A 72089-nucleotide genomic window follows, 5' to 3' on the forward strand; every position below is an offset into this window, starting at 1 on the left:
AAAACTGTCCCAAAATGAGAACTTTATCGCTAGTGGTTGTGTCTAACAAAACTCAGATATTATGTTATATATTAGCCAGAATAAAGTTAGTTAAAGCATAAGCAGATTGAATTTCTGTAATAGGTTAGTGCACTGTACGCTTAGTAGAAACATCAGGCATCTCACTCAAGCGTGCTAGACAAAAACATTTCCGTTAGTTGATGACAATATAGTCGAGAAGACAGTTTTTGTTTTCGCGTCATTTTAATGCAATAGTATTTCTGTTGACACTCAATTTCATTTTATGCGGAGAATGCGGTCCGTATTTAAACATTATTAGTCCGCAAAGTAGTGATATTTTAAACAATCGAACAATAAGCAAGAAAAATGCCAAAAAATAAACAAGCCAAAAAGTGGTAAAACAGCGGTTTTTCTGAGGTGTTCATCAACCCAAGAATTGTATACCGTCGTATATTACTAATGTTGTTCACATACAGAAACGTACATAGTAGCGGTAGGACTATCTGTTGTGATTTTATCCTTACTTTTCAACGGATGTCAATAGATGCTAAACCACATATTAGTCAATCAATCATAATAAACTTAATGTTGTAAGCAGCAGCATTTCTGTCTCTTTCGATGGTTTCCAATTAATGTCCATGTAAGTCTAAAAACGACGTGACGATACAGTGAACAAACATCAGTAGCCTATCACGGAGAGCGACTAAAATGTTGTAACTAGTTGAGTCTACAGTCAATAAATTGGGATTAATGTTTCGATTTCATGTTTTCGTTTTATTTGTGTTCGTTATGGAATAAAATGAGAGAGATGAGCAGAGATCACGAAGAAAAAGAGAGAAAAAATAATAAATAAATTGAAATCGACCCAAGAGCAGCTGTTCTATATTTTCTGGGCACTCAACTACAGAACAACAGAAATCATCAAAGAAAGTTGGCCTTACATCTACGTTACTCTTCGACAGAGGTGAAGTAAGTGCGATGTATACCCGTCCATATGTCGGAATAAAGAGATGCTGAAATTATTGAGCTTGTTCATATTTATAATATTTCTTTTTTTTCAATCTAAAATTTTATTTGAAACGGCTCAATGCGTTAGCACAACTGATCCGTGGGTCTTTTAATTTTTTTTACAATAAGTAAAAATAAAAAAAAATTCTAAGAATGTCGGTCTGCCAGATCTTGTTGACGCAGTTTGCTGCTGCGTGTTGAGATCTTTTTCCTTGGCGGTGAGGCCGCTTGGTGGTCATTCAGTCTGCCTTCTCTCACGTTATCGTTCCCGTCCATGTCGTCATCGGTACTGCTTTCTTCCTGTTCACGATCAGAGGTTCTTATTTGTTTCTCGTTCTTATGGGTCGCTGTTGTATATCCGTCTTCATCGGTATTTGCTTCTTTATTGGCGATGCTAGTTGCTGGTTTGGGAGCGGTTGTCGTGGTCGTTGTACCTGCATTATTGGGTAATTGGATCGTTGTTTTAGGTTTATCTGAAGGTATCGGTGGCTGCGTGTTAGAGTTGGCTGTAGTAGATGAGTTTTGACTAGTTGCTTCGGCGCATGTTTTTCCGTAGTAGGCTGTATAGTTACAGAATTGGCATGTTGGGGTCTGCCCGGGATATGTAATTAGCGTTGTTTGCTTATAGGTCACGCCATCCTTCGGTGATTTGCATTCGATAGTCATGTAAGAAGGTATTGGTTTAGTCACTCGCATTCTCACAATACGAACGCCATTGGGAATGCCGGAGAAAAAATTTCTCCAGGTGTCATTCGTAATACATTCTACTTCTCCATATTGCGACATGATTTGTTTGATGAAATCCTCTTTCGTGCGCGGGGCCAAATCATGGATACGCACGTCCACCATGTCGTTTTCCATATGCACGGGGATCTTGATTCTGGTGTTATTAAATTCGACCTCGTGTTGCATGTTGTTCTTTGCAATAAAGTTTTCGGCCTGTGCTAAGCTTCTAAACGTGATCAAAACACAGTTTTTACGTGATGTAGCTGAATGTAGGTAACTTCAGCGAGATTAAGCTCCATTTTCACTTTAACTAATTGTTCCACTTCCTTAACTGTTCGTGTTATCCCGTAGCACAGGCACTTTTGCTTCATTTGGCAAACTCATTTTACTCCGCAGCCGGGGGCAACGATACAATTTGTATGTGCACTGATATAGAACAATAGCTAGCTTGATTCACTGGTGCCTGTAGCCTGCTATAGCGTAGCAATTTTTTTTGCTTCTGCTTTTTGCGACATCAGAAGGTAGACCTTCTAGTTCTTTTGGTAATACATTTAACAAATTTCACGTACCGTCAAGTCCCCAGTTACCGTGCGTTTAGGTGGATTTGACGTGACTTCAAATCCTGTTTTTTTTAATCAAAATGAAAACCACCCTCATAGTCACCGTAAAAATACCTATCTAAATACGTCACAATTTAGAAATAATATAAAACTATTACCAACAAAACGAGAATAAGTAGTTGAGGACATTTGTTTGGCACCAGTGCACGTTATATGATCAACTTACGGTGTATTTAAAATTTTGATTCAACTTTAGTTGGAATGTTTCAATAAAACGATGAAACGAAAGGATTTGGGATCTCTCCGATGGATTTAGGGAGCTAGTTCTTTAAATTCCGTGATTTTGAAACTGCACGGTGAACGACACATGCACGGCGACTGGCGATTTGAAGGAAAATTAGAAGATATTAGTAATCAGTGTTTTCATTCGATTTGTAGACAATTTTCTTTAATCAATTAAATTGTGGGCAGTTTCCTTCAGTTGATTTAATCATTTAAATTTATATTTTGATCCTATTGATTACCAAAAATCCTTCCTAACTGGGGTTCTAATCTACCCGACCAAGGCTAGTCTTGAAAATAGTTTCATTTAAATAGAATATATCAAAAAATTGTGTTAGCATGATGCCTTGGAACTGGTAATACTCGCAGAACACCAGACAAAGAAAATAGAAGTTGAACCGTCTCTGCGCATCTACAAATCGCTTGCTAAATCAGAAGATTTTGTACGAATTTCGACATTCTCTTCGTTCGAACATTTTATGGATATTTTTCTACTCATTTCGGTTTAGCATCTTCTACGCCTTTTAAAGGTGTAGCTTGGAACACCTAGTGTTTTCCAGCACCGTCAAGCATTGTCATATTCGGTTAGCGCATAAATACTGTGAACTCTAGAGTATACTTTGTTGTAACGAGAGTAAGTACTATAACCTTTCTTGTGACAATGAACATATTTTTAGGATTGTCTTTGATTTGGAATTGATTTCATTATGAACTTTTCAAAATTTAATTTAGTTTCTAGTGACTATATCAAATTGTCAGAATTAAAAGCTTTATGCAAATTTTTTTAAGCCCCTCCCGAAACAAAATCCTGGCTACGGGCCTGTTCTCTACAGTTTGTTTGAGTTTCACTATAGATTCTGCATCGGCAGACTATAAGCGGGCACCCCAATACTCTTTTATGCCAACATTGATAATAGCGAATTAGAACGAACTCATTGCAAATGTGTAAAGCCCTCGAGCCTTCATCAATTGATTCATCGATATTTGCTCGCTTGTCGAATGTGCCTCGAAATGATTCTATTTTAAATTGGAAATGATTTAGCCATAAATACTGATGAGGGCAAAGGGCACGGTTCACGATACAAGCACCGAATCGGAAATCACTTTCACCAAGTTAATTATCCTTCTGATGAACTGTTTTTGTTTGTAAACATACATCAGTTTGGTTCAGCTTCGGAATCCCAGTCGTTGAGTAGTCAATCATTTTCATCATCATCATCATCATATATTGACACCTATGACGACTGCATTATTCATGCTACCGAAAAGGTCAGGGTGTTATTTTATCAATTATATTATTATATAATAGATTGCCACATTAAATAATGAACTACCTGCTGTCGTCGTTTTAATATGAACTCACTGGATACAACTAGTTTTCATCGAATGAACCTACTTCATAGGAATCCAACGCCGTAAATTCCATAGGAACACCCTACTGAAGGAACCATCAATAAGGATTGAGAAAGTAATCGACTGGTGACGCCATTAAAAAGCCATTACAAATAATTTACCGCAACTAATGGCAATAAAAAACGCCGGTAGCGCCAGTCAGCCAATGTGAAAGATGTGATTCATCTTGTCTCACCTAGAAGGTATTGGATGGCGACCAACCTGCGACCGCAGAAGCGATTGTCGTCATCTCGAAAGCAAACAGGGGTACCACCGTGCCCAGTAGCAGTGCAGATTGACTTGGTGACTAGCTGATGTTGCTTAGGATACCGGTGGGAATCACTGGGAAACATATTTTTCTATCTTCGATATTCTTTCCACTTCCACACGGATGTTCCCCGTTGAGACATTCGATGACAGATTTATCGCTGAGATATAAATAAGTAAATATAATGGATTCACCTATTGACACTGGCTTCAGGCAGCTGAAAAGAGTGATTTATTGGACCCATGGTATCATGTTTGAACCCGGCCAAAAAGGATTCTCAGTGTCAAGCCTACAATTAGAATTCAACGCGGTTGCTATAGCTACCAGAATCACGCTAGAATTGCTGTATCCGCAATGCACATTACGCGGTGGGGTAAGACGTTTTTGCCGCAGTTGTGGTGCAAGCAATTGGCATTTACAGAGCTGTGGGCACGGTGTTCCTAAAACCGTTATTAACAAAAAAAATGACCATAAATTTGTCATACGGTATTCGAAAGATACAGTATCCAAGCATCTTTTCAGTGAATTTTAAAATGATCCATCGAGGGATTCGAGAGAAATTGCAATTTGAAGTTTTATGACACGTTTCATAAGGCTACCAGCAAACACCCACGGGTTTGGTCCTATCTCTACAAACAAAATATTTTTTGTCTACTTATTTAGTACATGGCATTCGAAAGATATAGTAATCAAGTATATCTTCTGCAAGTTTAAAAATATTTCATTGACGGAATCGAAATTTATAACGGTTTGGATGTGTTATGCGGTCATAGATGGGTTTTCTACCAGACTTCAAGCGTGAATCCATGTTTGTCCATTGACTATTTAGATCTTTTATACGTGCCGCGGTTTACATATATATATATATATATATATATATATATATATATATATATATATATATATATATATATATATATATATATATATATATATATATATATATATATATATATATATATATATATATATATATATATATATATATATATATATATATATATATATATATATATATATATATATATATGTATATATATATATATATATATATATATATATATATATATATATATATATATATATATATATATATATATATATATATATATATATATATATATATATATATATATATATATATATATATATATATATATATATATATATATATAGCTCCATTTGCAAACACGGTTAACACAGTGTAGTGGTATTAGTTGTCTCTTTCGCTCTACCCATCATCATCAACGTTCATTCATTTTGCTTTGTGCGCTTGGGTTTAATGTCTGAAGCGAATGTGTAGGTAGGTAGATCTAATTTGTTACTAAATTGCACAACGAAAGTTTATTATTTACGTTCGATCAATTCATTGATTCATTCCTCCATCACGTGATTCATTTCCACTCAGCCAATAGTATTTTGATTCTACTAATAGGTACATACTACACTGCCACTTGAAAATGTATTTGATAAAACTAACTTCTGTTTATTCGCAGTCTAGAGAACTCAATCACAGTAGGCAGGGTTAAAATGCAAGGAAATCAAAAGAAATATATGTTGTGTTTTGATCATGTTGATGTGTTCGGTTAGTTAAAAATATGCTCTGTCTGTTGATAAATATTTTTGCAGTAAACCAGGTTACAAAACAACATGCATTACTACCAATTTAGGAGCGACGACGCTGTTGTGCTATCTTATGACAAACGCCATTTTGGGGTAAACTGAGTTAGATATGCCTAAGCTGACCAACTCTGACGAAAAAATCCGTACACCATACCGCAACGAAGCGAAATCGTTCATCACGCTCAGGCAAACGGTTTTCATAGTGTACGGATTTTTTCGTCAGAGTTGGTCAGCTTAGATATGCCACATTACTCGTCTAACGAATCTCTATAAGATGGCGTTTCCAGAATTTTAAAATTTTGCGTGGTTACTGAAATACAGTGAGAAAAGTGATTAGAAATTGTGAGTTTTTTTCCTTCAAATCATTATGTCTTGGGATAGGCTCAAGTTATAATGAAGTTTTAGTTGCTTTTATGTGTAAAAATGTCGTAGGAACACAATGGCATAATAATTTTCAAAAGAATAATACATGTATTGGGAGAAAAACGCAGTTTTAGCTTTAAACTGGTAATATAACATATTTGGCAACACTGTAACCAAAAATAACTATTTTTTCTAGATTCCCTGACTCATTTCCTTCAAAATGCATCCAACCGATTGTTTATAGACCAAATTAAACCAAAGATATGAATAAAAGTTCATAATTGGTGATTTTTTTTTCTATTGAAAATTTTCCATGCACGATTATGACACGTTAAACAATTTTTTTCATCAATACACACCTATAACACGTGTGAGTATGACTTTTGTTTACATTTTTAGTGAAAACTCGCAACATAGTCAACCGATCTTCGCAATATTTGAGAGATTAATACAGAATAGGTAGAAGCAGCAATTGTCTTTTCTGAATTGTTTCTACCATTTATAAGTTTCATGATATTCAATCTCAAACTTAAAAATCGTTTTTCTCAAAATGTGTAAAATGGCGCTTGTCATAAGATAGCACAACAGCGACGAAGTATCATTTAAGTTTAACTATCAGTATGTTGCTGATTTCGATCGAATTTAAAGCAAGTGCGAAGGGTCAATAAACACTGACTAGTTATTGAATCGTATATGGTGATTATTTAGTGAATAAAAACTACGCTTGTTGAATTCGCGTGGTAGACAAAAAGGAAACAGAAATTATCATTGTGTGTTGTCACTTGACTCGACTGTCTGCGCCCCGTCATTTTTTTCTCACTCTCCCTCGTCACTGTTGTTGGTACTCACTATGCTCAGTTTCGGTTGCTCAAGTTCTCTCAACTGAAAATGACGATCATTTTGATTTGTGACTGAAGCTTTGCGTACATTTTGAAGAAAAAGTGATAGTCATGATTTTGTGCAACTCTGGTTCTTAGTGTTGCTAAATGCTTTGTTATAAGCTTTCATCGAACGAGAAACATGTTTACTTTCAACTACAACATCGCTGGAACTCAGCTGCAGCGCGTTGATCATGTAAAAGATTGGGTCATTGATGAATGACTAACGTACACCCATCACTTCTCAGCGATCATTGATAAAGCTAATCGTCTACTAGGTTTTATGTTCAAAATATCCAACGAATTCCGGGACCCTTTGTGCTTCAAAGCGTTGTATTGTTCACTGGTGCGCTCACAGTTGGAATTCGCAAACGTCGTCTGGTGCCCCTACCATGCAACTTGGAGCCAAAGAATTGAAGCCGCAGATTCATAAGATATGCGTTACGTCAATTGGCTTGGAATGATCTCCTATCACAAATTAACCTCTACGCACCAACCCGTGTCCTTCATCCTCGAACACTGTTGCAGACTGAAATGCGTAACACTAACTACACTGCTAACAGCCCGATACTAGCAATGGTCCGTCGCTTCAACGATTTTACCGACATCTTCGACTTCGTCATTAGTTCTGCACAGTTTAGAAATCGATTGTTATCACTTATTATTAGTTAATTATTTGTAATTTAGTTCATTAAGACTCATTGTCAGATGGACGTAAATTGTTAAATACATAATTTGTCATCACAAACATTAATATTGACAAGAAACATTGTAAGTGAATGCCTGAAATTTTCCAGGATCCCTACATGTATTGGCGGTGTATGTGTAGACTAGACTAGACACCGTAGTACTTCTTTCTGGCAGCAATAGGTTCCTTAAAATATTTTGATGATTCTCCTAACCTCCTAGCTTCATATTCTTCAAATTTTGCGTGTTTACAAACCTTTTGAAATAAAAGCTTGACCGCTGAACTTTTTTTTTATTTTCTTTATTAATAAATGCAATATATCTATTTTCAAATTTTTCTGCGAGTATGTAGACAATGATATTTATCATCAGATTCTCAACTTTAGTATTATTTGAATATATATATATATATATATATATATATATATATATATATATATATATATATATATATATATATATATATATATATATATATATATATATATATATATATATATATATATATATATATATATATATATATATATATATATATATATATATATATATATATATATATATATATAGTACCACCTAGTAGCAAACATGTGAAATAGTATCCTTGTAAAATCTAAGTTTTCAAACAAAAATCTTGAAAATGAAAAGTTGTTCTAGACCCGCATCATTTTGCGATCGGTTGCAAATGAAAGGGAAAAGTCTATTATTTCGTATCCTGAAGTACTGCGGATGCCGATTCTTTTAAATAAAGTTGTTCGACAATGACACCGTGTAGAGTGATTAATTTTGAAAGAAAAATACCAAAACTTTGGAACGTTATATGTCTTTTAGGCCTACTGAGAGTTACAAGTTTTTAAAAAACACTCCTTACTTGACTGTATCATGCAATTCTCCATTCGATGTAAGATAAATGATATTAAGAGGGACTATAGAGAAATTGATCAAGATTGGTATTATTTGAAAAATATGCTACACGAGCTTTTAAAATGAAGTAATGCGCCAAAAACGACACACTGCAAAATTTAACATACTTCAATCAATCACCCATGGTTCGATATAGTTAGAAATATTTCTAAACACCAAATTTTCCGAAACAAAACTACTTCTTTTTCTGATGCATTGTCGTCTCGAGTGAGCTTTGTTAAACAAACTTGCTTATGATAAAACGCTCGAAAATTGGTGTTTTATATGGTCCAATGTCAGTAAACACCAGTACATTTTCATTCAAATAGATTAAAAATACTACGGAAAATGTCATGAATTTAATTTTAAATAAAGTATAATTAAGGTTTTTTGATATCAAACCGCACTACAAATAATCGTGATTGAGACCACTAGTTTCAGCTATTCACTCCTAGAGGAGGTATTTTTAATAGCATTTGGTTATAAAGAAAATCTAAATTTAGGGGTTATTGATGCCGTGTTGGGAAAAAAATGGCTAAATTGCTTTTAGCATGCTTTGATAGAATATACTCTTGATATATTTCATAGAAATTTTAGCTTTAAAACTCATTAAATCATTTCCAAATATATTTTCAGTTATTTAGCATACCAGTAGTTCATTTGAAACATATTGGAGCTTTTAAATAGGGCAGAAATTGAAGTCCTAATCCAAAATATTTTTAGTTCCATTCAAGATAAGCACATTCTTACTCATGATCAATATTCTTCAGTCAGCAAATCTGTTATTCTGGCTCCAATCACAGATTAATTTAAATTTCAATCAACAAATTATCAAAATTATTAGTTTTACCTGTCATCTGATACGTGTTAGCAAAAATAATTTTTATATTTATTTGCCGAAATCGAGATATGTGTCGACGATACTGCAGGAAAATAACAAATTTTCCTACTCAAGGTCATTTACCCTAAACCAATTTTGAATCGGATTAATTTTCCGTTTCAAATGGATAAAGCTCTTTCTACTTTCTTCCAAATGTATTGTCACCACGTTCGTTTGAATTTTACATCTTGGTACTAAGAGTAGCTTTAGTTTTCTTTCCGGACATCACGTTGAGCCCAATAAAATAAATATTAATGCGCGAATTGGTTATGATTGTGGACGATGCAGGCGCAAAAATCGTGCGAAATGCTGCACGTGCTGCTATCGATTACGCCTACATCGTCGCACTGTTATGCAAAACTTGAACTGAACCGCTTGTTTGGACAGTGTAAAAGTGTGCTTATGTACCTGATTTCCGTAGCTCTCCGGCAAGTTAGCATGGCTTACCTAGCATAAATGGTCGATAAGTTGAAGTGTTGCGGGTATTCTCTACGATACTATCTCTTTTGGATTGTTAGCTAACTAAAGTAAAATATGAGCATATGGGCTACCTCAATGTCGAAATTCGATTCTTTTGAAGCAGTCCATCACACGGTATTTCCCGAACGGACTGTACCTGGTCGACTGTAGTAACTGCAAGATCACACAAACAAGTCTGTTGAAGTATATGCAGCATGTTACTGGATCCTCGTTCACAAGACTGGGTCGCTGCAGTGCAGATAGCTGCTGCATAACATCGTGTAGATCGTTAACGTTGTACCTATCCGATAGCTTATGCAGAGGTCGTAATAAATGAAACAATTTAGTTTCGTTTACGCTAAAGGTGAGAAACATAGTTGGTTTTCCCAATTGCCGAATCTTTGCAATGCTGTCAGAATTGCACAGAGTTTGGAATTGATTTCACGAAAGACAAATTTCTTTCAATACTTCCAAAAACTCTTAGTTGATCAACATAGCCTGCGAAAGTTGCCATACATTTGAATGTGCACTGTAGTCCCTCCGAAATGCGCAGACGGAGTATTTTCATCGCCACATACAACAGATGTTGGGGCATCGCTTGTCGTCTATCACGGCGTCTCAATTCACTGGTGGCCATCATAAACTATGTTACTCGAACTTCCGGATTAAAAGTTCTCGAATGAGCCAAATAATCTGGAAATGAGAGTTCTTCGGCATGCTCATCATATATTATAGAAAGAGGCACTTTGTTCTGATCCGGTGCTATTTGCAGAAACTAATCTCCATCCCATAGCAGAGTTTTCTGTTGCCCAATTATAACAAGCAATTCAACGTCACGTTGATTATTCTCAATAGTCTCCAACTCTATTGAAGTATTCTATTAATCAAGCGATGAGCTATCTCCAGCTTCTGTGTTGATAGCATTTCAGCAGCTCCTCACTGAATGATATGTTGTATCGTCGATACAGCGGAGTGGTCACTAGAAATTGTAACCAGGACTTGAAGATCGCTTCTTAGCATATCCAGAAAAGTAAGTTGATTTGTGAATAAGATGCTTCTTTATTACGAGGTTGAATGCTCTGTCATCTTCCAATTGGCGGGCCAATTTTTTTACAATTTTGGCCACATCCACTGGAACATGGATAATTTGGCCAATGATTAATCTATCTATCTATGTATCTACATAAATTAAAGTCAATGTTAGTATATATGTGATTTATAGACTCCCAAACGGCTCAACTCAGTGATTCTCAACATGGGGTCCGCGGACCTTTAGGGGGCCGTGAAGTCGTTGGGGGACGAAAAATATATTTTCCTAGTGCATTGTGACTCCAGGGCTTTCAGGTCAGCTCGTAGTGCATATAAGAAATGTCTTAGATCTGCAGAACGGGCTGGCTGGCAAAGCCTATGCACTAATGTCTCTAGTCTGAACGAGGCTAGCAGATTAAATAAAATTCTCTCCAAATCGAATGATTTTCAGATGAACTCCTTAAAAACCAGAGATGGTGTTTATGTGACGGACGAAAAAGATGTTCTTAATTGTCTCTTCGACACACACTTTCCAGGTTGTATCGATCCGGAGTTGAACAATGTTCACAGATCTCATTCTGGTGATTCGGACTCGTGAGAGCTAACACGCACATTGGTTTCCATTGAATCGGTTAAGTGGGCAGTTGACAGCTTTGCTCCATACAAATCACCCGGAAAAGATGGAATACTTCCCGTGCTACTACAAAAGGGATTTGATATTCTTAAACATATCTTGAAAAAAATTTTGCTTTCCAGTCTTGCTACCGGGTATATCCCGAAAGCATGGCGAGAAATAACTGTTTATTCCCAAAGGGGGGCGCTCAAGCTATGAAGAAGCCAAGAGTTTTAGGCCTATCAGCTTAAGTTCTTTTCTTCTGAAAGCTTTAGAACGGATAATCGATCATCACATCAGGAACGTTAGTTTAGTTGAATATCCACTGCACAAAATGCAACATGCATATCAGTGTGAGAAATCCACGATCACTCTGCTTCACGATGTTGTTTACAACATTGAGAAAGCCTTCTCGCTCAAGCAATCTAGCTTGGGTGTATTCCTAGATATTGAGGGTGCTTTTGACAATGTGTCCTTCCAGTCTATTCTGGAAGCGACGCGCGGTCATGGGATACCTGCATGTATCTCAGGTTGGATAAACGCAATGCTTAGTAACCGCATACTTTGCTCGTCACTGCGACAGGCTGAGATACGGAAGTTGAGTATTTGCGGTTGTCCTCAGGGCGGCGTTCTGTCACCTTTGTTATGGAACTTAGTAGCTGACGGCTTGTTGAAGAAACTCAATGAGCTTGGATTTCCGACCTACGGATTTGCTGACGATTACCAAATACTAATTACTGGATTTTGCATCGGAACAATCTTTGACTTAATGCAACAGGCATTAAGAGCTGTCGAACAGTGGTGTCGACAAGTTAAACTATCAGTTAACCCAAGCAAAACTTCAATGGTTCTTTTTACGACGAAGCGAATAACAACCGGGGTTCGTCCCTTGCAGTTCTTTGATTCTGAGCTACTGTGTGCAGATCAAGCCAAATACGTTGGATTCATATTGGATTCCAAACTGAATTGGTCTGCTCACATTGAGTTCAGAGTCAAGAAAGCTTGCATGGCCTTCGGGCAGTGCAGACGAACTTTTGGAAAGACCTGGGGTCTCAAACCTAAATACATCTATTGGATTTACACGACAATTGTACGTCCAATACTGTCATACGGATGCCTTGTGTGGTGGCAGAGGGGAGAGGTGGTGACAGTCCAGTCAAAGCTAAAACATCTGCAAAGAATGGCGCTCATGGCGTTGACTGGTGCTTTCACCACGACTCCGACTGCTGCTCTTGAGGCACTTCTAAATATCAAACCATTACACATACACTTAAAACAAGAAGCACTATCATGTGCATACAGACTGCAGGTTACTGGGCTTTGGAACAGTAATCATGTTGATCTTGCTACCAGTCATACACGATTGTGGTCACAAATGGTTACATGGGGTGAAGATATTCTTGCTCCCAGCGATATTACACTCACTTGTAGTTTTCCTTACAGGACATTCCATGTGAAGATTCCCTCTCGAGAGGAGTGGTTGTCTGGCTTTATGGAAAGACAACAACAAACGCAAGTGGTTTGTTACACTGACGGTTCTCTGATGGAGGGTCGTGCTGGTACTGGTGTCTACTGTCGTGAAATGAGATTGGAACAATCTCACTCACTAGGTAGATACTGTACTATATTCCAAGCCGAAATCTTTGCGATTATGTGCGGGGTGCAATCGGCCCTTCAACTGAGTTTGTCCGGCAGAGTTATAAACTTCTGCTCCGATAGTCAGGCTGCAATCAAGGCTCTTAGCTCAGACAAATCCCGGTCCAAGCTAGCGATCGCGTGCCGAACCCAAATCGAAGCACTAAGCATTGTCGACACTATCTACCTTGTCTGGGTGCCCGGACATTGCGGTATTACTAGAAATGAATGGGCTGACGAATTGGCCAGGGCAGGTTCAGCGATTCACTTCGTTGGTCCTGAGCCCGCGCTGCCAATTTCGACAAGTTGGATACGGGAAAAAATACGGTCCTGGGCTTCGTCCGAGCACCGCAATTACTGGAGAAATCTACAAACGTGTCGCCAAACAAAGGCGTTTCTAGAACAACCATGCCCAGTGGTTTCGAAAAATCTCTTACATTTTTCGAAGCTCCACTGCGGCATGCTGACCAGGGCTTTAACCGGCCACTGCGAACTCAATTATCACATGGCAACTATTCAGCGCGCTGAGTCGTTTTCATGTGATCTTTGTGAATCCGACTACGGAACCTTATATCATCTGATATGCAACTGTCCAGCGGTAGCAAAATTGCGATTTCGAGTCTTCAGCTGTCCTTATATAGACGAAACCATGTTTGGACGACTGAAACTCAGAGACATACTAAAGTTTCTTATCCAATGCGGTAAAGGGCTTTAGGCTTATTCGCAGGCAAGTTGAACTACTTGTGAGTTTAACTTACCTGTTGTTTATTTTTGTTTTGTGCTGTTATTTTTCCCACCCTTCCAATTCTACTTCCCCACACCTCCTTGTCCTTTCCTTCCGCTCAGGAAATGATGAAAACACACGGCAAGGCACAAATCCCCGACTATGTACGGGGAACGTGCCATTTGAGCCAATATATTCTGATTCCTGATTCCTGATGTTGAAATTTCAAGTCTTGTTTCCTAACAAACTGAAGGTAATACATTGATAGCATACAAAATCGATGTTTATCCGTGGGGGGTAATTTCTAAGGGGTCCGTGGGGCGAAATAGGTTGAGAACCGATGGCTATCAAAATTTATACGTAGCATTTGTTATGGAGTGTGTTTGTGTGCTATTGGTAGGTTATTGGTTATCTGCCATATGACGCTTCGGAACAAATTGTGATTTTCTCCTATTTCGTTGAAATTAGCAGCAACACGGGCATTAGCTAGTTATCTATAATTTAATTTTATAAAACGTTTCGGAAAACCTAATTCAACAGCAAACCTCATACCTGCTGCAAATCGTAGGTGCATAAAGGGCAATCGTGATGAAATAAGTCGTTTAGTAATCGGGTCCAATGGTAGGATAGGTGGATTCGATGGATGGCGCTTTAGGCTGCTGCGACAGATCTGGCAAGCAGGCAACCCTCTTAGAGATCATTCATAAATCACGTAACGCAAAAATTTCCCGCAATTGACTCCTTCTTCCCCCATGTAACAAATTGTCACAAATTTCTTTATCCTCCCCTCCTTTATTACGTAACAAATTCCTAAAAAAAAGTTATTCTTCACTAAAAAGATGTTACGTGATTTTCTAGCTTACTCCCCCTGCCCCATATTTCACAATTTGTCGTACCCCCTCCCCCCTAAAAGCGTTGCGTAATTTATGTTATGTTGATATTGGTGGTTTGTAAACCACCAATGCAAAATATGGCTCAAGACCAATTAACTGACGTCATTATTAAGGGAATATTACGCTTTTCATAGAGAAAATGCTTTAAATAGCGTGGTGAAAAATGTGAATAAAATTCACGATGTTTGTTTACATATTTCTGACTTGATGATGAGACCAAAATGAAAGTGGATATCAAGCAGTGGCCGCGACAGGAATATTTCACGGGTAAGGACTGCTGTGGACGTTTCAAATTGAAGAAGCTGTCGAAATTTGCTTCGAAGTACTTGATTTGGCAGGCCATTTGCACTTTGGCATGAAATATGAGATTTATAAACCGTGTGTCTCCAAAAACAGCTTTTACCGTTATAAAGGCATCACGATTAAAAACAGTTGTTTGGCCTAATTTGGCATCATGCCGCTGATCAGAGATTTGTGCCTTGCCAAGTTTGTCTTTTTATCTTTTCCATGATGGGAAGGATTGGGGAAGTGGAAAGGTTAGGGGTAAGGCAAATAGCGACACAGAACAATTAAAACGGAACATTCTGCGCCCCCCCGAAGGATGCTGAACAATAAGCAGGTGCTACACTAGCATGAATTAAACTTCCAACCCCCGGAGGGATTTAGTATTTTTTTATTTTTATAGCATATCCTTGAGTTTCAGCTCTCTGTACATAGGTTCATCTATGTGTAGAAAACTAAAAATCCGAATACGCAATTGCATTACTGCAGAGGAATTACATATCAAATGATATGAAGCTCCGTAATCGACAGTATTACGCATGAGTTGGTAAACTGGTTCGGGCCAAATGAGTTCGAACCGTCACACGAATAATACTCAGCATTCTGAATAATAGCCGTGATGTGTCACTCAATAGTTTGCAATGTCCAGTCAGGGCCCTGACTAGAATACTACAATTGTGTTTGGAAAAATGTAGCAAATTCTTTGACATTTTCGGACTCACATCCAGCAGTAAAGTCTTTGTGTGAACGCAGGTTTGTAAGATATGCTAATGGTTGGCGTGTTCGGATGCAGCCCAAGAGCGACCCTTGTGCTTTATCCAACTTATCGAAAATGGTAGAACTGGTTCTGGACCAACGAAGTCCGCTCTAGCCAATTCGTGCGCCCATTCATTTCCAGTAATACCGAAATGACCGGGTGCCCATAGAAGCATTTGAAATACTAAGTTCTTCGAATTGAGTTCCACATGCGATTACTACTTTCGATTTCGAATCTATCGAACTAAGTGCTTTCAGGGTAGGCTGGCTGTCAGAGCAAAAATTGATTCTTTTACCGTAAATTCCCGGTTGAAGTACCGATTGTACGCCGCACAGAATCGCAAAGATTTCTGCTTGGAATAAGGTGCAGTATCTACCAAGCGAATGAGATTGATTTGCTCTCATTTCACGACAATAGACTCCAGCACCGGCTCGGCCCTCCAACAAAGAACCGTCAGTGTAACAAACAACGAATTCTTCAAGTTGTCGCTCCATCCAGCCAGACAGCCATTCCTCGCATGGAGAAATTCTCACATTGAAAGTTCTAAAAGGAAAACTACATATGATTGCAAGGTCACTGGGAGCAAGTGTATGCTCATCCCAAGTAACCATTTGGGGCCACAGTCTTGTGTGGCTAGTTGCGTGATGCATTGGGTTACTGTTCCAGCGCCCAGTATCCTCAAGACGGTATACACAAGAAAGTGCTTCTTGTTTCAGAAACACATGTAGGGGTTTTTTTGTTCAAGAGTGTCTCTAAAACAGCAGTAGGTGTTGTCGAGAACGCACCAGTCATCGCCATCAAGATCATCCTCTGAAGATGGTTTAACTTTGATTGGATTGCCATGACTTCTCCCTTCTGCCACCAAACAAGGCACCCGTATGCCAGTATTGGTCTAACAATTGTTGTGTATGTAGAATCTTACCTTCGGTATCGCTATAAATCACTCCAAACAATACTTCAGACTCCGATACACTTTTATTTCCGAACCGATCGCTTACAGCTTATAACACCAACTGCCTAGTTAATTCTCCTTTCGTTTCTTTTCAACCAAATCCTCCAAGTACACTCTAATCTCAAACTACATATTCTTTACTCTACATCCCTTTCCTACTCTACATCCCTCTCCTACTCTACATCCCTCTCCTACTCACCTAGAAAAAAAAAATCAATCAGAAATGTTTATTAACTGTATGTATCGTTTGGGTGGTTTCGTTTTTCTCAGAGGACGCTTTGCATTCGATTTATTTCGATCACTATGCGCTTCTTTAAGGGTCTTCGGCTTCCTTGCTTTCGGGGATCCAGGTGGTGCATCCGGTACTTGATCGGCTGATGTTAGCAAAGAAGGTGATCCTGGAGCTAGTTCTGAAGAAAGTGGTGGAGGCGGAGAACAAGATGGCTCGGACCATTTTCTAAGATGAGTAACAGAGCGACGCAACGTCACTCCATCATCTCCTTCGACTACAGTATCATTTCCTGACTTGCGAATCACAACAAACTTCTGTAATCTGAACGTAGGTTCAAGCTTTCCGCACTTGAAGTTTTTGACCATCACTGTTTCACCTACCTTTATCGAAGATTTCTTAGCATGCCGGCGCTGATCGGCGTATATTTTACCTTTAATCTTCTTTATGGCGTCATTGTCGCGCACACTCTCATCGCGGTTCCAAGATGGATCGGTTCGCAAGGACGGTAACAGATCTTTTACCGGTCGCCCGGTTAGAAGTTCCATCGGCGCCTTCTCGGTCACCGAATGTGGAGTGGTATTATAGGTGTACACATGCTCCTTCACTGCTTTCCGCCAGTCCAAATTTGTCGCTTTAGCAATACGAAGGGCTCGAAGTATGCCTTGATTTGTCCTCTCAACTAGGCCATTCATCTGCGGCCAATACGGTATTGTGCGAATGAGTTTGATGTTTTTGTGTGAGCAATAATCCGCAAATTCTTCACTCGAAAATGGTGGGCCATTGTCACTGCGTATAGTTTCCGGGTAGGTGTGGTCCATAAATATTGCTTCCAACGCTTCAATGGTTTTGCTGGCCGTGGTACTCTTCATTTCAACAACTTGCAGAAACCTGCTATAATAATCAACGACCACCAAAAATGTAGCACATTCCTTCGCTGAAAAAAAGTCAATAGCGATCTGTTGCCAAGCACGATCTGGCATTTCTTTCCTGAACATCGGTTCAGGTGGCATTTGGCTTCGGACAGCTGCGCACCCTGCACATTCCTGAATTTTATCGACCACCTCGCGATCCATGCAAGGCCACCATACCTTCTCCCGCAAATTTCTACGCATAGTTACTATTCCTGGATGGCCCCGATGAGCGATATCCAGGGCCCTAGGGCGAAGCTTTGTCGGGAGCACGATTCTCTCATCCCGAACGACTATTCCGTTGGAAATCCCTAGCTCCTTAGAAAATGCTTGGTAACGAAACAGGTTTGGAGGCCAATTTCCAGTTTCAAGCGCCAACTTGACTCCGATCAATGCCTCGTCCAGGATAGTTTCGGTTTGAATTTCCTCAAGAGTTATTGCCATGAGTCCATCGCTGGTAGCAAACAAATAATGGTCAGCATTATCATCAAATGGTACATCCGTTTGAGGACACAGTCGTGACAAAGAATCTGAAATATTTGTCTGCCCGGGAATATGTTTTATCTGAAAATCAAAGGGTTGCAGTCGAAGAGCCCAACCTTCTGCTCTAGAAAGCGCTCTTCTACCATCCTGGTATTTGTTTCCGTATATAAACTCGAGCGTTTTATGGTCGGTGAATATAGTAAAATGCAGACCGTATAAGTATAAGTAAAATTTCTCAACAGCCCACACAACTGCTAGTGCCTCCCGTTGCGTTTGTGGATAAACACGTTCGGCTGTAGTTAAACCCTTTGACGCAAAGCTGATTATCCTCGGAATACTCTTATGTCGCTGTACAAGCACGGCTCCGAGGCCGACGGAAGACGCGTCGATGTAAAGCTCTGTGACGTCTGCCGGATCGAAGTAACCCAATTTACGCACATTATTTGTTAACTCATATCGCAGATCGTCGAATGCCTTGATTTGCTCTTCACCAAAAATCGAAACATCGCCTCGCACTAACTGACGCAAAGGCTCAGTTCTAGTCGATAGATGGGGGATGAAATGACCCACGAAGTTCACAAGACCTAGGAAACTTCTTACTTCCTCCTTGGTTTCCGGTTTTCGAAAGTTTCTGATAGCTTCAATTTTGTCTTCAGTCGGACCTATCCCCGCTGCGCTCACCTTAAAACCAAGAATTTCAAGCTCATTCACACCTAGCATACATTTATCGTTGTTTAGTTTCGCGTTATTATCCTTGAGGACCGTCAGGACTTGCCGCAGTCTTTCATCGTGCTCCTGCTTATTTCGGCCAAACACGACAATGTCGTCAATATAAATGATTACACCTTCAATGCCTGCGAACATCTGCGTCATGATTCGCTGAAATATTTCAGGAGCACAATTTATACCGAACATCAGCCTTTTGAATCGCATCAAACCTCGATCAGTCATGAAAGTGGTAATGTTACGTGAATCCGGATGCAACTCCACGTGATGGTATGCTGACGTTATATCGAGTTTTGAAAAATACGTAGCACCGCGCAGCTTATTCAAAAAGGTCTCAATTATCGGTAACGGAAAGTGTTCTCGTTGAATTGCTTTGTTGGGATGTCTCATATTGATACAGAGTCGAATATCACCCTTACCCTTGGGTACAACCACCATAGGGGAGATCCACTCCGCTGGACCATCCACTGGCTCAATCACATCCGTACGCATCATTTCGAGAATTTTCGCATCGACTCTTTCTTTCAATGCCTCTGGTACCTTTAGATAGGCAAGCTTTCGAGGGATAACAGACTTGTCAACTGATAATTTTACCTGTATATTAGGGAACTTTGGGAAAGGTTCAAATAAGGTACTGATGTTGTTCACATCAAGACCAATTTTAAGTATTTTTAGGTACTCGGCGGTGGTTTTGCTTAGCAGTGATTTGTTGGCCCCTTCTATTACAAAAAACTCAGCATAACAACGTGGCTTGGAGTCGTTAACTGAAATCCATGCTTCGAACATCGCTCGCACTCGCAATGGTTGTTGACTCGCATACGCTGTAAATGTTCGGTCACATTGGAATTTCTTTTTGTACAACTTTACATTGTTTACAAGAAGTTTGTCCCAGACTTCCTCTGTGACAGTGTTGATAGCTGCGCCTGAGTCCACTAGAAACATCACCGGAAAATCGTCAATCAAACACGAAACTGTTCCGTTTTCACGCCTCTTAGTTGTAACCAGCGTTTCAACCTACGACAAAAGAAGTGGCTATGGGCTATGGGGTAACCATATGATCATGATCAATAAAATACACAAAATAGTAGGTCTGATTTATTCATGGAAACCATTCAAACGATTTTATGCGACGTTATTTATAACAAGCTACCTTCGAATTCGGCTCCATATCCGTTTGCAATGACATTTCTTCCTTCCATTCTTCGTCCTGGCGAACAGCATTCATCTCACCACTTGGACGGTTTCGTTTGTAACGAGTATCACCTCCGCGAACCTTGCTCATATTCCTGCATTTCCTCGCATAGTGTCCAAGAATGCCACATCCGTTGCACCGTGCGCTGCGTGCGTAGCAATTTTGTGAGTCTGCCTTGTGGCGAAATGACCCACACCGATTGCACTCCGGCTGGTTTCGCTCACCCGCACTACGACGGTTACCGATATCCATCTTTGATCCGTATTTGCCATGATTTACATCGTTGTATCTCGGCCGCTTACTCCAATTCTGATTTACTGATGCTACAGACGTTCCTGACAGCTCATCTGAAAACGACCTTGTTTTTCCTTTTTGCTTGATAAGGATTTCGCGGTTGATAGCGTAAGTGATTAACTCGTCGAGATCCATGACATCCTCAAGTCCTTTATCTCGAACTCTTTCATCCCGAGCGCCCATAGTGACCTGCTGCATTATCTCTTTTTCTTCGCGATCGAAAAAATCGCATCTAGCTGCCTGTCCTCGTAGTCTTAGAAGGAATTGATTAAACGTTTCATCCGCTGTCTGTTTCATAGATCGAAATACTTCCAGTTCGATCCGTTCGTTTCGTTTGCCAATAAAAAACTTGTTAAGTCTTTTTATTGCGTTATCGTACTCAGGGATTTCAATGGGCATCAATGGCACTTTTACAGGTTCGGGATAAAACTCATCCGATGACGGCCTAAGGTTATAAAATATACGTTGCAGGCCTCGGCCACCACATGCTAGCAGCAGTACTAACTTTTCATGCTGAAACTCGGCATTACGAAGTTCCAATGTCAATTCAAAGGCTCTGTGCCATTCCTCCCACTCACGTCTCAAATCTTGCGTGTCGACCGCATCGTTAAAAGGATCCAACGGAAATTGTTTGCCTTCGAATGCCATCTGTAAAAATAGATCACAAAAATATTCGAATGTATTTTTCTTGCATAACACTATTTCACTTGTTTTTTTTTGCATTCTTTTCAATCCACTTCAATTCCACCAAACCAACGTAAAAATAATGTTTCAAAAGTTACATTACGTACATTCCACTAAGACCTCCGTTCGCGTATATATTGCAACGAGAAAAAGAAAACTGTTCTCAAAAATCATCCGATTTGTGTTACGATTAACCCTTTGTATATGTTATGATCTGCAAACGAATGTCAACTTTCGATTTTTTTTTACACTGGGAGAAAACGATTTTGCTAGTTCAAATGGTTAACTATTATTCAAATCGCCCATACCACTAGCGATAATTAAATCAAAACAGGTGCCCAATTATCATTTTTTTTTATAGAGCTAATAATTATCAATGATAATATAGTTTTATTAAACTGAATTTTAATAAACTTGGTGATATAGTATTTCGCTAGAGTATGCATATAGCATTTTTACTTTTAGACACTTTTTTCTAGTGTGCAATCATAGACGTGTAGTGCTTTTCCCCCACACATCATTCTACTAAATTTAGCAGTGACAGACCCACAATTGTATTTGGGTGAAGCGTATCGGTGCTAAACCGGACTCGCTCTTTTCCAATCGGTTTGAGTAGTATTGGTGCGCTTCGGTATAGAACCGGACTCGCTCTTTCCCAATCTATTTGAGTCGTATTGATGCGCTTCGCTTCGGAACCGACTCGCTCTATTCTAGTCATGGTATTTGGTTGGTGCGCTTCGGTATGGAACCGGACTCGCTCTTTTCCAATCGGTTTCAGAAGTATTGGTGCGCTTCGGTTTGGAACCGGACTCGCTCTATTCCAGTCATGGTATTTGGTTGGTGCGCTTCGGTATGGAACCGGACTCGCTCTTTTCCAATCGGTTTCAGAAGTATTGGTGCGCTTCGGTTTGGAACCGGACTCGCTCTATTCCAGTCATGGTATTTGGTTGGTGCGCTTCGGTATGGAACCGGACTCGCTCTTTTCCAATCGGTTTCAGAAGTATTGGTGCGCTTCGGTTTGGAACCGGACTCGCTCTATTCCAGTCATGGTATTTGGTTGGTGCGCTTCGGTATGGAACCGGACTCGCTCTTTTCCAATCGGTTTCAGAAGTATTGGTGCGCTTCGGTTTGGAACCGGACTCGCTCTATTCCAGTCATGGTATTTGGTTGGTGCGCTTCGGTATGGAACCGGACTCGCTCTTTTCCAATCGGTTTGAGTAGTATTGGTGCGCTTCGGAATGGAACCGGACTCGCTCTATTCTAGTCATGGTATTTGTTTTGAGTTAGCGTTGGTACGATGCCGTACATAATCAAAACGATTTTCCAAATCCGACGCCATGATGTCGTTCGACGACAACGACCCTTGGATAAAAACGGATATAAAGGGAGCCCCTCACACTACATCATTTCAAATATTTGCTGGGGAAAACACCAGCACCACAAAGGAAAGGGAACATCGAGCAAAATCACACGAACTATCTTTTCCACCCATGGCACGCACAAAGCGAAAGAAAATACACAGCTAACAACAAAAATGCAATCTGAGAATCTCTATGATAATTCTACCGACAGTGCGCCAATATGTAGAATCTTACCTTCGGTATCGCTATAAATCACTCCAAACAATACTTCAGACTCCGATACACTTTTATTTCCGAACCGATCGCTTACAGCTTATAACACCAACTGCCTAGTTAATTCTCCTTTCGTTTCTTTTCAACCAAATCCTCCAAGTACACTCTAATCTCAAACTACATATTCTTTACTCTACAGTGTAGATCCACTGAATGTAGTTTGGTTTGAGTCCCCAAGATTTGCCGAAAGCCCGAAGGCCATACAAGCTTTCTTGATCCTGAAATCGATACCCCAACGTACTTAACTTGATCTGCGATAATGATTTCAGAGCCAAAGAACTGCAATGAACGAGCATTTGTGCAGAGGCTTTTCCAACCACTTCGCTCAGAGGATCGAAGGGCGTTTCTGTATGCTTTGCGAGCCAACTTTAATGCCTGCGACCTGTCCCTGCGTCTGCGATTCCATGCTCTTCTACATAACTTTTTGAGTCGAACAAGTTCGGTATTCCACCAAGGTGTTCCTCTAGAAGCACAAATAGCTCGTAGCGTGCAAGCCTCTTGGTATGCTGCTACTATGAGTGAGTTTGTTTTATCCACGACCTCATCCAAGTCACGTGAAGATTCAATCGTCGGAAGATACCCCGAAAACCTAGTCGAAAAGCCCTCTTCGTAGAGGTCCTAGTTCGTAGAACTGGCATTACAATATGTGACGATATCTGGCGAGACGTTTAAATGATCAATCACCATGTATCAGATGACGACGGTTCGAGCTCATTTGGTACGAGCCAGTTGGCCAACTCATACGTAATACTGTCAGAGCAAAGAGTTACATCTAACAACTCTTCTCTGCCAGTTCGTGCAAATGTTGAGCGGTTTCCTGCATTAAGAATGTGTAGATTTGTACTATTTAAGTATCCATTAATTCGGTGCCTCTCAGATTGATATTTGAGCTTCCCAAATTATGGACATTTGCATCACTGCCGATTATGAGGGGAAACCTATTTCTGTCACAGTATGACACAACCATTTAGAAATCATCAGAAAGGGATGGTTCATTATGCGACAAATATGCCGAACAATAGACGTATTTCTTGTTTATGTTATCAACAATCATATTGACTATGATAGCACAAATATCGCGAGTTGTGAGGCCGTATATAAGACATGCAATATTCGCATATAATAGCAATATTCGCAAGTATACACGAAGAATTTCACGCGGACAAGGTTAAGTAGCTTTCCAACATAGAAGCTTTCTTTATGGAAAAACGGTTCTTGAACCTAAGCTATAGAAGCTTTTCCTTTCTGCAAAGGGCGGGATAGATTCGTAGTTGCTGTACGTTTATGTTGCAGATTAATTTGTGCTACTCTAACCATACTCGATCACAGCGCTGCACATCTCATCATCAGCACTTGTTGTACGCCTATAGCGAAGCCCGAAATTGGTATTAGGGACATGACCACCATTTGCATACCACGATTTGCGAAGAAACAAAAGTCCACTGTGCCAGAGATTCGCTTAACACAGCAAGGGTAAGACCCACGACACTCCATGCACAACTGGCATATTTTAGACCTGCCAGCCATTCAGTCTTCGGCACGGAGAAACACCTTGACTTGAGACTTCCTGTTTTATGTCGCCTCTTACGACATGGTAGCAGGATCCTAGTGGGTCAATTCTTGGTTGAGATACTTCAACCTAGCGGATGCCACACGACGGCCTCTAGGCTGGTTTTTTTCCGGAGAAAGACAATAGCCTGTCATCATCCTCCTAGTGGACCCTTGTCGGCAACTCCATCCGATCGAAACCTATTGGTCATGATTAGGCGCGAGTTTTGAAAGACCAAAGAAATGGCGAACAAATAAAAGGAAGCGGTGAGCTTTGTTAAGAGCGCAGGGAAATTTATGTTGTCTGTAAGCAAGTCGAAGTTGAAGAACCGTTACAGAAAGATTCGCCTATTTCGCAGCGTAGGGGGATTGATGAGAGCGCAGCGATCTTCGAATGGAGGTAATTGTAATCGATTTTGCCAGGGTATCCGACGAAGGGCAAATTTAATGAAATTCTTCTGTACCCGTTCAAGACGAATTATGTGGACGGTGTGATACAGGGCTCTAACGGTAACTCCATATTCCAGAATACTGCGTACCAGTGCGATGTGTAGAGATTTTAGGCAGTAAACATCAGTGAAATCGCGAGTTTTGCGTTTGATGAGTCCAAGTACAGCGTAGGTTTTAGCTATGACAGAAGAAATATGTGCGGTAAACCGTAGTTTACAGTCGAGAGTGGTACCTAGATCCATGACGGATGCGACTCGTTCTACAGGAAAAGAACGCATCAAGTATTCGGAAATTGAACTCGTGCGAAAGTGTTTATGGTGCATTTCTGAATGTTCATACTCATGCCGTTTATGTCACACCAATCCATAACCCTTTCGAGGTCCATTTGCAAAGTACAACAATCAACCATAATTTTTATAACACGGTACATTTTCAAATTATATACATACATGACTTTAGTCGACGACAATTCACTCCAGAGATCGTTCACGAAGAGTACAAAAAGAAAAGGACCAATATAACTTCCTTGAGGAACACCCGATATAATGTAGAACGGATCCGATAGTGTAGTTCCAAGTTGCACCGAGGTGCTACGGTTCGCAAGGTACGAGGAGATCCAATTAGTCAGTCAGTCCGACAATCCAGTCCGCCTTAGCTTTTCCACAGCTAGCTAATGAGGGACACGGTCAAAAGCTTTCGAGAAATCGATGTAAACCGCGTGGATCTGTTTTCCTTTTTTTCAATTTTTCAATCAGCGACGACACGTAGCTCATCAGATCAGGGGCGGATCTAGAAAAATATTTTGGGAGGGGTCCGAAATTTCGATTTCAAAATGTACATTTCGAAATACGTTATAAGCTCATGTAATGAATATCAGGTTTGTTGGTCAAATTTGGTTGGGAACGGTTTTGGGTGTGAAACTAACATAAAACTTAAACTAATTTAAAATTTCTCAACTAGTAAAAAAATTCGGAGGGTGTCCGGACCCCCAGGACCCTCCCCCTGGATCCGCCACTGCATCAGATTAGTAGTTGTCGAGCGCTTTCTTACAAAACCATACTGGTCCGAAGTGATGATGCGTTTTAATGTGGGGTACATAAACTATAACAACATACTCTCGAAAATTTTAGGGAGGAAGCTCAAGATTGAAATTCCTCTATAATAGCATCATGTACGTTGCCGGTTTTGTGGATTGAAATTATCAAAGCTTCCTTCCACTTCGTGGCGGAAATATTCTCAGCACGAGAACAAGAGAGCAGCCAGCAAGAGATGCTGGTAGCGCCAGAGACGAAGATCAATTCTTGATGAACGATGGTTGGAGCCCGTCCGACTCCGGACCCTTGGAACTGTCAATCCCCCGAAGATTAGTAGGGGAGCCCGGGGCTAGTTGGCGGTTGGGGTAAGTTGGCGGAACCCCCTTTTCTCCGTTTCTATTAGACATAAAGCGCTGTCTCTCGTTGTGTACCTCAAGTAATGCGAAACGCATTATCCAATGTGTTTTTGTTGCGAAACATTATGTTTTGTAGAAGCTGTGGGCGATATTGTGTTTTTGAGCATACTTTGTAAATTTTCTTTATTTTAAACATTTTGTGTTATTTAAGATGGTTTTCAACCTATTCCCCAAACAATATTATTTTTCGGTAGTGCGTGAAAAGAGCTTTCAGCACCCTATAGATATTATAGCTATTCATACCCAAAAGTAATTTTTTAAATCCTTTTTTTATAAAATATGCGGTTGGGGTAAGTTGGCGGTAACGCACACGGGGCAAGTTGGCAGTACTATTTATAGTGCAAAAATAGTCATCATATATTTTTATTTCTGGAATTCACTCCAAAGTAAGAGAAACTTTTTCTTGTGTCTCTCGTCAATGCAGGAGATAATTATTTCAGCCAATTGCCTGAAGAATTTCGAAAATTTGCTTTTGAATATGGAGTACGCGTCGAAGTCAAAATGGCGTGGTATTGAGACTGAAATATAATGAAAAGTGTCGAATACTATACAGTTTTATTGAAAAGACCATCGGCACATTTCACTTAAGTAATTGTATTTCCATTGGATTGTTTATTTTCTGGCAGTCCGCCAACTTACCCCACACATACCGCCAACTTACCCCGAGGCTGGGGTAAGTTGGCGTCTTTTTCGCGTCACATATTTTTGTCTCTTGAAGACAACGTATCAAACATTTTAATAAAATTCAGAGATGTTGCCAATAGTCCACCCTTTCATGCAACGTGTTTTATGTTGCAAGATCTACCAAAATCAAAGCGGTAAAAAATGAAAACTGAAAACACCGACAACTAGCCCCGGTCTCCCCTATGTACCTAATGCTTGGTGATTGATGTTGCAGGCAAATTCAGAGTGAACATTGGCAAACTACTCAAGTACGATTCAGACAAAGGTGGTTAGTTATTGCTTAGCACGTGTTGAAAGAATAACGAGAATAGATTTGCTGTCTCTGCTTATGCCGTAGATATCCTGTCTCGATAGTTAACGCTTTCCGGGATTCTACCTGAGGATGTTAAGACAAAAAATCTTGGGATTATCCTTCATTGCTGCATTCAATTCGGGCAACATATGAGCGAAAGTATGTTGCATTCATGAGTTCAAATTGGTGTTCTAATTCCCGCACGGACGTTTTGTCGGTTTCGCTTCTCGTTCTAAAAAATCGGTTTCGGGCCTTCTTGAGACGATTTCGTAATTCTGCATTCCACCAAGGTCGTTTGTTATCCGGGCAGTACGTGCGTGTCCACAAGTTGTTGAAATATTGATTCCAGTTCGTTATAAAATACTTGAATAGTTGCGGGATTTAAGTTATGCTAGACCTGTCGTAGCAGTTTGCAACGAGGTACAGTACCAAATCTGTCCACGTCGAACCGATTTAAATGCCCAAGCTGTCCACCAGATCTTTCACCCTTGGATCCGATTAGCGAAAAGCTGATTTCACCACGACTGCCGTTTATGCAGATTCTTCGTCTGCGCCAGACGCAAGGTGTGTTATAACATTACACTTTGTCACTTTTAATGAAATAATAATCGAAATTGTAGGCAGTTACACCATCATTGGGCAGGTCATCAATGTTCCAGTAGATGCAGGTGAGATTGCTCGAGTGGTTCCTCGTCAGCTTGAAGATGATTACGCGTTTAATGTATTCATTGAAAAAAACATCTAATACATAAATCAAATTACTTGCCTGAATTCGTCAATAAGTCGGTCGTGAAGGTTTGGCTTAAATATTTAGTCACCACCCCATTATATAAACGGGAAGAAATATCCCTGCAAGGATCGATTAACAGCTTTCGGCACGGACCCACAATCTACTTCATCTAAAGAAGTGAGTAAGATAGTATTAGTGATCATTGAAGTTACCAACGAAGTCGAGTTGTTTGCTGGTCAGCAACAAACGCTGTTGTGGAATGAGGATAAATGTCTTGAAATTGCTCCGGCTCAAAACCGGAGGATTGTTTCGGATGAAAATTCACGTAACACCCTTCGTGAAGGCCACCAGTGAGCTTAGACAAAGTCCATGGAGCCAGAATTCTCCGTCGTCGAGTTACTGAGGGATTGCAGCATATCTACAAATGTATGGGAACTGCGAACATAATGCGAGCCCAGCTCAGCGACAAAAGTTTCTTGGAGAATCTCATGAAACGAAATCTGTCGTTTATGAAATCGATTCCAAACTCAGTGCAGTATTGATATCGACATAAACAGGACCTTTTCGCAACGATTCGACAATTGGGAAAGCCAACAATAAAGTCATGGGTGCGCTTCGATTTCGTCTCATCGGAAACCGACACTAACTTATTGTCGGAATATATTAGCGCCGGCTTGACGTTGTATCCCTACAACGGAAACACACTTTTCAATCGACGACTGGACAAACGTGATGTCCCGTCCGAGCAGAAGTTCTGATTATGCCGATAAGACACATTGAAGCCGAAACTGGTTTTAGCAGTCCTATGTGAAAGCACTATGCTATATTTAGCAAACCACTGGACCGGCTGGATGCGGTAAAACATTTGCACTGCGAGTACTTATGGAGACGTTCAATCGCTGCAGCTCCTACTCACAGAAGAATGCCTTTGTAGCATGTGCTTCTTCGCACCCATATACAGGTATACCTCGATAGTATGTACCTTCGCTTCGTTTAGTGTACGTACTATCGAAACGTACGTACTATCGAATCACAAAAATAAATTTCAAAATATTACTTTTTATGTTTAATATTGAATTAAAACTTACAAAAATAAGATTTATCACTGAATTAATACCACATATTAGTGATAAACTGTTCAATCACTGTGTACTTGGTTTTAGAAGAACGGTTTGCTATAACCAGAATGGTAATGGTAAAAGCATTTTCTCGGACTTATTCATTTCCTTGACTACGTACGATTTGTCTGAATTTCGCATAAAATATTCTGAATTTGTAATAAAAACCGAAAGGAATAAGATTCATATGAATATTGTAGGATATTCGAGAGTTATTGATAAATTCTTAGAATTTGGTAGCATTTCCGCGAGCGCGATGCCATTAACAACATATTGTTTTTCTATTCCTTTATTTTTTGGTCGCATAACGGATATTCAAATATATTTGCGATGGCGATTAAATTTTAAATATATGTTATGACAACATATGATCTTAAAGATAAATAAAGCATAGTTCCCTGTCATACCTTAATCCTTGAACCATGCCAATATGTTGAATACTTCCTTTAATTGCTCGCACAAGTTTCACAAAAGAAGTATAGAGGGAAAAGGGCTCGTTTAGCTGTGTTTGTCCAGATCTGTAAGTCATATTAGTCTCCATCAAATTCGCTGGGCGTACTTGATCCGAATCTTACCCATTCCATTCAAAACTTGGTATCTCCTAGAATGTAATAAATTCAGCACTCACATTTTATGTGCATGATATTTGAAAATCAATTAGCAAAAATCGTGTTATCATTACTCTAGATAGTATGTATACCTTAAAAGTTACTAAAATGATTTTTGGTCTTCAGAAAAATTTCTTTGAATTTTACCGGTTACTTCAAAGTTAGTAATATTTCTCTGATACTTGTAAGACACCGTACATAAAGAATGCAAAAGTTTTTGGTCAAACTTTCATAATTTTGTGAAATTAACTGTGAGTTTTAGAAATTTACTTGAGGTTCGTTATAATTTATTTGTTTGAAGTAATATTGTAAAGCTTGAAGACACCCCTTGATGTTTGAATTTTTTCCATAAGTCCTTTAAATACTCTTGAAATTTCGTAAACTTTCCAGGAGTTCTAAAGATTTCGATCAAGATCGTAAATTTTTTTGAAGTTCGCGCAATTACCCCGAGGTAAAAGATGAGTAAATATCGTGAACACTCTGCTGTTTATGTAAAATGTTTGAGTGCATGAAAATTCTCTGAATTTTGAAGTATTTTCCTAAATTTTATACAACCGGCGAATTGTCATCCTTAAAACTCATTGAGATTCTCTGATGTTTGACAAAAAAGCTATGAACGATAGGAATATTTTATAAGACTTTCAAGATACTTGTAGGACGTCCCTAAAGCTCGAAAGATTCTTTTCATACTAGGTAGAATTTCATGATGCATTTATGGTTTATTTAAACTTTGGAATACTTTGCTGGAGTTTGCAGAACTACGCTGAGTAGCACAGAACCCTTGACATAACCTCTCTAAAGTATGCAGAAGTAACATGAAACTCGTGAAACTTCTATAAAATGTGTCGCATTTTGTTGAAGTTTACAAAATCAAACGAAAAAAAAAATGTTGGTAGGTGTACGTACTATCGAGGCAAAATGTACGTACTATCGAGAGTACGTACTATCGAGGGTACGTACTATCGAGGGTACGTACTATCGAGGGTACGAACTATCGAGGTATACCTGTACTTAGCTGTGGCAGAGAGCAATGGTTGTTCGGCTGCTCCTCCACAGCGTAAGTGGCCGGTGCTTTTGGATTTTTTTTCGATAGCCAGCGAAGTGAAATTTAACAGCTATCTAAGTGGACGGTTTACAAACGCGATAAATTTACAGCTGATAACAAAAATTCAAAGTAGTGGTGTACATCATACTATGCCAAAACAAAAAACAAACAGTCAATATGAGTCAATATTGGTGATTGATACTTCGTCAGTAAAAATTTCCGGGTGAAAACCTTACCAAAGGTGGTAACCCTATTACCCTGTAAAAAACGTTTTTAATCCAGTGTGATGAGACATTTCTTATAACTCTTATCACTCTCTTCTGATGTTATAACGATTGAGAATATTTAGAACTTTATATTTCGCGATGTTTTTGATAACACAAGCATAGAACTAAAAACTGAAATTGTAGCTCTTGATATCACGCTACCTCTGAAATGCATGCGTGAATAGTTCAAACTTTACTTCGATATCGACTTTTTCTAAAAGTGACTTCCCAGTAGTATCTTTGATTTGAATTATTATCGCTCATCCTAATGCCAAAGAACAAATAATAAACCCTCGAAACCTGTTAGGGAAAATCATCATAACTGCAATTTTCGTTTCCACGAAACTTTTCGATATCCTTCCGTCACTTGTGTTAGTGCACTGGGTGCACGCTGCTCTGAAAATCTAAAGAAATCGTCTTATGGCACCAGCGGATCTCATTCTGAGTCATTTGCGCGATTTTCGGCAGGTTAAATCTGTAAAGAATTCTAAAAACTAACTTCTATTGCATAATTTTCAGTTCACCAATTCGAGAAATCGTGCTAACCGCAAGTCATGAAAAATAAACTGCGTTGTGTAGCGACGGTCACTACTCCGTTTACTAAAGCTATTATTAATTTTCAAATACTTTTTCATTTTTACAACCTTATTAGGGACAGTTGTTTAATAAGCTTTTGTAATATTGTGTACGAAAAATAACTGAAAATTTCTGTATTTTCTCAATCTGCAACATATAAGCCCTTAAGTATACCAATTACTTTACCCTTTTAACCCTCAAAAAGGCAACCGGGTCCCAGAGGCCCGGCACGTTACAATTTTTTAGTTACAAAAAAATGTGTGTGCAGTATAAGCTTGGACATGGAAATTTTGATAAGTAGCTTTGAAATCTATAACAAAAATAAAGAATTGTGAAATTTTCATCGATGGAGTGATGCGCAGCTATGTTTGAATTTTTTACATGCACAAATAGGCAAGCCGGGCCTGGCAGGCCCGGTGTGCATGCAATATTTACTAGGAATACCACGGGTTTTATACATTAATATTTATCCGAAAAAAAAACATTTTGATGAGTTCATCTTCATATTAGCAGGAATTTTTTTCATGTTTTGATTCATTTTATCTTTTTACCTTTTCTTATAAGAAAAAAAAACTTGAAAGTTTGAGCGAATTCTATACATTTCTTTTATAAGAAATGTAAAAATAGCATACGATAATGACGTGTGTCATATTTTTTGGGTAAATACTTTTATGTCACCCACTGTGGTCTACTTGACAATTATTTGGATACAACATAACCTAATTCTGTCGTTATTGTCTATTTTTGTTGTCTATTCTTTGTGTTATAGTTGTCGTCTCAAAGAATCTGAAATAATGGAAGAAATTCGAGCAAATTCAACAGCAGACGATGCCGAAGCTGATATGCTAAGCGAGGAAGAAGATGCGACAATGAATCTGATGCAGACTGGGAAGAAGAATCTAAATATGTACTCCGGTTATGCATCAGAAGAAATTAATAGCAACCCAGAAACATTTATTGGTCGTGTTCAAACGAAATGGGGCTCAGAACCAAATCGACAGTCGACGTGATCTTCCGAGTACTACCCTTTTGGAAAAAAAATTGACCTTTTTACATCCATCGCCTTATACGCTGAAATCGGGATTTGCTGCGTGTTCGTACTCATCATCCTGTAATTCCGGAACCGGAAGTCGGATCAATTAGAAATTCAACAGCAACCAATGGGAATGCTGTACGTTTCATTTGAAACTAAGTTTGTAAAAATCGGTAAAGAATTCGCTGGGAAATAGGTATGACATTATCTTAGGAACTTGTAAGTTCCCCCGTGGCATCAAGAACCGCCATAGCTGGCCAATGTGGTCGAAGTGCCTTCGGTGGGTCATTAATGATCTAGACATGCAAAGCCAAGTAATGTTGCACATATTTTAATATATATTGCATCATTTGGACATCATGGTGGTATCAGTTTCTATGGAAATTTGCTGTGTGATTGTACTCTTCAAAACGTAACTCCAGAACCGAAAGTCGGATCAATAAAAAAAAATCAATAGCGACCGATGGGAAGGCTGCACCTTTCATTTGAGACTAAATTTGTACAAATCGGTCCATCCACCTCAGAGAAAAATCGGTGAGATTGTTTGCCACAAACATACATCGATATATACATACATACACACACACATACAGACATTTTACGATATCGACGAACTGAGTCGAATGGTATAAGAGATTTGGTCCTACGGGTCTCGGTTAAAAAGTCGAAATTTCGACCGATTGCATAACCTTAACTTAAATTGCATAACCAGAAGCTTAAATTTAGACGGGCCTGAGAGGCCCGGCTTGCCCTTTAATGTTAGGATTTTAGCTTGCCTTCACAAGGGTTAACATACACTATCGCACGAATAGGATCAGCAAAATGTTGGAAGAAGTCAATAAATTAATCCCTTGAAAACTACCAAAAAATTGGTATAGTTCGATGCAATTGAAAGAAAATATCCTCAGAAAAAGGGATGGACCTATTAATATGGGACACAGTGAATAATAAATACAGTAAAGACCTGTTTTTATCAGCCTTATGGTGTGCTTTAAGCTGACATTGACTAAATCGAGACATATTTCTTTTCTTCTTTATAATAAACTGAAGCTGTTAAAATATTATTCCCTTCCCTTGAGCTAGTCTGATAGCTATTTCTGATTATATAACATAAATTTCTCTTAAAGGGGCCTTCTAGCGCAAAATTAAAGCAAAATGAATTTTTTATTTTTGCATATTTGCATCTTTAAGGTAAGAAAAATATGCTCAAGCAAGGGTTTACTCAAATTCAGCCTTCACTGTATTGTAATAAATAGGAAGTATTCGAAGAAGTTTCTTGTGGACGAGTGTAGAACGACTTTGTTTCTACTTACTTAGGGTCAGCGGCGTAGCTAGAAATTCGGTTTGGTGGGGGTTTGGTGAAAATCGAACTTAATCTCCAAATGACATAATTCCGAAACCATAATATTTGAAGTTTTAAAATTATGGAGAATTATTTTTTCAAAAAATAGTAAAGGAGTTCGTTTCTTTAGCGAATTTGTTGAGACTATCATTTAAAACAACTTTATTTGTAGGAATGAATACTACGTGCAGGGAGTATATCGAGTTTTAAAATGATATTTACGAAATATTCTTTAATCAACTTTTTTATCTTGAACAACTTTTTATTGCGAGCTTCACAAACTCAAGCTTTGGATCAAATGTAAAATTTATTGTTTATAAACAATAGAAGATCATAAACAATAAATTCATAATAATTTATTTAAAAGGTGCAAATAGCCTAAAATATGTTGATACCCTGTACACAGGGAGCCTTCATGTTTTCAACAAAGTGGTTTGTAATAGCACTCCCAAAAATTTCGCTGAAGACATTAAGTCTGGAACTAGATTTGTTTGAAGAGTAAATTTTCCATAAATACTTCTTAGAGGATATAACGCCAAAGTTATTTTATCAGATGGTGTGCTGTTTAACGTTTGTGAAATTCATCGAAGATGCTAAACCTCCGGAATTGGCGGTTGCAAAATGATGTAATCTTGACCTTGACCTTAAATTACTGTTTGCAAACATTTATTTTACCTATTCATATAATTGTTAACAAAACAGAAACAAAAGCTCACCAAAATTGATCAGGACCTGCTAGAGTCGAACGGAAAACGCCATTTTTCATAAGTTTTACTCTACTTTCGGAAAATGTTATCCTCGTTATTAATCATATTACGTTTTCGTCTCAACTCTACGCATTCCCAAAATAAAGACACGTTCAGAAAATGTTGAATGCTGTGCAATTTTTCGGTGAGCAGTTCTATGTTTCATGTTTCTGTGTTTCCAACTTCGCTTCCTATTAAAAAGACCCTAATCCATATCACAGTACACCCATTCAAAAGTGAGCTCAATATGATAGGAAATCTGAGGATTATGATTGATTTCAGAGCTCTGGAATGAGTGTCTATTGGAATGTTTTCAGGCAGGTATTTGATATTGATGTGATTAGACAACTGTCAGATCAAGACCTATAGATCAGTTACAGGCCAAGATCCATCAATCCAATTATTTTTTTGGGTGGGTGGAAAGAGGTGGGATTGGATCCTGAAGCCTTCTCTTGGCGACGCCGTTGCTGGCAGTTATTTATATAGCTCTTCATTTTCTAAGATATGTTTCAGATCGATCCGATGTTTGTGACTTAGAAACTTTGCAGTCAACAGGTTCGCGTAAATGAAATTTTTTGCATCGATAAGTGATCAAGTTCCATGTAGACAACTTGGAATTGTTCGGCGGTTATTTCTTACGATTGTAGATTGAAAAAGGAAATACGAAATTCGTTTTATCGAAATAATATTTGACGTATTTAAGTGGAGTATTACTATATTGAACAATAAATAGGCGACAAAGGGTAATCCACAAACAACATGCTATAACTTTTAAAGTATTTAAAATAGATATTTAATGTCTTCAGTAAAGTTATTCGCAAAAGTAAGAGCTACAAATTTGCTGAAGACATCATTTCAATACAATCACTTCCAAGAAAATTTATGAAAATATCTCACTCGTAAGTGGATTAATCATCAAAAAAAATAAACCCAAAAGAAAGGCCATATTACATCCATCAAATTCTCCGAAGATACTATTGACCTAAAATTAGCCGTTTTGACGTTTAAAATAGATATCCTGTTTTTGGTCTTATTTGTGGCTGTGGGAAATGATAAAAATCTTTCGTCCATATTTAATGATAAATGTCTCTTTTGATAATAGACCGATTTCAACAATCTATAGCTCGTTCGAAAGGTATTCGTATAGGCTGTCCAAAGGTATGTAAAGTGTTTATCTATGTCGTCAATTTCGGCAGATAATTAAAAAAAAAACCTGCGAAAACACTATTTTTACACTTTCAAGCATTCATTTCTTGAAAACTAAACATTAGAATCAAAAACAAGTTAATAGTGTTCTGTCTGGGTGATAGGCCTTTCATTTAAAATTGGTTTGGATAAGATCGGATCAGTCATTACTGAGAAACACGAATGAGAGTTCGTCCGTTACATACACACACAGGCATTATCGCAAATCGTCGAGCTGAATCGATTGGTATATGATTTAAGGTGATTGCAGTATTTTTATCACTAAATAGATAGAAAACAATGACTTTGCTTAATATGTTCATTTCACCACCAATTCCCATATCTATAATCTCATTGCATTTCATTGAGTCGCTACATATAGCGTGCCTCCCTTTTGGCGGCTTTGCTCAGAATAGGCTGACTCATAGGGTAAAGAGCCTATTTTCACCATACTAAGCAGGGTGCCTCACTAATTCATTAATTTCTCGGCCTACAATCAATGGAATGCGTAAAAATTGATATCAATATCTTTGCTTCGTTGTTAAGTGCCAATATAATAACACAAATGCACTGAAAACAGTGAAATTCTTGTGTTTGAGCGCAACGAAAACTCGAATCGAGTGCCCCTATTGTTGCGCTACCATTTGACTCAATGCGTTAAACAAAGATGGCAGACACTGCTCTTACCAACGGCTTCAAATGGGTAAGGTGATAATAGAAACATGGCAAAAATGGGCTCAACACCCTATATGGGAGTTTTCACGTTTTCCGATATCTATTTAGTTTTACGTGTTTTACTGTGTACTACTGAAATACATAAACTAAGGGAAGATGGGGCAAAACGGGGTGCGGAAGGGCATATGATCATTACTCTGCTATAGAAAATTAATTGGGATAATTTAATTAATGATATCGTTTAGCAAACATTTTCCTCTGAAATAGCAATCATAATGCTTTGCAAAATATACAAAAACATGAAAAATATATTTTTTTTTCAAAATAATTATAAATTACTCTGAAAAATAAGCAGCGAACAAAGCACCTGTGCAGGGGCGAAATGCACCAGAACAACGTGGCATAGTGCACTACAATAAGTAAGAATGTACCGCAATAATGGGCCAGAATGCTCAGAGAACAAGCAATTAGTTTTCTTTTCTGTCGGGTTATCACAAAAGTGTGCCATTAAATAGCCTTAGGTTATGCAATTATTAGGTTTTCAGAACGATTGGTTTTAGATTAAAAATCAGAAAGATTAAAGAAGAGCGCATTTTGCCCACGATGAAGAAAAGTTATAAAATAAGCAATAAGTGAATTATGTAATAGATTTTCATATTAGCGCAATTACCCATTACGCGGCCTTTCTCGATTGAAGGGAACGGCCGCGCTTCATGAAACGCCGCGCTTAGCCGATCTGTCATAATATCGAGAATTTGCATAATGAAGGGCTGAATGAGAACACGTGTTGTTCCAAAAATCAGCCCTGCATTATGCAACGTTTTCTTCAGATTGATTATACAAGGTGCAAGTGGCGCAAATTCATGACGTTCAGTATAATTCAAAAATTATTTTTAGATTACAGAATCGATAAAATTGGTTATATGGTTAAACCAATCAATCAAATTCTGTTTAAAAATTATTCTTGCAGTTGAACTAAAATGGGAGGCTTATTACTACCGCTACATTACTTAATTTCAAGCGCAAATAGCAAATACACGTACAAATTACACCAAAAACTTACTGACAACCTTACAGCGGCATTTAGGGAGTAGTTGGTGCGGCGTATACGTTTCGGCGGATGTCTCAATATACAGTGCAAAAGAATAGGGAACGACGGTAAAAGGGGAACTTGAATGCACTGATATAATAGTAAAGCAGCACTTATAAGATCTGAAAATCCTAGTTGCAGGAGCCACAATAATTACATGAGAAGTGTACGTTATTGTCTTGGCTGCTATTGATGTACGGTTATCAAACTTCGACAGTGTACGTTTACTACGGCGGGCTTCCGGCGGGTGTCACCATTTTCTAGAAATTTTCAGCAACATCCGGTATAAGCAAAGGGTGCATCTTGCCACGGGGGTGCGTTTTACCCCATGAATTCATCATTTCAGTTAATTACGAATTGTGTGGCAGTAAAAGATGGAAATCCATCCATAAATGACAGAGATATTAGTGTCAGATATCGGGACGCAAAAACGTAACATCTTTTGATTTAAAACTGAAACTCAGTCCCAGATAGTGCAGTAAGACATTTTTAATGTAAAAAGCATACGCTGCTTATCATGATTTAATGCGCCATCCAAATAATACATGCAAGGCTTAAATAAAGGACATTAAGGATTATGCTCTTACTTAAAACGAGAACAATTGAAATATGCTTTCGATGCATGTTTCACACTTATAAACGCTTCATAATAATTGAAATGTTCAACAGTGTACAAGCTACACCTATTGAATTTAGAATATTGCACGATATAGAAGAATTATTGTTCAAGAGGAGATGCTAAAAACAATTTTTCGCCTTTTCATTCGAAACAAAATTCGACAGTTATCCTAAAATGAGGACTTTGCAGTTGATTTAAACCTGAGAAGACGTGTGTCCGATGGTACAGCAAGGCTGATAGATGCCGAAACCAGACAACGATAAAGATGTTCTTACTTCGCTAATGAAAATGGCTGCTGAACAAGACTCGTCCATATTGAAATTGCAGTATCTACCATTCAGTATAATATTGATGAAAAAGGAACAATTGAATTTGGTACTAGCAATTTCTCTTCGAGACGGACCGTTGGACATTCACTTGAATGCAACTGGTACACGATGGTTCTCTATTACCAAACATAGCACCCTGCTGGATAGCACGGTGGCGAATATTAAAGTTGTGGATATACGGATAAAACTCCGAACCTTTTGCGATGGCTAGTTTTTTCACAGAAGACCATTACACATCGAATATAGAATCGAATCTGAGATCGATCGTCAGATTCTGTACAGATATTACCACCTGAAAATTGGTGTCTATCATAAGAACAATAAATACAGATTTTTCATTAGCAGAAATGAATGCAGAAGAACGGTCATTTTATATGATGACATTGACACAATACATCCAGTAATGCGAACAATGGATTGACGACGAAAAGAATGGCAAGCAAATAGAGCACGTAAACTGTGTAGTTCCTGCATTTCTAAGAATATGTATAAAGATATTGATAAGTATATCAAAAAGGCAATCGTAAAGAATTGAATAGTTCCTCACTGGAGAAATTAATTGATGATGGATCTGATGAATTGATAAAACCAGTTTCACAAATCGAAACATTACAAGATAAATTCCTAAGCAATGAACTTATAATCCAAATTATTATATTATACCTAGGAATGAATTCTGTGATCATGCAAAAATCGCATTGTGTGATATTTTTCTAGAGTATACAAATCTGAAGTCACTTTTGGTCAAAGATCATTGGCTGACAAATTTCTTAGTCTATTTTGGTGTACAATCATTATGCAAAGTACACTCAGGTTTTTTTTTACGCGGGGGATACGAGCCGCGTAAATGAAAACCGCGTAAATGAAAACCGCGTAAATTTCAAAATCCGCGTAAATGAAAACCGCGTAAATTTCAAAATCCGCGTAAATGAAAACCGCGTAAATTTCAAAATCCGCGTAAATGAAAACCGCGTAAATTTCAAAATCCGCGTAAATGAAAACCGCGTAAATTTCAAAATCCGCGTAAATGAAGACCACTTAAATTTAAGAATCCGCGATAAAGGGAACCTCATTGATGGATACCGCGTAAATTCCAAAATCCGCGTAAATGAAAACCGCGTAAATTTCAAAAACCGCGTAAATGAAAACCGCGTAAATTTCAAAAACCGCGTAAATGAAAACCGCGTAAATTTCAAAATCCGCGTAAATGAAAACCGCGTAAATTTCAAAATCCGCGTAAAAAAAAACCGCGTAAAAAAATACCGCGCAAAAAAAAACCGCGTAAAAAAAAACTTGAGTGTATACTGTTCTGATAAAATAGTATTGTTGGATTGCTATGCTAAATTTCTCCCTAACGTGGAAAAATTAGGAAAAAGCCAAAATTTTGCCCTTGGCTATGAGTTTGTTTCGATTTCGTCAGAAACAATTTGTGTTACGAATCAAACGACTGGTAAAACGTGAAGTCCCGTTTGAGCAGAAGTTTTGCTATGCCGATGAGACACGGCGAAGCTGAAACTTGTTTTAGTTTAGCAGGCCAAGGCGAAAGCACTATGCAACAACAAACTTATTGGTCTGAAAACATTTTTTTATTAAAGCAACAATAAATTTTTTGCCTTCAATAAAACAGCTTTAATTTCAATAATTTTGTTTTAATTTCAATAAAATATTTATTAATTTATGGAGCAATAATTTTTTTCATTGAAACAAATAAATTTTATTGAATTCCGTAAATAAATTTGTTGTTTCCTGACCAATAATTTTAATTATTGAATTTAATCCATATTTTTAATGAACCTACAAATTAATTTTCTACGTGTATAATTAACAACATTAGCACATACAAACAACATAACACTTACAGCATTATTTAACCAGAATATCGAATGGAAGCAAGATACAGTATGTACACTGTACACTCTTATTCGGTTCAATGCGAAATTCATAGAAAAGTTTTTCATATTCCCATTCGCAACAGTAAAATCATATAGGCTCCGTTTTTTCGAACGAATCTCGCTGTCGTTGTAAACAATAATTACAAGGGCATTTTTCGTATGAACAGCTATTTGTTATTTGCCTAAGGGTTTCGTCTACCGTTTGTTATACACAAGCTTACATTTTCAAATCGATTTTTCAATGTAGGGGAAGATGGGGTAAAACGCACCCCCGGGGCAAAATGCACCCCTTGCTTATATCGAAAACTACTGAAAATTTATAGAAAAGGGTAATACCAGTCGGAAGTCCACCAAAGTAAACTACTTTGTCAAAGTTTGATAACCGTACATCAATAGCAGCTCAAGAAATAAACAAAAGAGAATAACGTGCTCTTCTCATGCCATTGTCGTGGCTCGCGTAATAAGGATTTTCAACTCTTATGAATGCATTTTGTATTATTATATCAGTGCATTCCAGTTCTATTTATACTGTTGTTCATCATTCTGTCGCACTATATATGAAAAATTTACTAAATAATTCACTTTTTGCTAAATTTACATCTCTACTCCATCGGGGGCAAAATGCTCTATTCTTTGATTTGGCTGATTTTTTAATCGAAAACAGAAAAATTGTTCTGAAAACCTACTAATTGCATAACCTAAGGCTATTTAATGGCACACTTTTGTGAAATCTCGTTAGAAAACAAAACTACTTGCTTGTTCACCGAGCATTATGCCCCGTTGTTGTGGTGCATTTTACCCCCGAACAGGTGCGTTTTGCCCCGCTTATTTTTCGAAAGGTGATTTTTAATGATTTTGAAGAATTGAATATTTTTTATGTTCTTGATTAGTTTTCAAAGTGTTATGATTGTGATTACAGAGGAAAATGTTGGCAAAACGATATCATTAATTAAATTCTCTCGATTTATGTTCTATAGCTGAGTTATGATCATATTTCCTTAGGGGGTGCGTTTTACCCCACCTTCCCCTAATCGATGAAGACAAAGAATATCCCATCTGTTTGTTAGTGTTTTATTGCATAGAACAAAACCGTGAAATATTAGAGTGGTTAGATTTAAATCTGCTAGTAGCAGTAAAATATGTTGTTTTTGTCTGAAATGTAGATTAGTTCCGATTTTAACTCAAATTGCTATCAAAATGTAAGATCTGACAGTAATTAAGATTATAATCTAACTCAGCTCGGTGTCAAGCAAGATAGCTTTGCTGAAATACATACAGAAAAAAATTTGACAGCAATACAAGTTTTCCGCCTTGTGTGGTTTGGTGTTTTTTGTTAATTATTTATTTTTACTACTGGTGGTTCCAAGTTCACAAAGGGATGAGTGAATCTTAATCATCAATATCAGCTTAATTTCCGAGCAGCTTAGATAACACGCGTAATGTCGGTAGTATTTGTTTCATACGGCCAATAATTACACTGTGGATTGGTCAAGCCGTTTTAGAAATCCAGAAAGGGATCATCCATAAATGACGTAGCATTATATGGGGGAGGGGGGAGTTTTGTATATTGTGATGATGTGTGACGACAGTGGGGTAGGGGAATAGAATAAAATTTAAAAAAAAAATACGGTGACAAGGGCGAAGGGCAGGGTTATCGTCAAGCTACGTAATTACCAGGGGGTATTTAGAGGTCCCAAACGATATATTGTATTTTCTAGAATAATAAATTGTGAACAAGGCTTGTGAACAAAAGTTAAATTTCTATGGGGACCACTGCTCGGAAGCGTTTTGTTGGTTATTTTCATCGTATTCCACACACCCTTAACTATAATCGGCCGAATTTTGAAGTTCAGTAACAATGCATTTATTGAATTATTTAATGAACCTATTATGAATACAAACTTGAATTTAAAATGACACAACTCTCCTATGTCGTTTCAATCTGTTCAAATAATCCTTTGTATATTCATGAAATCAATCAATTTCAACTGAACTGCTCCGTTTTATAGAAATCGTGAATATGTTTCTCCAATAATTTATTTAAAAATCGGAGATTTTTGTTGTTTTGTTGACAACGCTTGAAATGTTGTGTTAATTGCCTAGCCGTAGGGAATTTCATGGCCCGATATTGTGTCCGCTCATAAGAAAACAAAATTGCTTAGAAGGATATAGTAGAGTTTTGTGGAACTTTTTCTGGAAAATAAAACAATTTGAATTTGTTCATAAAACGTACATTAAATGAAATAATCGTTGCCGATAGCTGCTGAACATGTTTAGACTATGGTTTTTATTTTGTTTCGATTAATTTGTTAGAGGGAATCATCGTAAGTTACTGAAAAAAGTCTCATTTGATTAAACTTACCCCGGTGATCAAAGATACCCCGTTTTACGGTACGCGGAGCACCAAGCTTCGAAATTAGCCGTGACGCTTGTTTGAATTGCTATAACTCCACTGTTCTTTAGCAGATCCTAAAAATTAAAAAAAAAACTCATGGATAACCCCGAGTTTGTAGATGTGTTTAGCTGCCATAAGAATAAAAATCGGTTAATATTGCGAACGAAACTTTAATTTTCCCGTGATAAGTTTTTTTTCACACTAGATATGTACTGCATGCACAAAGCATTGTTGCAGAATTGCTAGTCCCAGAGAAAAATGAGCATTGCATACAGACAGTACATTTTGCGCGTTAAAAAATTTTGTCAACGGGTCTGTTGGAGAACAGAGAACCGTGGAGATATAACAACTCAAAGTAGCGTTTCGACTAATTGTGAGGCTTGGGGTTAGGAGTATTAACTTGACGCTAACAGCATAGTGAATATTGCATTGGCTTGCTAAGCCAAACCGAATTTCGGTTTCAATAATTCTCATCAGCTTAATCAGAACTCATTTTTTTTGCGTGACATAACGCAGGACTAGGGGTTGCTCAGAAACACACATAGTGTTTTCGTTTTTGGATCTAGCGTCAATCCGGCACTAGCTCTCTTCTGTCACTAAGTTAGTACCGGATTCTGATGAGAGGAACTCGGAATGCCTCTCCAATAACTAATTTAATAAAAACCAAATTCGTCCAATATAAACTTGTACCAAAATGATATCAAAACGATGCAAAACATGCTAAAATGTAGGGTTCGTCGCGGTGCGGATGTGGGCGGTAAATGGATTGTCCGCACCGCAACCGCAAAAAAATAATAAAACCGCACCGCTTACCGCAACCGCACTTTATTTACCGCACCGCACCGCGCGGTAATGCGGTAAATGCGGTAAAATTTTTGAATTTTTAAAAAATAGTGTTGAAAAATTGTTTATTGGTATAACCATATATAATAAAATGTTATTCTTATTTACACGAAATTTAACTTTAAGAGACTCCTCAGAATATAATGTTAATAATATTTTCCCAAAGAGCCAACGGTAAAAACTTCGAATGAAGTGGAAGGGAGTCAAACTATGTGGTCTTTGGCATCTGAGCTAACTTTCACACTTGTCATAATATGAACAGGGGCTTTGAGAATTACAAAAAAAAATCAATACCCTACACTATAAAAACACTTCGACTAACTTTACTTATAAAAAGCTACAAAGTAGACTTAACTGAAATATATTGGGACTTAATTTGGCACTCGAAAAAAAGGTATGTAGCACACTTTTTAAAAAAGAGTCCAATAAAATTGACTGCAGAAAAATTGATGAACGAATGATAGAATAATCAGCCTAATTTGGACCCATCCTTATTTTGGACGCTTTTCATACATTAATCTCCTTTACTACCAATTACTCCGAATTCGTTTGGTTTGATGAAGATAATTATATTCTTTGGGTTGTGTTTAAGTCCCAGCATAATTAGTTCATCTCTAATTCCTTTAAATTGATCAAAATTCACAGTTGAAAAATTTATATCGAAAACGATTCATAATTCCACGATTTCCAACAGGAATCAGGAGAAGTGATGACCTTTTAAATTGGATTTAAGAGTACAAATTTATTGTTTTTAAATGATCAAATAATTTTGTCTCTATTTGGATCTTGCATTTTATGTGTTTGAAATGGTTAGTTTATGAAGTTTTACTTAGAAGTATAAAATAACTAGTGTTCAAAATATGTCGTAAAAATAATAGCATCAAATTATTTCGCATACAGCTAGATTTTCTTTCGTAATAGCACACTGTTTATCAATTTAGAAGAATGTGAGAAATCAAACAGCGATAAGTCGAATATTTATTAGTCTATTAAGTCTATTTATTAGTTTATTAAGTCAATGGAAATTATTGCAATTAAAAGTTTTTTATGATTCTCTATTGTAGGGTGAAAAGCAAAACTCGAACGTTCTGACAGAAGGGTTTTCCTAACAATACCATTGCTAAGCATTTGCTAAGGAAATAAATGTAGTTGCGTTTTTCTCAAATGGTTAAAGTCCTAGTTTGAATCCACTTTTTAATGCAAATGTGAGACTTTATCAATTTTTTTTGCTGTGCGGTTGCGGTAAAACCGCGCGGTAAAAGCTCTTTCCCGCACCGCATCTGCGGGAAAAAGTGTCTTACCGCACCGCAGATTTTGCGGTGCGGGTGCGGTAAATACCGCGCGGTTGCGGTATTTACCGCAACCGCGACGAACCCTACTAAAATGGGTGCAAAATTACTTTGATTGTCAGTCTAGATCAATAATGACTAACTAAAGTCGTTTTGACCGCATTGGCCACCTACGACGGTTCTTGATTTCAAATTTGCATTTTTAATGATAAGTGTCTTTAAAATGCATGAAACGTTGAGATTTCATGTAATATAAAAAGAAATTGACTTTTTCGGACTTTGGCACATTTTTTTCCTTTTAGCCTTTCTCATATAGAAATATTATGCAATCACTCTGAACATCGGCACCCTAGTCCCCCCTTAATTTTTGACATTAAAAATGTCTTACTCCACTATCTGGGGCTAGGTGTCATTCTAAAATCTAAACTATCTCCCATGTAACGAAACTATGTAAGGTTTGCACGCTTATAACTCCGATATTACTAGATGGATTTTAATCATTCATACACCAACCGATTCAGAAACACCTAACTTAAATATTGGTAATAATTTAATATCTCCCCAATAAAAGTAGACTTTTGGAAATTGGTAAAATTAAAAAGTTCACGAAAAGCGGAAAAATTACCATTCGTGAGGCAGATTTCTCAGACACAGCCGTCAAGATAGGGCAGCATAGTTGCTCAATGAAACACGAAAAGTCATAAATAGAAGCAACGCATGTCCGTTTAAATCAGTTGTTGCTTGCTCTTATCCCATAAGAGCAACATCGTCTCCGGGCGATGCAATAAGCGCTATCGATTTTCGGTAACGTTGGCATTTGCACACACTCGCGCCTAAGTGACTAAACCATATACGGTTAGTTTATAAATAGAGGTGACGCGTACCCGTTTGAATCAGTTTTTGTTCGTATGTCGAACGGGTAAGATGCATTTTCGGCAGCGGTGGCCGTGTGCGGATTTTTCGGGTACCAGCACGGTGTCAGAATAATTTGCAAAGTGGGTGGGTGGGGTGGTTTGGATTTAATTCAATACGGTTTGTCCTGCTTAAGAGTGTTGCGTTTGAAAAAAATATATTTATTTTTATGCATGCGTATGCGTTGTAACTGGTTAATCCATGTTTACGGCGCTTTGTAGCTGCGTAGGGTAAAGAGCCTATTGGTTTTCATGTTTCATATTTCGGTTATATTTTTTTTTATCAGTAAGGCATCTGACAACGTGCTTCTGTAGTTATTGCACTGTTCAGCAGCGTAGTATTTTATATAGGAGAGTACACTCAGGTTTTTTTACGCGGATTTTGAAATTTACGCTGTTTTCATTAACGCATTTTTTTGACATTGAAAATGTCTTACTGCACTATCTGGGGCAGGGTGTCATTCTAAAATCTAAAATCAAACGATGTCACGTTTTTGCGTCACTATTTTGAACGCTAATAACTTTGTTATTTATGAACAGTTTACCGTCTGGTTATCACCAAACAATTCGGAATTAACTGAAATTATGTTTTATTGCTGTAGTGTTTTTGTATTTCAATAGTACACTATTGAAAAACAAGCAAAAATGAACAGATCTCGACAACGTGAAAACTCCCATACATCAGTCAATCTATCCCCGGCAGCGCCGTCCATAGGGAGCAGCTTAGTGATTCAAACGAACACGAAAAGTTATAAATAAATGTGCCGTGTGCCTGTTTGAATCAGTTGTTGCTCTTTTGCCAGACAACATCGTACCTATAGCGTCTCGTACGACAGATTTGAGCACCCAGCACACTACGCTTCTATGAATGACGTCATCCTCGACTATTTAAAGAATATCATTTCTCGAGCGACTTCATTCTCCCGTTGAATGTCGGGTCGTAAAGAACAGCAGTAGCAATCATGCATGTTGACAATGCGCTGCGATGAGTGCTGCATTTGATCACTGCTACCGCTGATCCAATGTAAATAGCACGCGGCTGGAAGAGTTGGCAAACCTCAGCTGAAGCTGACTATTTGTTCCATTCTGCATGTTATTGTTAAATTAAAAGCCCTTTCAAGGGCTATAACAAACAATGAAGAACAAATTTGAATATTTCCAATCATTGACAGCGATAATCTAATAGCGCAGTTTATATTCGTTATTTGTTGCTTGCATACGCGCAAGCAATCTGAAATTTGCAACAATCTGTTATTTGTTTAAATTTATCCTTCCGAAACAATACAAAAATGTGCAGCTACTTAAAATACATTTCCAGGCTGAAATTGGTGAAAACCTGTGTTTTATTATAAATAATCTTTCGGAAACATAATCCAAAATTCTGCAATGTTTCAGAAATTTGGAGGATGTGGCAACACTGCCAACTAGCGAAAGCCGTACCAAAAAGAATCCGCAAATTTTTGTTCGTTATTCTATATGAAGGCAGTCCTTCCATCAACAATGCAAAAGTGATAAAAGCCGATGTCACGTTTCAAACTATCAGTATTTCAAATTATCTGTTGAAGGGGAAGGTTGTTTGTTTCTTTCCAATTTTAATTATTTATCCGATGTAACTAGCGCGCGGCTGGAAGAGACAGCAAACCATTGTTGCGGTTGACTGATTGTTCCATTTCGCATGTTATTTTTGTAAATTAAAAGTCCTTTTCAGGTCTATAACCAACAATGAAGAACAAATTTGAAAAATTCTTGACAATGACAACGATAACCTAATTCCGCCGTTTATATTCGTTACTTGTTGCTTGCGCGTACATTGACAATTTGAAATTTACAACAATCTGTGATTTGTTTAAAATTATCCTTCCGAAACAATACAAAAATGTACAGTTATTTAAAAGTATATTGCCATGCTGAAATTGGCGAAAATCAAACCAAATCCAAAAGTCTGCAATATTATAGAAATCGGAGGATGTGAAAAATCTGCAAATATTTTTTCGTTATTCTGCACGAAGGTAGTCCTTCCATTATCAGTGCGCAAGTGATAAAAGCCGATGTCACGTTTCAAGCTATCAGTATTTCATATTAGATTCTGAAGGGAAAGGTTGTTTCTTTTTATTTCGAAATATTTATCTGATGTAAGTAGCGTGAGAAGGCAGACCTTGTTTTGCAGCCGACTAATTGTTCCATTCTGTATGTTATTTTTGTTAAACCAAAAGCCCTTAGTTAGTTTAGTACTTTTCATTCCATAGCACGCGTGTTTGTGGATTCCACAAATAGTCCTTTTCAGTATTCCACCAATGGACTCCAAATATAGAACATTTCAGAGTTAAAGTTAATTAAACCACCGAATATATAAAGATACATATGTTATACTTTCTTCGTTTACGAATAGTTTGAGTTATGACCAGTTATGTTTCTATCGTACTTGCAAACATTTAATTTGATAGCAGGTATTTAAAGACAGATGTAAGGTACGATAGAGGTTTTAATTTGGCCACGATAATATTGCTTGCTCATAAAACTGGCTGCATTTTTAATGTCATTGTGGTCGTGTCTTGTACACAACCCTTAATTTTTTCGACCTATATAGGGTTTATGTGTTTTAATAGAAGTGTTTTTTTACGATAGAGAAGACCTTTACGTCCTAGTCCAGTACACGTGCTATTGGTAGGGTCCAATCTACCACACGGGGTGCACTGGGGGCGTGTCGGGCTCGAATGGTGACCAGCCATTAATACCGACTAAACTCCATTGGGCTCCGCCATCATTCCTCCCAGGAACTACCTCTCGGTATTACTTCTGGGGGGATGGCTGTACTAAATGTACTCATTCACTCTCACTCACGCGTTCATACGTCCTGTATAAGGCTTACTTGGGTGCTCTCTCAATCGCACTTTGATTCACTCTCAAACACTCCCACATGAGGCTGACTTTTGTGCTCACCTTTTTCGTTCCTTGCGAGGCTGACTTGTGTGCTCACCTTACTCATTCCTGGGCTTACTTTTGTGTTCGCCCCACCCATACCGTGTGAGGCTGACTTGGGTGCTCACCCTATCACCTGATTCACTCTCAATCGTGCCACTCTATTGTACCTTTGTCACTCCCCCTGGCATCCCATGTGGGACATTTTTCTTAGGCCCCACTTCTGACATACCATGCGAGGCTGACTTGTGTGCTCACCTTTTTCATTCCTTTCTAGGCTGACTTTTGTGCTAGCCTCTACCATACCATGTGAGGCTGACTTTTGTGCTCACCCTTAACATGCCGTGTGAGACTGACTTGGATGCTCACCCTTTCACTCCTCTGCCACGCCATGAGGTATCGATAGCTAAGTCCCAACATACTACGCTACGACCCTCCCGTCTTGGCATGAGGCAGTCCACTTATACGCCTATACACTCACTCTTCTGTCTTGCTTCTGGGTGGCTGGGTTTACCCCTTACGCGGTTGCCATTCGCTGCGCCAAACCTGCCTCGGCATGAACAGACCATTCACTCCCTTTTTTGCGCTTGGCCTTTTTCGCTCCAGCTAACCAATCACTAGTTAGCCGTGCCCGTCGTCTGTTGCTCGGTTCGCCAGATTACCTGTAGCCTACTGGCAATCTGGATGGAGCAGCCGAGACTGCGTTCCACTTCTCCACCGATTGACACATCCGCTGAATAAGGGTATCAGGGGTTGTGTCCCAGCCACAGACATCAAGCATTGCTCTTCTTTCGACGTCGAACCGATGACATACGAATAGTATGTGTTCGGCAGTTTCATCTACACCTGGGCAGTCCGGGCAGACTGGGACCTCCGCGTGCCCGAACCTGTGGTGGTACTGTCGGAAACAGCCATGGCCTGACAGGAATTGTGTCAGATGGAAGTAAACTTCCCCATGGGGTCTTCCCACCCTACTCGATATGCTAGGTATCAGCCGGTGGGTCCACCTACCTTTCGAGGAGTTGTCCCACTCAAGCTGTCATCTGGCGACCGAGGTCACACTAGTGCGCTCGCGGGCTCCCCTATTTCCACGTAGCTCATCTTCCCGAATGACCAGCCCGACTGGCATCATGCTCGCTATCACGCAGGATGCATCGTGTGATACCGTGCGGTAGGCAGATATCACTCTGAGGCACATCACGCGGTAGGTGCTCTCCAGTTTCTGTAGGTAACTGGTTACCCTCAGTGCTCTTGACCATGACGGGCCGCCGTACCTGAGGATAGATACGGCAACGCCTGTCAGTAACCTACGTCTACTGGCGCACACCTTTGAGCTGTTGGACATCATTCTCGATAGAGCCGCAACAGCAGTCGACGCTCTCTTGCACGTATAGTCGACATGGCTGCCGAAGGTCAGCTTGTCGTCTATAATGACTCCGAGAGACTTCAGACTTCGCTGTGAAGTGATCGCGACTTCTCCCACATGGATAACTGCATGTTGTGCCGACTTGCGGTTGTTGACGATAACTACCTCCGTCTTATGATGAGCGAGCTCCAGGCCTCTCGCGCTCATCCATTCCTCCACCGTGCTAATCGCGTGTTCTGCGGTTAGTTCTACCTCAGGAATTGACTCCCCGTAGACCTCCAAGGTTACGTCGTCGGCAAAGCCGACGATCTTGACCCCAGGAGGGATCTTCAGTCTCAGAACCCCGTCATACATGAGGTTCCATAGCACCGGGCCTAGGATCGAGCCCTGCGGGACTCCGGCGGTAATCGGAACCCTTTTCTGACCGGCATCGGTCTCGTATAGCAGTACGCGGTTTTGGAAGTAACTTTCCAGGATCCGGTACAGACCTACCGGTAGGCTAAGCCGGTGTAACGAGAGCGCGATGGCATCCCAGCTTGCGCTGTTGAATGTGTTTTTCACGTCAAGTGTCACTAATGCACAGTATCGAATACCTCGCCTTTTTCGTTGGATCGCTATCTCGGCAGTATTTATCACTGAGTTGAGAGCGTCCGCTGTGGACTTACCCTTCCGAAAGCCAAACTGGTTGCTTGACAGACCGTCCGTACCTTCCGCGTACGGGGTGAGCCTGTTGAGGATGATCCTCTCAAGCAGTTTGCCAGTCGTGTCGATCAGACAGATTGGTCTGTACGCCGATGGGTCGCCTGGCGGCTTCCCGGGCTTCGGCAACAGCACCAATTTCTGCCTTTTCCAACCATCGGCGAAACTGCACTCGTCAAGGCATCTCTGCATAGCTAGCCTGAACATGTTCGGGTTCGCTATGATCGCTGCCTTGAGTGCGTTGTTTGGAACTCCATCCGGCCCTGGAGCTTTGTTTATTGCTAGGGATTTAGCCACTGCGAGTAGTTCTTCATTCGTCACTGGAGCCACCATTTCAGCCGTGCCCGCACTGTCTCGTAGTGCAGGTGGCCAGGGGCTTGTGGCGAGACGGGAAGAGTACTTCGATAATCGTTGCCAACCGGAGACCGTTCTGGGGGTGAGGAGCCCCCTTTGGTCTTGGCCATCACAATCCTGTAGGCGTCACCCCACGGATTCGCGTTGGCACTCTCACACAGGTTGTCGAAACACGCTCTCTTGCTGCTTTTAATGGCCTTGTTGAGGGCCAATTTCGCAGCTCGAAACACTTCACGGCGGTTCTCTCTTGCATCCTCGGTGCGAGCTCTTTGCATCCTACGTCTAGCTCTGAGGCAGGCTGACCGTAGAGCTGCAATCTCGGCACTCCACCAGTATACCGGACATCTGCCGTTTCTTGGCAGTGTTTTTCTCGGCATAGTGGCGTCGCACGCGCGTGATAGAACAGCTACCAGCGCATCCCCGCTTAGACTGTCGGTGTTGGCCTCCAGTCTCAGGGCCGCGGTGAAAGCTTCGCTGTCGAAGTGATTGGACTTCCACCCGCGTACCTGACAGGGATCTCCCGCCCTCGGATGCTGCACACCATAGTTGATCCTAAAGCGGATTGCTAAATGATCGCTATGGGTGTAGCCTTCGTCTACCCTCCATTCCATGCCTGGAGCCAGACTCGGGCTGGCAAATGTTACGTCAATCCACGCCTCCACTCCGTTTCTACGGAATGTACTAGCGGAGCTATTATTAGCTAGCACAGTATCGAGTTTCGCAAGCGCCTCCATTAGCGCTTGACCCCTGCTATTTGTACAGCGGCTGCCCCACTCCACTGCCCAAGCGTTAAAGTCTCCCGCTATGACTACCGGTTTCCGGCCTACTAGGTCCGACGAGAGCCTGTCGATCATCTGGTTGAACTGTTCTATTGGCCACCTTGGTGGGGCGTAGCAGCTGCAATAGAACACCCCATTGATCTTGGCAATCGCCACACCCTCGGCGGAGGAGTGTATTACCTCTTGAACCGGAAACCGTCCCGTTGTACAGATTGCCACCATTCCAGACCCGTCCGATACCCAATTGCCGCTGCCGGCAGGGATACGGTACTGGTCTGATAAAAGGGCGACATCTGTCCTCGACTCCGAGACCGACTGCCACAGCAGCTGCACAATGGTTAAGATTTAGCTGTGTGACGTTCGCGGCTTCTTCTTATTTAACTCACCGAAGGGACACGAAGGTCCGCCCATAGCATGTTTATGGGCTTGCTTCTTAGCGGTGCAGATAAGGTACTTGTGAGCCTTAGTGCAACCCCGCTCTTTATGTCCCTCCTCGGCGCAGCGACGACATAGTTTGCTCCTATCTATGCCCTTGCACTCGTAGGCTTTGTGGCCGGACTCAAGGCACCGATAGCACCTATCCACTTAGGCGGCTGGGGTATGCTAATAGGGCATACCGACCAGCCGATCTTCAGCTTCCCTTTCTCGGTTACCTTTTTGGCATCCGCCTTCAGTAGCCTGAGGTAGGCTACTTGGGTGCCAGAGGGTCCATCTCTCAATCGCACAGAGGCCCGCTCGATTGTGACGTCGCAATGTTCCTTAACGGCTGCGACGACGTCTTCTGCGGTCGTGAACTCGTCCAGATGCTTGCACTGGAGAGTCATTTCCGCCCCTAGCGACCTGACTTGGGCGCCCTCACCAAGGACCTCTTGGGCCAAGGCCTTGTATACCGCACTAGATTGTGCGCCTCGCTTCAGCACCAGGAGAATTTCTCCCGTGTTGGTGCGTCTCACGCTACGCACATCTTGCCCAAGGGCCGAAAGGCTTTCGGCCGCCTTCATCGACTTTAGGACATCGGCATATTTGTCCTTGTCGGTTTTCAACCACAAGGCCTCGCCTCTGTATATATATATATATATATATATATATATATATATATATATATATATATATATATATATATATATATATATATATATATATATATATATATATATATATATATATATATATATATATATATATATATATATATATATATATATATATATATATATATATATATATATATATATATATATATATATATATATATATATATTTAATTCAAGCAGGGGAAGATCCAGAATAAAATTTCCTAGTGGGTCCAAAATTTCGATTTCGAAATGAATACATTACGTAACACGCAATAACCACATTTAATAAAAACCAGTAAAAAATTGGTTTGAAATGATTTTGAGTTTGAAACTACTTTAAAATTGAAACCAATTTAAAATTTCTTAACCAATTGAATTTTTTTGGTGGGGTCCGGACCCTCCTCCTGGATCCGCCGCTGATTTCAAGTGTTTCGGCGTCGACAAATAGCATCTCAAGTTCGTGGCGCTCGACCCATTATATGTATGTGCAAATCGTACTGAACATGTAAGAGACATTTCCACCATTATATTGAACGTAACTAGCCATGCAATTGTAGTTTGGACAAATGAGAAAAGCACAATTGCACCACTAGGTGGACAGGTTTTCTTCATGATTTTCAGTGTGTACACACTCAGATTAGATTTTGATGTTCGGTAGTTTTTTGACGGAATATTTCTGTAAATATCAAAAATAACTGATGTTTCGATAAACATGAGTTATTTCACAGATGTTCCGTACAAATTACCGAACAGTTTGTTATATACAATTGTTTTTACCAAATTCTGTGAATAAAAGTACAATACATTTAGTAAAACCAGATCATTCCCGAATATGGTAAAACAGTTACCGAACTGATTGTCAAACGAATTCTCAATTACCAAAATTCGGTGAAAATTAACTGTCACATCGTGGCCATTTGTAAATTTGTTTTGCAGTAATCGGTATTCTCTACTGCTTGGTGCTAGTGATTGTGGAAAACAAGTGACCGAATATCGTTTGGATTTTGAAAATGGAATTTTCAAATCGAAATTTTCGGTAATTATTCCTTCAATAACTATCTATCTTCATTGTTTTCAGACCGCTCTAATATGATTTTACAGCCGGGAACATATCTTCTACTATGTATCTACTTTACTTCTGTATCAGCAGACTTTTCATGTTATGTGTGATGTGTCCAAAAATGTCGATAGAAATAAGTATATAAATTTCAAACGTGGCTTCCGAAATTTGTTTTAATTCATCTGTTTCATATTCAAAATAAAAACTGAAAGTGCAGAAAAAGTCCAGTAGTTTGCTTTTACTGAAATTACCGAACTACCCGGTTGTTTTTGACAGATCAGTGAAAAAATCCATTACCTAACGTTCTGTAAACAATTAATTTACCGTACTTCCATTACCGAACGTTCAGCTGTTGAAAGTTCGGTAAAATATTACCGAACACAACATTTTCTAAGTGTGGATTGCCTTTGTTTTGGAATTGTTTTTACTAAGACCATTTTAAAATTTTCTTCAGTTTTTAATTACTATCTTACATCGTCAGAATTAATACATACATATGCCGCGTGTCTAATTTAGGCTGGATATTTTACGTATTTCTCGCATTACCATGCGGTTGTGGAGCGGTACAGGTGTGTGAGCGATTTTGATATATTTTTGTTTTACCGCCCGCATCAGCACCGTGACAAACCCTACATAAGCCAAGTAATTTGTTGACAAACGCAGCTGACGCGTGTATCTGTGCACGCCGCCACTCGACTCACTACGATGCGCCAAATCAACAACCTACACAGAACGGCGGCGGGTTGTTTAGGTTGCACGCTTACACATGTCGCAAAGCGCTGCTTCCACAAACTGGTTACATCGTTTGGTCCCGCGCGACAAGCAGTTAACGAAACATCGTTGAGCTGTTGATTGCTTTCATAGCAAAGCAAACAACACAAACTGGTATGCATTTCATAGCTTGCAGTCCCAGCAAATGTGGAACGATGTGACCGTGCTAGTGATTGAAAAATCGACAAACGCCCCACGAGAGTCTTATTTCAATGACCACCCTAAATAAGCAAATCGTGTCTCGTGTGTGTGTGTGCGCGGTATGTGTTGGGGCAGATATTGTATTAGTCGAATAGTTAGTTTACGTTCAGACAATCTTTTGTATTTGCCGCTTGATAAATAGTCGTGGGTTTATCTTACTAATACATACAAAAGTACTAAGTGACCCGCGCTGGAGCTTTTCATTCACAAATTAGTATCGACCTGAACCGCAGTCGTCATCATTGATAGTTTTGTGAAGTCGATTGTTTATTCATCCTGATACGCACTTATATTAGATTTCACTACTAGTACTAAATTTTTCGAGAAACCTGAAAGATTTAATTTTGCATTTAATGAAAGCATTGCTTGTCTCGCGAAAAAAACTAAAATCTTGTAGATCATAGTAGCTTAAATATTCGGAATGATTCATAGTGATTTTTCTTGCCTTTAATTGGTGTTTTTGAGTCACTTGTGAAAAAGTGCAACCGAAACCGGTTTATTGTAGGCGAAAGGAAGTAACACAATGAACAACACCAGCAATATTCATCTTCTCTGCGTATCGGATCCACAGGTATCAAAAATCATTCGCAGTTAGGGTGTGTCGTAGCATGTGTAAACATCGTCGCCATATATTCGGCATTTCGATCATGAATCGACCAAAGGGCCGTAGTCGCAATGATATCGAATCGAGAAAAATAGCTTTGAAAATTCGGTTCAGAAAATTAAATCGTATTTTAACAGTGTTTGCATACTGCGCCTTCAAATGTATTGAAACACTTTGAAACAATACTAGTTTTCGGAAGCATAACTAAAATGTTTTATATAATAACGTTTTCGTTGATAAAATTGAAAACAGATTATTTCGCCGAGTGTTGTTATGAAATGTTGATTAGGCCATTTTTGAGTCGCCCTCTTGTTTTGACGACTCTCAATTTCGCCCTGCAGTGTCGCCAAAAAACAAAAATCAAATGTGGCTTTCGCCGTGCTCGCTGGAGGGGAAAATTTGTTATTCCCCCTGGGCGTAACAAGCACTTGGTTTTTGTTTAGGGCGAGTCTGTTTACGGACCTTGTAAACAATGATGCTGTCAATTTCGCCTGTATACACTCCTTAGAAATGCAGAGGCGTAACCCGCCTGGCTTTTTGTTTACAGTCGAAAGTCGGATCCGCCGTTTTGTTTTTTATTGATTTTCATGAAGTGTGAAATATTTATAAATGAGTTTTTATATTTTTTATAAAGTATTTTTACTCCTCTTTCAGATATTAATGAAATCTCTGTTTGTGTACATTTGTTAGTTTCGCCCATTTGTCGGATCACGATCGATTTCATCGTTCGCTAGACCCTAGTGAAATTCGATTTGTTGTTTAATGTACCGTACTAACTGCCTATCATTTTCAGCATGCACTCGCGGTTAGTTTGGCCGACAAGAATCTGAAAAACTTTCAGTACGCTCTAAGTAGTGGTGCCGATCCGAATGTGCGTGATGATTCTGTCGGACTCTCGGTGTTCGAGCACGCCTGCCAAACTGCCGGGTCAGCTAAGTTTATATTCGAGTGTCTGAAGCACGGTGCTGATTCACAGCTGGTAAGCATTCTTCCAATGTCAACAGTGATTTGTGCGGAATTGTGTTTTTATTTTCATCGCGTAAACATTTGGGATAGTTGAAACGTTCGATGTTTGAACAGTCCAGCTATTTTGAATGAAAAGCAAACTATTGCCCATGGGGATGCATTTTGCATATTACTATTTATATCATAGTCTCTTACACGATTTACTAAAAATTAACATAAATTTTCGCTGTCATCGCGAGCAGTGGGTGGTTCGGTAGATGTAAATTTGCATTTTGCTTTATAGCTAATGTCGGTATTTTTGATTAATCGACCCATTTCTTTCAGCCAAATATTAACGGAAAATATCCGATTCATCTGGCGATAGCGTCCGAAGATCCAGATAATATCCGTACATTGTTGGATACGCCAGGGCTAAACATTGATGTAGCATATCAAGATCAAACACCTCTGCATCTACTATTCGATCGTCTAACTAACAACAATTGGGAAAACGTTTTTGATTGTGTGAAACAATTCATTCGGAAAGGAGCAGATGTAAATATTCCTAATAGTGACAACCGAACGGCAATCGGGGTTCTTGTAAAGAATTCTAAAAACTGGCAGAAGAACTCAGAGTATTGGAGGAAAGATATTCTTCAATATTGCCTAAAATTCGCTTCAGTCGATGTCGATTCGTTCCGAAAGGGCGAACTGAGAAAGAAAATCGTTGAGTACTTCCCTGATATTACAATTCCGGACTTCACGATGGAGACGAATCTAGCAGTTCTGATCTCTCTGATCAAAAGCCAGAACGAAAGAAAGTTCGACTTAGCACTGAAACAATACAAAGACAAGCAAACAGATGAAAAAGAGTGGCAACGAGAGTTTAAGGAACTATTAAAAGCCGCTGTTCAAACTGGAAAATTGTCTCTGGTATCAAAACTAACACCAGATTATTACAAATTTGACGCAGGATCCGATTTGCCCGAGCTGCTGGCAAGGTGCTGCAATTACGGTTTCCATGATATATTGTCATTTATTTTGGCAAGAACTGGACACGATATAACGGATGTTAAATCGATAAATTCGACTCCTTTGTTGTCACTGGTTGTCAAGGAAATAAATACACTCAAAGACAGGGAGAAGTGTCCATTTTTCAAGTGCCTGAACATTCTGCTCGAAGACGGTCGTGTGGAGATCGACAAACAAGACGAAAAGGGATTTAGTGCATTACACTATGCGGTCAAGTATAAGGTTGATTCTGCTGTGGAATTACTGCTATCAAACTCAGCTTACATCGGAGCAGTCAACATGTTCAAAGAACTGCCTATTTGTGAAATGCACCCAGAGACTCTGGAAGATTATTTGGACTCCTGCGTAACAGCAAACGAAAAACGTCCGGGAGATGACGACTACGAAGTAAACATTGATTTCTCCTGTCTGGTTCCTCCTCATTTCAAGAAGAATTATACTGGGGGCACCGACACTCCAAACAAAGCCAGTGATGAAATGTTACCGATTGTTTATATGGCAAACTCTAGTGATTTGAAACATTTGCTGAAACACCCTGTGATATCCAGTTATGTGCTAATCAAATGGCTACGGCTTAGTCTCTACTTCTATATCAATTTAGTGATCTGTACACTGTTCTTTTTGGCCTTTACATGCTACATAGTACGATGCTACGGTCAAGAGGATGTGGACCGATGGATCAAAGAACTACTTCGAATAATTTGTTTACTTGGAACTACCTACATGGCATTAAGGGAAATTGGCCAAATGATGTTGCACGTGAAGATGTACTTTGCTTCGATAGAAAATTGGATGGAAATTACACTAATAATAGCATCCTACACTGTGTTGCTGAAAGAGTTCCAAAGTGAAGCTCGACAAATAATATCCGCCGTGGTTATTCTTCTATCGGCAGTCGAATTCACTCTACTGGTTGGAACGCTTCCTGTTCTATCGATATCCACCCATATGGTAATGCTGAAAACTGTTTCGAAAAACTTTCTGAAAAGTTTGATACTGTATTCCATAATACTCATCTCGTTCGCCTTTTGCTTCTATACGTTGTTCAATGTAAACAACGCTGGAAACACGAGAAGTTCGAATTCTACACCGAAAGAAGAAAATGACGAACCACAAGAAGAGGAAGACAAGTTCAATACATTTGCTGGTATTGGCACTGCGTTGCTTAAAACAGTAGTCATGTTAACGGGTTTGTGCTCTTATGTTTAGTTAAATTTTGCAATCACATCATATTTTGTTTATTTTCAGGTGAATTCGAAGCAGCCAACATAAAGTTCCAGATAAATGGTGTTAGTTATCTGATATTTTTACTATTTATATTTTTCGTTGCCATTGTGATATTTAATCTAATGAACGGGTTAGCTGTTAGTGACACAGCGGTTAGTAAACACAAAATCTCTTTCACATTAATTCAGAATTAGAAAATATTTACCTTTTAGGCGATCAAAGCGGAAGCAGAACTGATAGGACTTTCCCAAAAAGTGGATGTAATCTCAAAATACGAAAACGCTTTGAAGTCACCAAAAACCAACGGAGTATTGTAAATACCTCAAACTACATACCTACTGTTACGATTTACTAATTTTCTACAATTAATTTCATTCTAGAATAAAGCTGATATTCGTCGTCTTTCCGAGAACTTTCCTGCAACTATTTCCAGACTACCTGCCGCTGAATTATGTGATAGTGGCGCCGAACCAATCCAACACCATATTTATCCCGAGACCTCAACCAAGAGGAGATGCTGAATCCGTAATAGAGGTGGAGAGTCACATTGAGCTGCTTCCGAGTGGTCCTCGTAGCAATGAAAAATTCAAACTGAGCCTCGGATGCTGCATTCTGCCGTCAATATCGAAGATGGATAATAAAATTATGAAGTATGCTAAGGAAATTCTGCATTCTCGAAACAAACGAGGGCATGTGATCGATAAAATACAACCGCTGGAGATGAGATTATCGAAAATTGAAAGCAATATCGAAACGATATTACAGTACTTGAGAAGTAAAGAAACGAAATAACTTTTTAATGCACTACTCGATTCCTACAGGACTATACTAATATTATTGTTAAGTTTCTCGAATTAGCAGCAAATGCTTTGCATTATTTTATTGCGTGGCAAAATATGTCCAAAACAGATTTGAACATTTATTCTGTATTTATTGGCTTTTGCCAAACTAGTTCCCCTCACATAGAGTAAGTACTGCAAAAGTAACATGTTTGTATGTGATTGATTCTTCACTCTTCAGAATTATTGTTGTGACTATTTTCACCAGTAACACCGAACATGTTAAATAAAAAATGATGTAATCCACCTACCCGTGTACCTTTCTTTTGTAGCAAATCCATTAACCTTTAGTATGAACATTCCGTGATAACTCCCGGCCTTTTTCAAACCAACATCTGCGTTTGTAAAAAGCATAACAACACAGAGCATGGGCTGGGCCCACCAAATTTTTCCCGTGGAGTCACGGATTTCAAAGGTCCGTGTGTTGTTTAGCAGACTACACGGGTTCGCATTTAGCGAAATGGGGTTCGAGAAGGGAATTCAACTACTAAACAAATTTTTATCTTGAGTCAAACTATAGATACATTTTTTGTAATATAACTGGCGTACTCATCTTTTGAGTTCGATCGCAGTAACCTTTGACGTAGGAAGTGAAAAATTTTCTCCGCTGCCGTTATTTTACGAAACATTTCACAATAAAAAATGTACTAATTAAGTGAAAGTACTTTTGAAAAGTTGTGATTGTCGTATACTGGAATACGGAGGAAGATTGTTCTAGAAGAATATTTTACATTTTATATTTCTATACTAGCTGAAAAAATGTGGAAGTGCTAGGAGTAGGGTTCGTCGCGGGGCGGATGTGGGCGGTAGATGGATAGTCCGCACCGCAACCGCGAAAAAATAATAAAACCGCACCTCATGTATTTTTAAAAATTGTGTTGAAATTATTCATTTATTTTGTATAACCATATAAAGTGTTATTCTTATTTACACGAAAATTAACTTTGACGGCCTCCTCAGAATGTAACATTTATGAAAAAATTCAACTTTTGCGATTTTTATTAATAAAATGCCCTACATTTTATGACCAATACTTTCGACACAAGGTAAAAGCCCTCTCCTAGGTTGACGGGTTTGACGGTATCGCAAACATCTTGAAGCATATTTGAGCAGACACCTGCTTTAAGATGGTTATTGCATTACGCCTCGATAGTGGTGCATCGAGGAGACCGAGAGGGCTTATGGGCCTTTTTTATGTTTTTTTTTGTTATTTCATACTCTGCACCAGCCCAAACTAACAGTCAGCTAAGAGCCTGTGCGCACTGGCGTGGCCTATTGGCAGGTCGCCGTGGATGACTTTTTCTGTGGGCTATGTTTGCAGACATTGTTCAACAGCTTAACGGCTGTCTTTTTGAGCACGGCTCGCAGTGGGAGTCATTATGTGTCGATTTATCGGTCGACCTTGTCAACGTCAAGCATTAAAAAATAACAGTTGAACCCTATTAGTTGTGTTGTGTTGTAATAATTGTAGTTTTTAGTACTAGTGTAAAATTGTTATGTGCTAGTCGTATGTCTATCTGTGTATGTGTTCGTCTGAGTATTTGTGACATATGGGTCAGGGAATGGATGCAGAACTGGCTTATATGATAGAATAGTGGGTAATCCGTCTTTGGATCACTTTTTACCGGTGTTCAATTCGTGCATTCGATTCGACTCATTCGGATTGGATAAATGAAGGTACGGTTAATTTTCCGACGCACTTCAACTATCCATTCCCGGTCTGCATAGCATGAGAAACTTTTAACGGAATGCAATTGTCGTTAATAGTAAATATATATCATTTTCTGGCATTTAGACGATTCCAAGTACTTTTATTGCATGTTACATGTGTGTTGTTCAAATAATACTCAATAATAATACTAACTCTTCTCTTTATTTCATTTTGATTTATTTATTTTCGGTCTCATGCGTCACATTCATATGATGACCTCTCCGAGTTCATTCATCAAAAAAAGGGTAACATTGCTGCCAACAATAACTATTCGCTACCATCAGACGTCGCCAGGTTTTAGAAGAATTGAGATGTACTCTCATACTCAATTGAATCAGATAAGTAGGAACGACCAAAAACTGCAAGTAGCATATTACACATGTCTTATTTTAACACATTAAATATTATTTGTATTAACTTATTATTTACAGGTAACACACATATCTCAACACACAACACTTCCCATACACACGTAAACATTCACACACGCAAATATACAAATGCTCGACAGGTGACTTGGCCAAGTGCATTCACTCGTAGGATCTATCATTTCGATGATCGCCTCGATTCTACGAAACCAGTGCACAATTAAGCTGACATAAGCTAGTCTCGTCTGGTGAATGCATGTAACCTGGAAGCCCCAGACACGACAGGACGAGACGGACAGATGACGGACTGGACTCGACGGGGCCTAGTTCAGAGTTTTAGGCATTCTTGCACGGCTAGCGACATAAAAAAAGAAAGGATGTGCTATGTGTGGTGGTTGGCTATTCAAGTATTGGTAGAGTTTGAAGTACTAATGTATGTCTTTCATGTGATGATCATAAATTCAGCTGTATCTTGTACCTATCTAATCTATTACGTCTCTCATATATTGTCCTTTATTTCTTCTTTTCGAGTCCTATACTGCCATTCTACACCCGCCTTCAGCTGGGTCAGCAAAGATGGTGATAGTGAACGTCTTAACACTCACACATTCTCAAACGCGGTCTCAAGCGGGTACCTACAAAAATGGCCTCGCGCACGCGATTGCGAATCGATCACGTCCGGAAGTCTATTCTTGATCCTAGAAGCCTAGGTCCATGCCTTCAGCTGGACCAATTAAGAAAATATGCCCATACCTATTAGACAACACGTCTCATGACGACATGACCGGGAACCCTATCGATATAAACGATCCCACTCTCTGCCGGAATTCTAACCGCGCACCGAAAATTTAATATCAGACTCACGGTTCACGCGACCATTCAAGAACACACGTTACAAAATCACGTCAGCGCACAAACGTTAGAGCCCCTCGCGATTTTCCAAGCAACCTACGACCACGAACTCGCAAACATGATTACACTCCGGTGATAAGGTGAAAATCTCAGCACTCATAAACTTAGCAACACGATCTCAAGCGTCAACCTCCAAACTCCCGCGCTCGCGCCATCATGAATCGGGATCGTTCGGAAGTCTCTATCCTCGGTACCAACAATCTACGTCCTTGTTAATAATAAAAAAATAATAAAATTGAAAAATAACTCCCATATCCACTAGACAAAACGTTCCATGCTGACATGACCGGAAACTCTAGTGATATGGGGTAACTCTCTCCCTGTCAGAATGTGATCCGTACACCGAAAGCTAAAGATCAGAATGACGGTCCGCGAATATATGAACGGCCGCAGTGTTTCAACATCGAATTTATACACGCGAAGTCACAAACACGCGAGCACACGCGACAAACACGTCAAAATTCGAACGCTTACGCCCTTCGCGATCATCTACGCACACCTATGCCCGCGATCGCGTAAACTTGATAACACTCCGGCAATTGTGTGAACGTTTTTGTACTTACGAAGTTACAAACACGGTCTCAAACGCGAACCCGCAAACGCTCGCGATCATGAATCGGTCACGTCCGAAAATCTTTATCCTTCATTCTAGCAATTTAGGTCCATACATTCAGTTGGACCAATAAAAAAAAAATAAAGCTCATATCCACTAGACCACGCGTTCTACGGCGACATGAATGGGAATTCTAATGATATGTAAGAACCCACTTTCTTCTGGAATCTGAACCGTACACAAAAAATTATGTATCAGATTCACGGTCCGCGCGCGATCATTCTAGAACACACGCGAATATGCGAAAGGCACACGGTTATGAAATAGAATTTATACACGCGAAGTTCACACACGTTAGCACACGCGATGTACAAACGCACACGCGATCGAGCTCGTTAACGTACAAATGTTCGAGCCCTTCGCGATGATACACGCGATCGCGAGTCCCTATGCCCGCACATACCTGAACCGTACAATGAATATCACATTCAGAATCACGGCCCGCTACAATTGGCCTAATGCAGTGTTTTAGTGGGCGACATTGCCTGTCTCGTCTGCAAATTGTAGTATGTGATTCTGACGGGGGCCCTTCCGAGAACCTAGCTCTACAGCTCCAGTAGGACAACTCTCGAAAAATAATACTTTCGACACAAGGTAAAACGTTGTCGTTCGTCTAAATATTAACAGAGCGCTGGAGTCCTATGAAATGTAGCTGTATTTAATCATTATATATACAAAAACGTTCTTCCGCAGCAATTAATAGGAACATTTTTATTTTAGTTTTAATCAGTTAATTGAAAAAAAAAATGGAATAATGAAGTTGTAAAACTCGAACGTTCTGACAGAGGAGTTTTCCTAATAATCGCATTGTTAAGCATTCGTTAAGAAAATAAATCTAGTTGCGTCCTTCTCAAATGGTATAAGTCATAGTTTTATTTCACTTTTTAATACAGACTGCAGACTTTATCAATTATATTTTGAAGTGCGGTTGCTGTAATACCGCGCGGTTAAAACTCGTTTCCCGCACCGCATCCGCGGGAAAAGTGTCTCACCGCACCGCAGCTTTTGCAGTGCGGGTGCGGTAAAAACCGCGCGGTTGCGGTAATTACCACAACCGCGACGAACCCTACCTAGAAGTGCAGAATTCGGCTCTATTCCAGCGGATTTGGAATGAATTGCTTGGTCGAGCAGTTTATCGAGCTCTTAATAAATTCGTTCAACGATATGAATTTTTTTGTGCTTAATCATTTTGTAGATTCTTCGAAAAAAAAAATCGTTCATACTATAAAAGAAATTCGTACATATTATAAAGACTTTCGTGTATTTCATCAAACAATTCGTTTGGTTAATAAAATAGATTCGTAATAAGCCTACGAAAGTGGTTTCGTGTTTTTTACGAGAAATTCATAATGACAATAAAAACGTTTCCGTGAAACTACGAATGATTCATTATATGTACGAAAATTCCTATATTTTACGAAAGTTTTCTGGATGAAATCTATTCGTAGCAGATTCACGAAAATATTCTCTCAGTGTTGATTACACCTGTTTGCAGCATTTCTGAACTCAATAATCTGGTGGTCGCTTTCAATGTAAAATCTTGTGCTGAATCCGAAAATGAAGTCCAAAAAATTTACAGTAGAACAGTTTTCTAGTTACAATAAAAAAATAATTTCGCCATTAAAATGAAAAGTACGTTCAGTAAAACCAAATATCTTCGGTTGTAGTGCATCGATATGAAATATTATTATGCCAGCATTATGCCAAGCATAAGAGATCGCCCGTAGTTGGTACTCCGTTATTGACCAGAACCAAATAAGGTTGCAAAATGTTCATTCGAACAACATGCTTGGTAATAACATGGTGAGCCACATTGTACAATTTATATTGATCCCTGCATGCTGATCAATACCGACGCCGGCCACGTCCGAATGCAGATCTTCTGGGAAAGGAAGGAATGTTTGACGATTCATCAGACTCTTTTATAGGTGTCGCGGAGTTGGTGGTTCGGAAGAGAATTGGGTCTAGGATTCGCTCCAAGCACGCGCTACGACCTGTAAAACATAGTTTATTAGGTAGTAGTTTAGTTAGTTTTCGAGAACACGATCGCTCGAAAAAGAAGATCTTGTTTAGTTTTTGGTTCTTTTTAAACTTTGGGTAGCCGGCTACCGAGAATATCCTATGTTTTCTAAACAAAAGCAATTTGAACTCCACACAACCGACCGTGGGAGTATTGCCTAGAAAAGCTAATCTTTTTTGCGCAATGGGCCGGATTACTATTTATTGCGACAGTATTTAGACAAATTTCGCTATTCCTTCTCTATGATATATTTTTGGGTTGGGTTATACAGACGGAGTTATGATAGCTCGAGATGTTATAAATCAACGAAAGTATTTCCTATTTTTCATATCGGATTGTTTGTGAAACACGTATACGAACGTTTATATCGAACATTGAAAGGAAATACAGAGGATCGTTAATTTGATGCACGGACTTGTTACCAATAACGGAACTTGAAATTAGATTCATTAAAACAGACGCAGCGAATTTTCAGTACGTATTGACCCGCGATCATCGATACCAATCAAATCAAAGTCCTATTGCAGCCGACTTCTGAACAACTATTCATTTTTATGGTATTGTCTTCTCGGCTAGATCTGTTCGCACCCTCTCATTCTGCCACTATTGGTAGAAGGCCGACAGCACCCAGTCGTCGCCTATCTAAGGACCAAATCTCATCAATAGACCTAGACTCGCGTGGAGGAATGAAATAGAATTGAAAGCTAACCAATGAACATGGCAGCAAAACACTTATTCTTCGTGCTGACATAACTGAAGGTAATTGCCGGTCCCCGATCCCTCTCGCGAACTGTCAACTCTCAAACCTTATACTGAAGTCATCATTCCACTCAAACAAGGCCATGTGTCCTCCCCACGCACACTGAATGCTGTGTGGATCAGATCCCCCAAATAGTGATGTATTTTTTACTCGAATAACGCAAATAATCGATTAATTTCTTAAATAATCGACAAATTAATAATCGATTAGAAGCTTTCGGCATAATCGAGTAACTCGATTAGCTGATACCAATTAATCGATAACATAATTCATAAAGATAATGTGCTAACGCTAAATATGAAAACGATAAAACAAAATATGCAAGCGACTCAAAATTTCAAAATAGACCCGGCGACCTTTTTTTTGGTTCACAAACCAAGATTTACTACCTAATTGATTATTGATTTTAATCGATTATCTCGAATCAATTAATCAAGCTCTCAAAACTATTCGATTAACGGATAATCGATTAGAGTAATGTTTCGATTATATCACTATGCGTTTATATCAATACTCGTTTATATCACCCTCGATTATATCACGCTTTTTGAAAAACAGACAAGGCACACTACGTTTTGATTCAATTAAGCCACATATTGTGTCCTGGCATTTTTAGGATTTTTTACAATTGATTTGCTTATTTACATGTAGGGTAATGAGCCTATTATTGAGTTTCGGACTATTTCGTTAATGGTTTATATATGACGAGTCAAAAAGTTGAGCTTTTTTATTTTTTTTATCTTCAAGTATAGATTCTTAAGAAAGCATCTGAATTTTTTTAGAAGTCTAAGCAGTAGAAGCAAAGTTATAGCGCTGTTCATCTTGTCCCTTTACATGAACGGAGGACGTGGCGCGACTCTTTTAAGGTGAATCATCTTGAAATCATGTTTTACCAAAAACGTTGCTGCAATGTCTAGGAGTGCGGAAATATCTTTCGGCCGATTCCAATTTTAGTTTTAAATTCCTATTTGCCGCGTCCTTGAGGGGCCGTCTGGCGTATTGGGTAAACAAATCGACTTCTTTTTTATTCGGTTAATTGTTAGTTATCCGCAGAAAAATCTAACAAAATAATGAGAAAACCGAAATACGCACGATATGGTAGGTATGCCGAGATATGCATTTTCTCTTGAATTGATTACCTTTTCTTTTGAAAGTAATGCAACGGGAACTGAATCGTAGCCTCTTCGAATACACTGATTTTAACAGTCATGATATTTGTCCAAAACCTTAACGTGCCAGATTGCTTCAAGTTTAGCTTTGGGAGGTTCAATAACTTTATGAAACGGTAAAGTGAAGCTGTATGGGGAAAAATTATCCGCTTATGCCATATCGTTTGACCCAACGCGTTGAACAAAGATGGCCGACGCTGCTCTAACCAACGGATTCAAATGGGTAGTGTGACAATAGAAACATGGCAAAAATAGGCTCATTATCCTACTATGATTTATTCTTTTCAACTAACTTTAACTTTTTATTACCTTTTGTTTATAGAAATACATGGGTTAATGCTTGAATGCAATTTTTTGTTTTGTTTTGAATATATCACGCTTCAAATATATCACGCTAAAATACAGACCGACCGTGATATAATCGAAACATTACTGTATTTGCAAAAATCAGACATCACTAAAAACAAACCCCAAACAAACATAGAAATTAGTTTGTTCAGTCCAAAGAAAAGTTGGCCGACCGGCGGATACGTGTTCCCTTACAGTGCCACCACATCAACGAACACCCAAAATTTACATGCGACAAAATATCTGCAATCCCGAATATAAAAAAAAGAACAAAATCCTCTACTCATTTGCAATAAAATAAGAAAGCAAAAAAACAGTTGAATATCCAAGGCGGCTCATTTTCAAAGATAGCACCCTTGTCACCTATTTTTGTTGGGAAACACCCAACAAAAATAGGTGACAAGGGACGCGGACGAAAATAGCTGAGCACCGACCGGCTGGTTTGGCACCTATTTTTCGGGCGAAGAATTTTGGGGCGACACCTGGTAGTCGCTAGTCGTCGGTGAAACGCCAATTATTTGAATATGCCAATTTTTCTTATTGTATTTTTTCACTTTTCGGATCGGATTGTTTTTTCTGAAAAAATATTTTTCACTATTTTTAGAATGTACACTGTGTTTCTAGATGTTATCTGTGCACTTTTATTGTCCTTGCATCGGGAATCGACGGCCCGTAATGCGGGGAAAAGATTTTTTTTCATTTGCCGGAATTCGATTTGCACAAACTGTCACTACTCGCGTCAGTCGAAAATATACCCCATCGATGTAGGGTTGCCACCCCTCCGGGTTTGACCCGAAGACTCCGGTTTTCTAGAGCGATCTCCGGGTCTCCGGGTTTTACATTAATTTCTCCGGGTTTGGTGGGAAGAAGCATAGTATATTTTTTTTTTTTTTGGAAATAATTGATTCTTTATAAAATATTTAAAGTCATAGTTAACTATTACTCTGGTTCAGAATTATTTTTCCCAACTAACCCTTCGTGCAAGGTGGCGAAGATGAGTTCACCAAATATTGCTGATTTGTTCACAAAGCGATGAAAATGAAAAACAAATAAAATTTACTACAATTAAGGGAAAGTAATATTTCGCTATACGCTACAATTGAAATGTTGCATTCTACTAAGTCGCTTAAAATGGTGTAAAAAAGTTATTTTGCTGCAAATTTTACCTAATCACTTCACTGTTAGTGGTGCTTATCACCAGCTGCACCAAGGTATGGCAGATTTCTTCTAATCCAACTGACTAGGTCAACATCAAACGAGCTCTTCCAGTGTTGTTGCTACTCCTGCAACGACCCTTGTGTGTTAGGTACGGGGTTGCCCCCTGTTTTGCCCTTTTGTAGCGACCGCTGGTATTGAATAACCGACACCACATAGTGCTTCCCATGTGACGCCGCAGCCCTGTCTCCTTTTCCTGTTAGTTGTGGAGGAGAGTGATGCTCGTGCGACTTATCCTCCACAGTAAGAGTAGCTGGTGCTTTTGTATTCTTGACACTTAGGCGGGGAAGTGAAATATTACACCAGATTAAACCGATAAAACCGTTCTCAAACGTTAAAAATTTACAGCTTTACTTTAACGTAGTTATCAAAAGCGATAAAAGTGCTCTAAAATGCCGAGAAATCGCTGTGATTTCAATTTCCGTCTAGTTCCACTCAAAATTCACCACCCCACAAGTCAGTGAAAATCTCCGGGTCAAAGCCTCTCCAGAGGTGGCAACCCTACATCGATGCGAAATATTATGTTGAACTAAAAGTAATCAGATGTACTTTCGGTCATTCGAACATTTTGTTTATGTGCGATTACTGGCTCTGACGTTATTTGCGAGTTTATTGAACATTTTCTTAATTTTTTTCAATTTTTTACAGAAAAAATAGTATTTGGTCAAGATTTTCGGCAAGATAAAACAATCCTAAAAATTACATTTTTATGGGAAATTGAAGCCTTCTAACAACCAATGAAAATATGCACTTATTAGCTTAAATCGGATGGAAGTTGTGAAAGTTATTCAATTTTTTTCAGGTTCAGTGGAGTCGTCAAAAAATTGGTATTTGATTGGCATAATATTTATGGGAAGATGGGGTAAAACGCGCCCCCTAAGGAAATATGATCATAACTTAGCTATAGAACATCAATCGGGAGAATTTAACCCATTATATCCCAGGGGTTTCAAAAAGTGAGCCAAATGCAGTGATATCTTCAATTCCATCAAAAAATGTATCAAAAATTATGGGAAAAATAAAATCGCCGCTTAAAATGGTTTTGAGAATGAAAATATCTCGTGCAAAAAATTTCGTACGATTAAATAAAAACAACAAATTTTAAGTTTTTTCACATATTTCTTGGGATTTTCTAATAGACAACATTTCTTTTATACCTGTGGGAACGTTTTGTCATATAATGAATTCCAACAATAAAATCTAATTAAATGTATTGCTTACTTTTCAGCCGCCATTTGCCCCTACTATACACGGTTCAAAAATGTAAATAAAATTACAAAAAATGGCAGCAGTCTTGTTTCACGAAGAAATATGAGGTGTAAGGATCCCATTAGTGCAATAATAAAACAGTTAGATGCCAAAATTCTACAGTAAATACACGTTGAACGATGGATAGTTCTGCGTATGAAATTTCATACGCTAGGATATAATGGGTTAATTAATGATATCGTTTTGCCAACATTTTCCTCTGTAATCACAGTCATAATGTTTTGCAAAATAATCAAGAACATGAAAAATATTCGATTCTTCAAAATCATTAAAAATTGCCTTTTGAAAAATAAGCGGGGCAAAACGCACCTGTCCGGGGGTAAAATGCACCACAACAACGGGGCATAATGCACCGCAACAACGGGGCAGAATGCTCGGTGAACAAGGAAGTAGTTTTGTTTTCTAACGAGATTTCACAAAAGTGTGCCATTAAATAGCCTTAGGTTATGCAATTAGTAGGTTTTCAGAACATTTTTTTTGTTTTCGATTAAAAATCAGCCAAATCAAAGAAGAGGGCATTTTGCCCCCGATGGAGCAGAGATCTGAATTTAGCAAAAAGTTAATTATTTAGTAGATTTTTCATATATAGTGTGACAGAATAATGAACAAAGGTATAAATAGAGCTGGAATGCACTGATATAATAATACAAATTGCGTTTATAAGAGCTGAAAATCCTTGTTGTACGAGCCACGATAATGACATGAGAAGAGCACGATATTGTCTTTTGTTTATTTCTCGAGCTGCTATTGATGTACGGTTATGAAATTTTGACAAAGTATGTTTACTTTGGCGGACTTCTGACTGGTGTTACACTTTTCTATAAATTTTCAGCAGTTTTCGATATAAGCAAGGGATGCATTTTGCCTCGGGGGTGCGTTTTACTCCATCTTTCCCTACATGTGTCATACAGAATCATGATATATGTACTAAATGCGTTGTAAACTGCACACTCCATAACGCCCTGATACCCATATCGGAAACTTATGACGACGCAAAATGGTACATGCTGGTACTGGCTTCACGAATAATGAATTATCCACCTATTTCGTGAAGTTTTATTCTATTAACAATTTATTTTATGTTATTAAAACGCCTAGAAAAAAGATGGGTGGGTAATGTCTGCGACATAACCGGAGAGATGTAGAATACATAAGGAACACGTTCTTCAAATATGTTGATATTCATTGGAATTTTCGGACAAAAGGTGATTTGGGCGAGGAATATTTCAAATTATTCTTTACAAAAATGATGGTGGTCCTGACAAGGACCGTTTTTGTTGGCGTTGTTGGCCTTGGTGGGGAGATGCGCTGGCTTCGATTTTCGTTGGATGCTTCTGACTTCTTACTATTTCCGGGCTTAGCTGTTGTCCAGGAGGTGATTCTGACATGATTGGTGTAGGTGTAGGTCGTCAACCGGTTATAATTTTTCAAGCGTTGTTTACATTTGAAATTAAACCACTGGATCAATTAAAAAAGATGGGTGGGTAATGTCTGCGACATAACCGGAGAGATGTAGAATACATAAGGAACACGTTCTTCAAATATGTTGATATTCATTGGAATTTTCGGACAAAAGGTGATTTGGGCGAGGAATATTTCAAATTATTCTTTACAAAAATGATGGTGGTCCTGACAAGGACCGTTTTTGT

The 72089-nt window shown here is 39.0% G+C and overlaps 2 protein-coding genes across 3 annotated transcripts; one reads left to right on the top strand and one right to left on the bottom strand.

Annotated features, from left to right (window-relative positions):
- Positions 1–20357: 20357 nt before the first annotated feature.
- Positions 20358–23131, bottom strand: LOC131692457 (uncharacterized). 2 transcript variants are annotated; one of them, XM_058979513.1, is made up of 2 exons: positions 23029–23131; positions 20358–21397 (listed from the first exon to the last, which is right to left on the bottom strand). In XM_058979513.1, the coding sequence occupies exon 2, from the start codon at positions 21395–21397 to the stop codon at positions 20396–20398; it is 1002 nt and encodes a 333-aa protein (XP_058835496.1). In that variant the 5' UTR covers positions 23029–23131; the 3' UTR covers positions 20358–20395. The 2 variants fall into 2 exon arrangements, with proteins under 2 accessions (XP_058835496.1, XP_058835495.1); XM_058979512.1 differs by lacking the exon at positions 23029–23131 and adding an exon at positions 21541–21602.
- Positions 23132–55610: 32479 nt separating this feature from the next.
- LOC131690398 (transient receptor potential cation channel protein painless-like) lies at positions 55611–60301 on the top strand. The gene is made up of 6 exons (XM_058976128.1): positions 55611–55979; positions 56806–56991; positions 57303–59178; positions 59238–59368; positions 59429–59529; positions 59597–60301. The coding sequence occupies exons 1-6, from the start codon at positions 55932–55934 to the stop codon at positions 60006–60008; spliced, it is 2754 nt and encodes a 917-aa protein (XP_058832111.1). The 5' UTR covers positions 55611–55931; the 3' UTR covers positions 60009–60301.
- The last annotated feature ends 11788 nt before the right edge of the window (positions 60302–72089 follow it).

Source organism: Topomyia yanbarensis, chromosome 3 (genome assembly GCF_030247195.1).
Source record: "Topomyia yanbarensis strain Yona2022 chromosome 3, ASM3024719v1, whole genome shotgun sequence".
In the NCBI taxonomy this organism is placed as follows: Eukaryota; Metazoa; Arthropoda; class Insecta; order Diptera; family Culicidae; genus Topomyia; species Topomyia yanbarensis.

Excerpts from the sequence above, each read along its gene's own strand:
- LOC131690398 (XM_058976128.1), top strand. The coding sequence starts at position 55,932 with ATGAACAACACCAGCAATATTCATCTTCTCTGCGTATCGGATCCACAG. Across the intron at positions 55,980-56,805 it reads TCTGCGTATCGGATCCACAG|CATGCACTCGCGGTTAGTTT; the intron begins GTATCAAAAATC and ends TATCATTTTCAG. Across the intron at positions 59,530-59,596 it reads CCAAAAACCAACGGAGTATT|AATAAAGCTGATATTCGTCG; the intron begins GTAAATACCTCA and ends ATTTCATTCTAG.
- LOC131692457 (XM_058979513.1), bottom strand. The coding sequence starts at position 21,397 with ATGGCATTCGAAGGCAAACAATTTCCGTTGGATCCTTTTAACGATGCG.